This window comes from Pseudorca crassidens, chromosome 4 (assembly GCF_039906515.1).
Source record: "Pseudorca crassidens isolate mPseCra1 chromosome 4, mPseCra1.hap1, whole genome shotgun sequence".
In the NCBI taxonomy this organism is placed as follows: Eukaryota; Metazoa; Chordata; class Mammalia; order Artiodactyla; family Delphinidae; genus Pseudorca; species Pseudorca crassidens.
The window spans coordinates 72,073,759-72,145,847 of record NC_090299.1 but is presented as its reverse complement, the minus strand read 5'-3'; positions in this window follow the sequence as shown (position 1 = coordinate 72,145,847).

Genomic DNA, 72,089 nt, shown 5'->3' with positions numbered 1-72,089 from the left:
ACTATGAATGTGTAACTGTCAATTTCCCCTTGTATGGCTGTTAGTATTTGCCTGATGTATTGAGGTGCTCCTATGTTGGGTGCATAAATATTTACAATTGTTATATCTTCTTCTTGGATTGGTCCCTTGATCATTATGTAGTGTCCTTCTTTGTCTCTTGTAATCATCTTTATTTTAAAGTCTATTTTATCTGATATGAGAATTGCTACTCCAGCTTTCTTTTGGTTTCCATTTGCATGGAATATCTTTTTCCATTCCCTCACTTTCAGTCTGTATGTGTCCCTAGGTCTGAAGTGGGTCTCTTGTAGACAGCATATATATGGGTCTTGTTTTTGTATCCATTCAGCCAGTCTGTGTCTTTTGGTGGGAGCGTTAATCCATTTACATTTAAGGTTATTATCGATATGTATGTTCCTATTCCCATTTTCTTAATTGTTTTGGGTTTGTTATTGTAGGTCTTTTCCTTCTCTTGTGTTTCTTGCCTAGAGAAGTTCCTTTAGCATTTGTTGTAAAGCTGGCTTGGTGGTGCTGAACTCTCTCAGCTTTTGTTTGTCTGTAAAGGTTTTAATTTCTCCATCAAATCTGAATGAGATCCTTGCTGGGCAGAGTAATCTTGGTTGTAGGTTTCTCTCCTTAATCACTTTAAATATGTCCTGCCAGTCCCTTCTGGCCTGCAGAGTTTCTGCTGAGAGATCAGCTGTTAACCTTATGGGGATTCCCTTGTGTGTTATTTGTTGTTTTTCCCTTGCTGCTCTTCATATGTTTTCTTTGTATTTAATTTTTGACAGTTTGATTAATATGTGTCTTGGCATGTTTCTCCTTGGATTTATTCTGTATGGGACTCTCTGTGCTTCCTGGACTTTTAACTATTTCCTTTCCCATATTAGGGAAGTTTTCAACTATAATCTCTTCAAATATTTTCTCAGTCCCTTTCTTTTTCTTCTTCTTCTGGAACCCCTATAATTCAAATGTTGGTGCGTTTAATGTTGTCCCAGAGGTCTCTGAGACTGTCCTCAATTCTTTTCATTCTTTTTTCTTTATTCTGCTCTGCAGTAGTTATTTCCACTATTTTATCTTCCAGGTCACTTATCCATTTTCTGCCTCAGTTATTCTGCTATTGATCCCATCTAGAGTATTTTTAATTTCATTTATTGTGTTGTTCATCGTTGCTTGTTTCATCTTTAGTCCTTCTAGGTCCTTGTTAAATGTTTCTTGCATTTTCTCTATTCTATTTCCAAGATTTTGGGTCATCTTTACTATCATTATTCTGAATTCTTTTTCAGGTAGACTGCCTATTTCCTCTTCATTTGTTGGGTCTGGTGGGTTTTTATCTTGCTCCTTCATCTGCTGTGTGTTTTTCAGTCTTCCCATTTTGCTTATCTTACTGTGTTTGGGGTCTCCTTTTTGCAGGCTGCAGGTTCGTAGTTCCTGTTGTTTTTGGTGTCTGTCCCCAGTGGCTAAAGTTGGTTCAGTGGGTTGTGTAGGCTTCCTGGTGGAGGGGACTAGTGCCTGTGTTCTGGTGGATCAGGCTGGATCTTGTTTATCTGGTGGGCAGGTCCACGTTTGGTGGTGTGTTTTGGGGTTTTGGTGGACTTATTATGATTTTAGGCAGCCTCTCTGCTAATGGGTGGGGTTGTGTTCCTGTCTTGCTAGTTGTTTGGCATAGGGTGTCCAGCACTGCAGCTTGCTGGTTGTTGAGTGAAGCTGGGTGCTGGTGTTGAGATGGAGATCTCTGAGAGATTTTTGCCCTTTGATATTATGTGGAACTGGGAGGTCTCTTGTGGACCAGTGTCCTGAAGTTGGCTCTCCCACCTCAGAGGCACAGCACCGACTCCTGGCTGGAGCACCAAGAGCCTTTCATCTACACGGCTCAGAATAAAAGGGAGAAAAAGAAGAAAGAAAGAAAAGAAAGAAAGAAAGAAAGAAAGAAAGAAAGAAAGAAAGAAAGAAAGAAAGAAAGAAAGAAAGAAAGAAAGAAAGAAAATAAAGTTATTAAAATAAAAAATAATTATTAAGAAAACAATTTTTTTAAAAGCAAAAAAAAAACAACGGATATATAGAACCCTAGGACAAATGATGAAAGCAAAGCTATACAGACAAAATCTCACACAGAAGCATACACATACACACTCACAAAAAGAGGAAAAGGGGAAAAAATAATAAATCTTGCTCTCAAAGTCCACCCCCTCAATTTGGGATGATTCGTTGTCTATTCATGTATTCCACAGATGCAGGGTAGATCAAGTTGATTGTGGAGCTTTAATATGCTGCTTCTGAGGCTGCTGGGAGAGATTTCCCTTTCTCTTCTTTGTTCTCACAGCTCCCAGGGGCTCAGCTTTGGATTTGGCCCCGCCTGTGCGTGTAGGTCGCCTGAGGGCGTCTGTTCTTCGCTCAGACAGGACGGGGTTAAAGGAGCAGCTGATTCGGGGGCTCCGGCTCACTCAGGCTGGGGCGGGGGGGGGGGGGGGAGGGAGGGGCATGGAGTGTGGGTGGAGTTTGCGGCGGCAGAGCCCGGCGTGACGTTGCACCAGCCTGAGGCACACCGTGCGTTCTCCCGGGGGAGTTGTCCCTGGATCCCGGGACCCTGGCAGTGACGGGCTGCACAGGCTCCCCAGAAGGGGTGTGTGGATAGTGCCCTGTGCTCGCACACAGGCTTCTTGGTGGCTTCAGCAGCCTTAGCAATTCATGTCGGTCTCTGGTGTCCACGCTGATAGCCACAGCTCACACCTGTCTCTGGAGCTCGTTTAGGCGGTGCTCTGAATCCCCTGTCCTTGTGCACCCTGAAACAATGGTCTCTTGCCTCTTAGGCAGGTCCAGACTTTTTCCCGGACTCCCTCCCGGCTAGCTGTGGCTCACTAGTCCCCTCAGTCTGTGTTCATGCCGCCAACCCCAGTCCTCCCCCTGCGCTCTGACCAAAGCCCGAGCCTCAGCTACAGCCCCGCCCACCCCGGCGGGTGAGCAGACAAGCCTCTCGGGCTGGTGAGTGCTGGTCGGCCCTGATCCTCTGTGCGGGAATCTCTCCGCTTTGCCCTCCGCACCCCTGTTGCTGTGCTCTCCTCTGCGGCTCCGAAGCTTCCCCCCAGAACATTTACTTTTGAGGTCTTCATAAAAATAAGTTAACCTCCCAAGTTATCTCAGTTGGGGGTCTCTAATGAGTTTAAATTTGATTTATAACACTCTTAAGCATGTCTGTTGATTATTTAACCTAGTTATTTTTAAAAAGTGAAATCCTAATGAAAACATTTGTGGAACCCGCGAAGCAGGGTTCCATGGAACACAGTTTGAAAACCACCAATCTGATGCTAAAAAGGTAAGGCTTCCTTTTATTCCCTTACCCAAACATCTTTCAGCCTTTAATGCTGCCCTTTCATGACTTTCCCCCCTTTTAGAGAGGGCATTGAACTAATTTATTTTTTCAGCATTACTGAGATATAATTAACATATAACATTATGTATGTTTAAGGTATACAACATAAAGATTTGACATATGTATGTACTACAAATAAATACCACTGGTAAGGTTAGTTAACACATCCATCACCTCACATAGTTACAATGTTTTGTTTTGTTTTGTGGTGAGAACTGTCTTAGCAACTTTCAAATCGCATTGAGCTCATTGTACCTCAATTTCACTAAGATAGCCCTGTTGGTGGGAGGATGGAGAGGAAGGTGCAGTAACCAGCTTGTTCTGCCTGGGTCCCTGTGTTCCCATCTCCCTTCCCTCCTCTCTGCTCCCCTGCCCAGCACCAAGGGGGTGGGTTCCAGTTCCAAGGAGCATTGCCTAGTACATGGACTTAATTCTCATGACTTCTTCAGTCCTTCCATTAAGACTTCCCCTTTCAGTATCACATGGCTTGGACCCTGCTTTCTCTGAGGTGTTTGCTGGCTGTATTGGTAAACTAATCCAGCTGATATATTTACTGGCACGCTTTTGAAGTGTTAGTTATTTTGATCACTTATTTATTGAACAATTGCTATGTGCCAGATACTAAGCTAAGCCCTTTGTGTGAGTTTCCTCCTTGGGTTCTCACAACCCTGTGAGTTAGGGTCTAGTATTACTGTTCCCATCTAGAGATGAGAAAACTGAGGCTGAGAGTCTTTTGGGAGCATTTTGTTTTGGGGCCTCTCAGGCTACGTGGTTTGAATTTCAGGTACAAATGATGAGGTAGTTTAGGACTTTTGTTCATCTGAAGAACAGATCTTTCCCCCAAATAACACAGCAGTTAAGAGCACAGGCTTTGAAATCAAATGTACACAAATTCGGCTATAGGCTCTGCCACTTACCAGCTGTGTATTCTTGGTCAGTCTCAGTTTCCTCATCAGTCAAATGGGGATGATAATAATAACACCCAGGTCTAATGCTGTTGTAAGGATTAAATGAGATGAAGTATGTCAGGCACATAACACAACACCTGCCCACGTGTTCAGTGCGTGCAATACATGTCAATGCTGGACTGTAAGTGTTAGGTATTATTTTGTCATTGTTAATTCACTAATAGACCTAGCTGAACAAAACAGTACCCGTTAAATCTTCCACTTAAGCACATATTTAAAATAGGAATAAGTGAGGTTGCCTGGATTAATTTAAGGAAAGGAGATGATGCTAAAACCATCTAACTTAATTCTTTGATTCTTTGGAGGTATGGTCGCCTCTCTGAGAGACATCAGCTCATACTGGGTCTCTGCCATGGCCTGGTTCTAAAGTTAATGTTTGATATCTTCCTTTTGGGCAGGTCAGAGTCTCAGGCATAGGGGGATGCTGTCTGGGCCAGCCAATAAAAAAGAGCAGAGAGAGCTGAGATCATCAAGTTGTCACTCTTGTGTTTTGTGCAAACTTCTATAAGTCACTCTGGGAGCAGTTTGACCCCCAGGAGCAGTTCCTGCTGCTGGCATCTAATGAAGTCAGTGTTGTCCCCTCAGGTGCTCTTTCTGTCCTTGCAGAAGGACAGTGGGGCTTGCCGGCTACAGGCCTTTGATGGGCACACACCATGGGGCTCAGTGAGGGGCAGTCTGCTTACAGTGGCCCAGACTCCCAGGTACTGTTCCCTCCTGGGCCCAAAGGGACAGGGAACAGGGCCCCGGGGTGAAGGCTTCTCTATTCCTGTAGGTCCACAGAAGGTCGGCCCAGCAAACCAACTGCTCCACACTTGTAGCAACTTTGTGGCAAATTTGAAGCAAGTTTGGCAACCCTTTCCTGAACCATTTAGGGATCCCTTACTGGGCTCTTTTATTCAGAAACAGCCTGGTTTTCCCCAGCTCCAGTTAGAGAATATGATTATCTTTTCTTTTTAAAAACACTTTGTATTATTTTAAAAATAAAAGTAGTAAATGCTCATTGTCTGCAGTTAGGAGAACACAATAGAAATAGAATAATCTTCACAAAGCTTTTTTGCTATTTATTTTCTGTACATTTGACTTACATACAAATTTTTGGAAAATTAAAGAAGTGACGTACAAATCATGATTATAATTAAAAATTCAACAAGACCCAGTTAAATAGAGTAAAAATGAAAGTTTCCCCTTGCTTTCAGCCAACTCCATTTCCTTCTCCAAAGGTAAATGCTAATGAAAGTTTGTAGAAGGCCCTTCCAGACCTTTTCTTGCATTAACATACATATATATGCACAGAGATAATATTAACATGTACATATGTATTTAGTTTTGATTTTTTAAACGTAAATATTTTAAAATGTTACTCTGTATATCTTCTTTGGAGAAATGTCTATTTAGGTCTTCTGCCAATTTTTGGATTGGGTTGTTTGTTTTTTTAATATTGAGCTGCTTGTATATTTTGGAGATCAATCCTTTGTCAGTTGCTTCGTTTGCAAATATTTTCTCCCATTCTGAGGGTTGTCTTTTCATCTTGTTTATAGTTTCCTTTGCTGTGCAAAAGCTTTTAAGTTTCATTAGGTCTCATTTGTTTATTTTTGTTTTTATTTCCATTTCTCTAGGAGGTGGGTCAAAAAGGATCTTGCTGTGATTTATGTCAAAGAGTGTTCTGCCTATGTTTTCCTCTAAGAGTTTGATAGTGTCTCGCCTTACATTTAGGTCTTTAAACCATTTTGACTGTCCTACAGAGTGAAGTAAGTCAGAAAAACAAATACTGTATGCTAACACATATATATGGAATCTAAAAACAAAAAAATGGTTCTGAAGAACCTAGGGACAGGACAGGAATAAAGATGCAGATGTAGAGAATGGACTTGAGGACATGGGGAGGGGGAAGGGTAAGCTGGGACGAAGTGAGAGAGTGGCATGGACATATATACACTACCAAATGTAAAATAGAAAGCTAGTGGGAAGCAGCCACATAGCACAGGGAGATCAGCTCAGTGCTTTGTGTCCATCAAGAGGGGTGGGATAGGGAGGATGGGAGGGAGGGAGACACAAGACGGAGGGGATGTGGGGATATATGTATATGTATAGCTGATTCACTTTGTTATACAGCAGAAACTAACACAACATTGTAAAGCAATTATACTCCAATAAAGATGTTAAGAAAAATTAAAAATGTTATTCTGCAACTCGCTTTCCCCCGCAGCCTAATAGTCTTAAAGACCTTTCTGTACCAGAGCTACTTCATTAAAAAGAAAAAAAAATTACTGCATATAATTCCATAATATGGATATACCATAACTTATTTAAAGAACATTTAAGTTCTTTTTTGCTGTTATAAGCAACCTTGAAGTAAGTGTCTTTGTACATATATCTTTGGGCAAACAGCAGTTTTCATTTAAACTTAAAACTTTTCCTCTTAAGGAAGGAAGGATTTACACCGGTAGGCTCGGAAGAGTTAGCTGTATCTATGTGCACATGTTGAATGAGTCCAGGGAAGCACTTGGGGAAAGTAGAGGGCCTCTAAATCTCGGACAAGAATGAACACTGAACTTCAGAACTAGTTGGTGTTATGAACGCCAAAAGAGATTTCTTAGATTCACATTGATTGAATGTATGCAGAACCTAGAGCCGTCATCTAAGGAGCCATCATTACATTGTAATGGACTTGATGTCTATCCTTATCTGGTGTCTGGAATTCTTGCAAGTGTCTGAGAGCCGAGAGAGGCTTGAAAGTTGATAGTGTGTGTTTTTCCGTTGTTTTACTTTCACCAGGGCTTGGAATTTCCAGCGGGTCCAGCTGTGAAACTTGTCTTCTTGCTGCAGTGTTTTTCCTTAATTTGGGGTTGTTTTGTAACTGTTGCCAAAGTCACATGATTTAAATTGTAAATGCCACAACATGTATTCTTATTCCGCTATCCTTGAGATAAAATTTAGAAATCAGAAACTTGAGGAGCAGGACTTGGAGAGAGAATTTAAGAAGCTATTCTTGGGCTTCCCTGGTGGCGCAGTGGTTGAGAGTCCACCTGCTGGTGCAGGGGACGCGGATTCGTGCCCCGGTCTGGGAAGATCCCACGTGCCGCGGAAAGGCTGGGCCCGTGAGCCATGGCCGCTGGGCCTGTGCGTCCGGAGCCTGTGCTCCACAACGGGAGAGGCCACAGCAGTGAGAGGCCCGCGTACCGCAAAAAAAAAAAAAAAAAAAAAAAAAGAAGCTACTCTTTCAAAGTCCTTAATGAGAGTGGTGATATCTTCCCCTGCTTTGACTTCAAGTTCTCTTGAATAATCTTGTTTGTCTGTTGGACAATCCCTGCAACAGTAATTAATAAATCCACTTAGCCTGAGGGTGGGCTTCCTCTGAAACACTAAGAGGCAACAGGATGAGAGACTGGAATCCAAACCCAGACTAGAATGGATCTGGGTTTCTAGAGCGGTGGCTCTGTGACCTGACTACATCAGAACCGGCAGGAAGCTTTCACCATAATGTCCCGGGTCTCCTTCCAACACCAACTGGATCATAGACTTCAGCCTGTGGTTACAGTTCATCCGTGAGCATTTATTATCTCAATGGAAACAAATTATTAGTATGTAGTTTGTAATAATAACATTCACAATAACACTTATTACACTTATGCTTATGGTGATTTTAATGATTATTGTAACATGTTGAAAGGTAATATTTTGCTGATACACCAGTCAGAAAGCAACTGAGGTGTAGACTTGTCACGTCAAGTGTGAACATAATACCTCCTTCCTTTCATTCCTTCACATCCCAGATGTACGTCAACCATACATGCATCTCTACATGTCCATTGTCAAATGCTTAGTCCAGGCCACCGTTCTGTCTTACCTGGACCAACCTTCTTTATTGCTCCCTCCAATCCACTCACGGTACAATAGCCTGAGGGATTTCCTTTCCCTTTTTATTTTGAAAAATTGCAAACCTACAGAAAAGTTGCAAGAACAGAGTAATAAGCACCTGTCTACCCTTTCCCTGGATTTACCGATTGCAATATTTTGCCATATCTGCTTTATCACTTTCAATATATGTCTTATTATTATTCCTATTATTATTTGTATATTATTTTTGCTGATCCACTTGAGGGTACACTGGAGACATCATGGCCCTTCACTTCTAAATATTTCAGCCTGTATCCTCTCAGAACAAGGGCATCCTCTTAACATAGGAACTACAGTACGATGATCGAATTCAGAAATTTGACATTGATTCAATACTATTATTTAATATACAGTCCATATTTAAATTTCACAAATTGTCCCCAAAATACCCTTTATAAAATTAGTTTTTCTTCAGGGATCCAGTCCCCTGCAGACATTTAGTCGTTATGTCTTTAGCCTTTTTTAATCTCAGACTTTGTCTTTTGTAACATTACTCTTTTGAAGAGTGCAGACCTGTCATTTATACAACACTCCTCCGCTTGGGTTCGTCTGAGGTTTCCTCATGAGTAAATAAATGTGGGTGATTCATTTTGGATAGGTTCCTTCTCCGAGCATCACAACAGGGGTCAGAGGGACCATGGAAAGTCATCAGCGTGTGGTTCTGCTGGGTTAATCTCCCTCCAGAGGCATGTCATTGAATTAGCCTCGCCACATCACCTCTACTGGGCTTCCTCCAGTTCCCTGAGCCGATCAATCCCTCTCTGTGGAAAGCTCTTCCCCCCTCCATTCTCACAGTTGTCCAGTCTGCACATTCCAGGAGTTTACCCAAGGAAGAGTGTGAGGAATTGCCATTCCCTTGAAATGGAAGTCACTGCAAGATGATTTGTGTTCAAAATATTTTTCCCTCCCTAAGTCTACCTGTCTTTTGTTTTCTTTGCTTCATTGCTTTCATGCTGCATTACTCAAAAGGCAGAATGGTCCATAATGCCTTCAGCGCACTCCGAAGTATAACCCTTCTCCTATGCGGTACGTTTAGGGTTTGTTTTTGTTTCTGAAAGCTTTTTGTAATAAGAAAATCTTAAAGGCAACACTTAAAAAAATAAACTTTTAGGGCTTCCCTGGTGGCGCAGTAGTTAAGAATCCGCCTGCCAATGCAGGGGATGAGTCCTGGTCCGGGAAGATCCCACATGCCGCGGACCAACTAAGCCCGTGCGCCACAACTACTGAGCCCGCGCACCTAGAGCCTGCTCTCCGAAACAAGAGAAGTCACCACAATGAGAAGCCCGCGCACCGCAACGAAGACCCAACACAGCCAAAGATAAAATAAATAAATTTAAAAGTAATAATGTCAGGGCTTCCCTGGCGGCGCAGTGGTTGAGAGTCCGCCTGCCGATGCAGGGGACACGGGTTCGTGCCCCGGTCCGGGAGGATCCCACATGCCGGGGAGTGGCTGGGCCCGTGAGCCATGGCCGCTGGGCCTGCGCGTCCGGAGCCTGTGCTCCGCAACGGGAGAGGCCACAACAGTGAGAGGCCTGCATACCGCAAAAAAAAAAAAAAAAAGTAATAATGTCAGTGAATGGATCTTAGGCTGTATAAACTTATGCACCTTCACATGCACTAAGACTTAGTAAAAACAGGATTTCAGGGTTAAAAAAAAATAAGCTTTTAATTTTAGAATAATTTAGATTTGCAGAAAAGTTGCAAAGATATTACAGTGAGTTCCTGTATCAGCCCTCACCCCTTTCCCCTAATGTTCACATCTTACATCACCTTGGTACATTTGTCAGAAGTAAGAAACCAAGATTGTACGTTATTATTAACTAAACTCTGGACTTTCTTCAGATTTTACCAGTCTTTACACTACTGTTCTCTTTCTGTCCCAATATCGAATCCAGGATACGACAGACATCACATTTAGTTGTCATGTGCCACAGTCTAGTGTGGGGCAGTTTTGCATTCTTTCCTTGTTTTTCATGATTTTGTTTTCATTCAGCAAACTTTTATTTTTTCTAAAGGTGTACAGTGTGATGATTTAATATACATATATATATATATATATATACACACACCGTGAAATGATTACAACGATCAAGTTAATTATCATGTTTTTTCATGATCTTGACAGTTTTGTCAGATATTTTATAGAATGTCCTTCAATTTTGACTTTCTCATGATTAGATTGAGGTTGTGAATTCGGGGAAAGAATTCCACAGAGAGGAGGCATCCACCTTCTCATTGCTAGCCATCAACAGGACTTATCACTGTAGATGTTAATCTTGGTCCCTGGGTTAAGGTGGTCTCTCAGACTTGGCCACTGTAATGTTATTATTTTTCCTCTTTTGTTCCATTCTTTGGAAACAAGTCACTAAGTCCAGCCCACATTTAGGGGTGTGGTGGGGAGGGGCAAAAGGCAGCTTAAAAATTTTTAATATATTGGGAATTCCCTTGCAGTCCAGTGGTTAGGACTCTGCACTTTTACTGCTGAGGGTGTGGGTTCAATCCCAGGTTGGGGAACTAAGTTCCCGCCAGCCACAGGGCGTGGCCAAAAAAAAAATTTTTTTTTTTTAGTATACATGTTACTTTTGCGATTTAGAGTTTAATATTTTTTTTATTCAACTATTTCTGGGGACAGAGAGGCTATATTCCTCTGAAATATTTTAATCAAACCCTGCTTCAATACCTCCCTCACGCTAATTAGAAATGCCTTAATATGATGTGGTGTTTCCGAGCTGGCTCACAGCCAGAACTAGCAAGGATTTGCTAGGAAGCTTATGTTGAAAATACATTGAATTATATAAAGAGACCCCTACATTCACTTATTCATTCAATAAATAGATATATATTGAGTGCATACCATGTGGCAGGCAGTGCTGGGGATCCATGGACACCTTTCTCCATCCCTCAGTTTGGCATGGGAGAAGGAATAGAATCCCCATCATTTACTGAGTGCCTCCTGAGAGCTAGGCACTGGGCTGGGTGCTCCGTATTCATCATTAAATCCTTTCTGACAGTCCTGCAGGTAAGCTTGTACGATACCTAGTTTATATTATTTTTAAGATTAATTAATTTTTTTTAATCAGAAAGACTCAGCATCAAAAGATTTACAATGAAATATAGGAGTTCATCACCCCTAAGCCATACGCCCCCTAGAAGGAACTACCCTCTCCTGTTTTAGCCGTTTCTCCTGATTACCTCTGTATTTGTAAATAATATGCTTAAATTATTCTTAAATTATAAAATCTGTTTAAGGTAAAATAAAACACAGACACAGAACACCACATAAAGCCAATGAATGGTTTAACGGGACATGGAGAGTGTATTGAACTCCCTGTAACCATCACCCACGACAAGAGATAGAACTTAGGGAGACACCCAGAAGCCCCTCCACATACCCCATCCTAATCACCACCCTGTCTTTCCCCAGAGGTAACCACTCTGCTGACCTAACTGCTATCACTTTCTTGTGTTTTTTTTTTGTGTGTGTGGTACATGGGCCTCTCACTGTTGTGGCCTCTCCCGTTGCGGAGCACAGGCTCCGGACGCGCAGGCTCAGCGGCCATGGCTCACGGGCCCAGCCGCTCCGCGGCATGTGGGATCTTCCCAGACTGGGGCACGAACCCGTGTCCCCTGCATCGGCAGGTGGACTCTCAACCACTGCGCCACCAGGGAAGCCCACTTTCTTGTGTTTTTAAAAATAGTTTTATTACCCGGTGTGCATCTATGGACACTACGGTTTGTTTAGACTTGATCATTTAAAAAATTGTTATATCTTTTAAGTCTCTTTTAATCAGCAGGTTTCTTCTCATCCTGTTTTTTTTTTTTTTTTTTTTTAAACAAAATCCACAATCTGAGTTTTCTTGGTTTTAATCTTGGAGGGTGTCCTTTATGTGACCTTGCCCCAATGTCTGAAGTCCTTTATATCCTGGCTAGATATGCAAACAGAGACCGCCTGCCCTAAAAAACAGTTTTACACTTAACATTTTCTGTAGAAAGACATTAAATACAGTCAAATGATCGTTTTGGAAGGTAGGAAGATGAAGGATGATTAGAAGTTTGGGATCTTGGTAGAGACTGGCAGGAATTTATCCAACATTTTTGCCTTAAGCAGAAAAAAAAATAGTGGTTATTATATATTTTTGAAATAAATAAGACTTTAAAAATTGCATACTGGGGCTTCCCTGGTGGCGCAGTGGTTGAGAGTCTGCCTGCCGATGGAGGGGACATGGGTTCGTGCCCCGGTCCGGGAAAATCCCACATGTTGCGGAGCGGCTGGGCCCATGAGCCACGGCCGCTGAGCCTGCGCGTCCGGAGCCTGTGCTCCGCAACCGGAGAGGCCACAGCAGTGAGAGGCGTGTGTACCATAGAAAAAAAAAAAAAAAAAAAAAATTGCATACTGATTTAAAGTAGGTGCTCTGATGTCTACCTGAGTCCAAATCCTAGCCTCTCTACTTCTCAGTGGCTTTGTGGCCTTGAGCAAGTTTCTTATTGCCTCAATATTCTCTTCTGCAAAATGGGGGTGATAATCGTCATAGCGTTGTTGTGAGGATCACATAAGATAATATGTGTAGAGTGCTTTGAACAGTAGTTGGCAAGCACAAAGTAAATGTTCAATATTGTAAGCTGTTGTTATTATTATTCTTTGCAATGGGGAATAGATTGGAATTGATCAGCTTAAGTCTGACGTAAATGACTAGGATTTTCAATTCATTTATTTGCTTTTCTTCCTGGCACATTTCCAGCTCTCAGCCACGTGATTGGGGATAAAATTAATTCATCCACAGCTGTTCTTTAATCTCTGGTTATTTTCTTACTCTTAGGCACATAAATTACCAACCTTAAAACTAAACAATTAGTCTTAGCTTGAAATAATTTGTATGAATCTCCAGGGCCATGTACAATGAAACAAATCCTTTGTTTCCTCTGTTTGTATATAAACTGTGAGCTAGAACTATGGAAATCTCGCCTCTCCTCTAAGGCACTTCGGGAAGAAGAAGAAAAAAGACTATGGTAATTAATGTTTAGCAACAAAGAGAAAACTGGTGCATTTCTATGCACATCCTTGAAACCCATAAATGTCTCTCCCCGAGTCTGTTTCCTGCAATCATATTTCCTAATATTTGTGGTTATTTCCTTGTAATGGGTTGAAGGGTATCTCCCCAAAAGGCATGTCCAAGTCCTAACTCTATGAATGTGAACTTATTCGGAAATAGGGTTTTAGCAGATGTACAGAAGTTAGGGAGCTTGAGATTAAATCATCCTGGATGTAGGGTGGGTCCTAAATCCAATGACTGGTCCTTTTAAGAGACCTTATCGGGGGGAAAGCCAGTGAAGACTGAGGTCGAGAATAGAGTTTTGCGTCTGCAAGTCAGGGAAGGCCAAGGATTGCTGCTAGTGACCAGAAACTAGGAGGGGGGCACATGGGGTGGATTCCCTCTCAGAGCCTCCAGAAAGAACCAACCCTGCCAACACCTTGATTTCAGACTTCTGGCTTCTGTAACTGTGAGCAAATACGCTTCTGTTGTTTCAAGCTGCCATGTTTGTTGTCATTTGTGATGGCAGCCCTAGGAAACTAATATAACCCTCATGATGATTAAGGACATTCTGAACGTTTTTTTTAATCAGCAACGATACTTCTGCCAATACAAATAACACCCCCTCCTCACACGCACCTTTCATTTATCCTAAGCTAAACATAGATGAGAAAAGTGTGAGTTCTGGTTAACTACGGTGTCCCATACCAGTGTTCACGGTTTTAGGAATCCAAATATTTACACTACCTTGCCACAAACTATTCATTCTTAGGTGATTCAGAAGGCACTGCATATCTTCGGGGACCTGGAAGTTACCTGTGATGTCTCTATCACCGTCACCCTGACAACCAGTGAATCACCAAGTGCTATAACTGTTTCCTTCTAAATGTCTCTGGAATGTGTCCACTTCTTTCTATGTCCTCTGTCACTCTCTGGGCCAAGCTGCTGTTGGCTCTCACCCTGACCACCGGGCTGCCTTCCAGATGGCCTCTGCACCCTTCACCGCACTGCCAGCAGCCCAGTCTCTCATACAGGTCTGATTTTGTTACCTCCTGCCTAAAATCCTTCCTTGGGGCTTCCAGGGCTCTGGACAAAGACCAAACTCCTTGAGAGAAGAGACTTTATTTTCTTCTCTATTTCAATGCCTAAAACAGTGCATGGCACACAGTAGGTGCTCAATACGTGTCCATGGAATGAATGACTTAAACCTATAATGCTCTGCATCGTCCAGCTCAGGATCCAGTCCAGTCCCCCAATGTCCTGGTCGTGTGACCTCAGGACAGGTCATTGAAATTCTCAGGCTTCACCGGCGCCCCCATGCTCCTCACTTACGGCACCTTAGTCATAGGGGCCTCTCAGGTCTCGGCACATAGTGGGTTTCTTCCTGCTCTAGGGTTTTGCCAGGCAGTCCCCATCTCCTGCTCATACCTTAGTTAGCCTCTGCATACCAAACGCCACTTCCGCAGCAAACCTGCCCGGGAGAGGCGTCATCTCCCTACTGCAGGCCTTGTACGTGTCCTTCACCTTGCGTATGACTGTAAAGATGTATTTGTTTGGTGATTACTTGTGTACTATCTGCCTCTCCTACTAGGCTTCAAGTTCCGTGAGAGGAGAGACAGGTTCTACCTTATTTGCCACTGTCTCCCCACAGCCGGGCGCACTGCCGGCTACGTGACAGTGGCTCAGTAAAGGCTTGTGGGAGGAGTGAATCAGCCTGGGGCGTCTCAGCACTGTCATTACGACTGTCAATGCAGAGCGTGTTTCTGGCTTTGGGGGATATATGAGTGTTCACAGCAACATTCACTGGGACCCAAGATGAGTAGGAGATTCCACGTGAGGCGAGTTTTCTCATGGGAGGCGAGTTTTCGCAGTACAGCTGGGGTACTCTGCTGAGGAACAGTGCTGGGGTACATTACCAGGGTCCACTGCTGGCGTCCACTGCTGGAGTCCACTGCTGGGGTCCACTGGCGTCCACTGCTGGCATCCACTGCTGGAGTCCACTGCTGGGGTCCACTGCTGGGGTCCACTGCTGGAGTCCACTGCTGGGGTACATTGCCAGGGTCTACTGCTGGAGTCCACTGCTGGGGTCCACTGATGTCCACTGCTGGCATCCACTGCTGGCGTCCACTGCTGGGGTCCACTGCTGGGGTCCACTGCTGGCATCCACTGCTGGGGTACATTGCCAGGGTCCACTGCTGGAGTCCACTGCTGGAGTCCACTGCTGGGGTCCACTGCTGGGGTCCACTGCTGGAGTCCACTGCTGGGGTACATTGCCAGGGTCTACTGCTGGAGTCCACTGCTGGGGTCCACTGATGTCCACTGCTGGCATCCACTGCTGGCGTCCACTGCTGGCGTCCACTGCTGGGGTCCACTGCTGGGGTCCACTGCTGGCATCCACTGCTGGGGTACATTGCCAGGGTCCACTGCTGGAGTCCACTGCTGGGGTCCACTGCTGGAGTCCACTGCTGGGGTCCACTGCTGACATCCACTGCTGGCATCCACTGCTGGGATACAATGCCAGGGTCCACTGCTGGGGTCCACTGCTGGGGTCCACTGCTGGGGTCCACTGGCATCCACTGCTGGCATCCACTGCTGGCGTCCACTGCTGGGGTCCACTGCTGGGGTCCACTGCTGGCGTCCACTGCTAGGGTAAGGTGGGAGATGGGAGAGGAGGGAGGTGAGCAGAGGTGGTGCACGGCAGGCAGGACATAAAAGGAAAGGTGCAGAAAGCAGGAAGAAAACTGGAGCTTTTGCCCAACACTTGTCCTTTGCACCCGGCAGTCCTGGGCTGAAAAACCACCAGTCCAGGTGGGAGAAGGAACCACAGGACGGAGGCAAGGGGAGGAGAGAGGGCAAGTCCACCCAACGCTTGACAGACCACAGCTAGAGAGACATTGAGCCTCTTTTTTAGGGAAACACTTTTTAAACTTTATACTCTGTGGCTCGCCTGAGAAATGAAACATATTTATCAGGGTTTAAAGGTTTCATTTTCTCCTGGTTCAGCTATTATAATGTAGTACACCACCAGGCCAAGAACCAGAAGGCAGAATGAGAACCAACACTTTTTTTTTTTTTTTTTTTTGCGGTACGCAGGCCTCTCACTGTTGTGGCCTCTCCCGCTTTGGAGCACAGATTCCGGACGCGCAGGCTCAGCAGCCATGGCTCACGGGCCCAGCCGCTCTGCGGCATGTGGGATCCTCCCCGACTCGGGCACGAACCCGTGTCTCCTGCATCGGCAGGCGGACTCTCAACCACTGCGCCACCAGGGAAGCCCGAGAACCAACACTTTTTGAGAGCCTTCAGTGGGCCAGGTACTTGACATCATCCCTTTCTTCCTTCCTTCCATCCTTCCTTCCTTCCTTCTTTTTCTTTCTTTCTGTCTCTCTTTCTTTTCTCTCTCTCCACCCCTACTTTCCTTACTTCTACCTTTCCTTCCACTCATTCCTTCCTCCTTCATTCATTCCCAAGCACTGTGTTCAATGCTGGGAATACATTGATGATTACAACACGCATGGTCCCTGCTGTCATGGGGGCTTACGCTTTAGTTTTTCTATTTTTAATCCTTCCCCAAATCCACTGCAATATATATTATCCCTATTTTACAGGTGGAGAAATGGGCTGTAAGAGGTTAAGGTGATTTACTCAAGGAAATGACAGAGCTGGATTCAATCTGCATCTCTATCATCAACTATTTCCAATCCCGTCTCTCTCAGGAAACATGTGCAGCCCTTGGAAAAATCCAGTCTCCATTATGGACCCCCTGTAGAGATTGTCAGTGGGAATAGGTTGGGGGCTAAGGAGGGGACACTGGCAGGAGGCGTCTGGTCCCACACTGAACCCGGCAGATGCTGTGGGTACCCCACCCATTTCCCCTTCACACCCCCCGTCCAGGCTCATGTCAGAAGTATCCTACTGCAGGCCCCAGGGTTCTCCACACAGAGGCTTGCTCTCAGCCTGGGTATGAGGTAGGCTGAACGGGCCCGGGAGTTAATGTCCCTGAGACCCCTGACCAATGACAGATGGGGGTTACAGGACAAGCATCCCTGGGGTGGCATGTTCTACGCCACCTTCCAGAGCTCCCCAGCAGGATGAGCTGCACAGTTGCCTACAGGGGACACCCTGGCTCCTTCCCTTTCTTCTTTCCTTTCTTCACTTCCTCGGATGGTCTCTAAAATGAACTACTTGCCTTTAAATCCTTGTCCAGAGTCTGCATCTGAGGACTCCATACAAAAAAAGACAGTCACGCTTTCTATTTTAGCAAGGTTCTAGTACTGACCCTGCTATTTAATAACCATACAACCTTGGAAAGGTTATTAAAGTGAGGTTCAGTTTCCTTAGTCTTAGGAATGGCCAGTAATAACATCTTTCATGTCTCCCTCATGGGGGAAGTGTGGGGCAGTCGAGTGGAGAATGTCTTTGTAAATTACTGAGTCTACGGAAACTTGGCGGGGTCTTGGTATCATTAGTAATTACCCATGGTGTTGAAATGAAATAGTCCAAGCGTTTGTGAGTCCCCAGTTTGAAGGCCACCTTGGGCTGGGTCCCTGGGCATGGGTCCTCGTCATGGGACCCTCAGAAGTTGTTTCCAGTCTTGGAGTCTCCCTCTCTGGGTTGAGCGCATCCTGGCAATGAATGAAGGGCTGTCATGACGGAAGCCTGGAGAGAGAATACCAGCTCCGCGGGTCCCTCACCAAGAGACCAGAGGGCACCCCTCTGTGGTGATGAAAAGTGAAAATGCAGTCAGAAGGCTTTTTCTCTGCATGGAAATGAAATTTATGAAAATGTTATTCAATAGCAAACGGTGGAGCTCTAAGCAGGGGCCCTACGAGAGTCTGGGTGTTTTCTTAGTCTCCTTCCCCTGGCTGCTGTCAGCCATCATTGAGGAGGTTTGTTAGAAGCCAGGTGCTTTGCAGGCCCCTTGGACATCACCAGCTGGAATTTCATCAGTGGCCCTATGAGGGCTGTTTTCCAATTGCCCCACGTTGTAAACTGGTGCTGGAGAGTGGACAAGTGCCATGGATCCTGTGGTCAACCAGTGGCAGTGCTCAGATTGCAGCCCGGTAGTCTGGTGCCAGAGCCAGGTCCGTTGGCCAGCTCATTACTCTGTCCCCCTGGGGAAGTAGAGCTGTTGGAGCCACAAGCCCTGGGTTCCAGACCCAGCTCTGTTGCTCATTCACTCTTGCCTCAATTTACTCATCATTAACGTGGGGATCGATCATTGACATTAATCACCATCTCTTAAAATGGCTGGGAGGATTAGTAAAATAGTACACAGGCAAGGGCTTTACACACTGCAAAGTATGAGGCAAATATTGTGGTTTTGATAAGAACTGCATAGAAGACAGAAGAGAAGCCTGTATGCTGACTTAGAGTGTTGGGCAGAGCAGAGGTGACAGAGTCCAGCTAGAGGGCCCATGCCCTCCTCTCCCTGGGGACAGAGTGGGACTTCATTTCTCAGCCTCCCTTGCAGTTAGTAGGGACTCCTGCCCCTGAATCCTCCTGCGTGTTCCTCCTCTTCTCCCTCCTGCCATCATCTGCTGGCCAGGAGCAGAGGGTGTAGCGACAACCCCAGGGCTCAGCTGGAAGACTGTCTTTAGCCCCACTACACTGTCCGCCTTACAGACAACTGAGCTTTACATAAGCAAGAAAGAAAATTGACTAATGTTAAGTCACTAAGATTGGGGTTGTTTGTTGCAATAGTGAGTGTACTCTAATAGAGGAGATGAGAATCTCTGCCTAGTTTTCTTCTTTTTTATTTTACGTTTTGGCTTGGACCAGATGGAAATCACACTCTGGAATTTAAGGATACATCATTGGGTAGAGAATGCTTTGTTCAAGCTGACCAAAGATGGAATTTTTGCTCCATATTGTTTTAATTAACAAACAAGCCAGTGTAATTTGCTGTCCCTTTAACTTCATTTTCTAACAAAATGAAAAACAGGATTTAAAGAATAGTAATTCTTTGAAACTTTGGGGATACATACTCTGGTGTTCATCCTATTCCCAAATCTCATTATCCCATGGAGAATCCCTGACAGAATGTACAGGAGTTTGAGCTCTACTTAATAGACAAAAAGTGCAATCATCTTCTTAGAACGGAGGGTTCTCTGGGGGTGGTGTGATTTGTGGAATGTGGTTTAGGTTAAGCTTTTCCAGCAGGGGTCTTTCATATGAACGAGGCTTATTTTCTTGGCTAAGCCCCTTTAGCAGGTCACTATGATCCGCAGCCAAGGGCAGCATACCAATTTAGAAAACAGGGCCAAACTTGGAACTGAAGGAAGGAAGGAAAACGTGGAGAAAACCTGCTGACTCCATGAGAATGGGGCACGTTGGTTTGGGGTGCTAGGTTGAAACTGAGGGTCCGGAATCTCAGCTATCAAAATTGCCACAGCAGCCTCTGAAAAACCAGAAGGGGTTTGTAATAGTATGAAATTTAAATAGCTGCACCAGCCAGGAATCTTCTGAATATCTGCAACATCTTGGTGATTGTTATGGACTGAACATTTGTGTTCCCTGCCTCCCCTCTCCCCCTAGTTCATATGTTGAAGCCCTAACCTCCAATGTGATGGTATTAGGAGATGGAGCCTTTGGAAGGTAATTAGGTTTTGATGAGGTCATGAGGGTGCAGCCCTCGTGTTGGGATTAGTGCCCTTATAAGAAAAGAAAGAGACACTGGAGCTTCCTCTCTCCCTGCCATGAGGGGACACAGCAAGAAGGCAGCTGTCTGCAAGCCAGGAAGAGGGTTCTCACCAGAATCTCACCATGCTGGCACCCTGATCTCAGACTTCCCAGCCTCCAGACTGAGAGAAATAAATGTCTGTTGTTTAAGCCACCTGTTTAATGTTATAGCAGCCTGAGCTAAGACAGTGGTTTACTTTGTACCTCACATTAAAAAGAGTTTCTGGGGTTTAGAATGTGGGAACTGGGTTCTTTCCTTTGACCCAGTGATCTTTTGATGAATCCATGTGTTAGAACCCTATGAGAATCATTTCCTTTCTGGAATCTGAGAGACTTAGGAAATCTACCTATGAAGCACTTTGTTATTATCCTAATTGCAATCTCTCAAATCACATGTCCTCTCCAAATTTATAGCCATATAGGCTCAGTGTTACTTGACACAAACAGTGTATCCTCTTTCCAAGCTCTCAGCAGTCCCAGGTCCTGTAGGATGACCAGGAGGGTCTGATGTGTGCACTTCTCTCCCATCAGGTCAGCTGGTCCTGGACCTGGTGTCCTTCAAGTCACATCCGTGAGGCATCCTTTCCTCCTCATTCTGCTGGTAGCCACACCAGCTTATCAAGTAAGCTTCTTTCTTGGCAAATGACAATCAGTGTAATGCAAATTGGTTTAAGTGGAAATGGGAGGTGATTGCTTCACATAACTGAAAAATCCAGGGCGCTCTCTCCCGGCTCCAGCACAGGTCAATCCAGGGCTCATATAACGTCAACAGGATCCAATCTCTCTTTCCTCTTTCCTTTTATATCCTTTGTCTCCCCTATTTTCTCTCACCGTTTCAGCTCTACTTCCTCAATTTTAGCTCTATTCTCAGTGTCCTCCTGGTTCAAGATGTCTGTGGCCCTAGGTCTTCCAATGTCTGAGGTTCAGGTTCATCAGGAAAGAACACTGGTTTCTATCGTAGCATTTCCACAGAAGGTCTCATTTCATTTCCATAGTTCTGATTAGAATGTGTGTTGGTACCTTAGCTCAATCACTGTGTGTGGGGAGTTTGAATGAGTGGCTTAGCTGAGTTCACATGCTTCACCCCTTGTGCTTTAGCGGGGGTGATATTGTGTCACGGGGAGATGAGGGGTGGTGTACATCTGATCTACATGGTATAAGAATAAGGGAGTGTGGATTCCCCAGAGAAAATGAGAGCACGACCTATTAGTGGAAGTAGGGTGAATGGATACTGGATGACCCCAAATCAACAAATGTCCTTTACCAGACCTGCCTAAACCTGATCTCTGCATTAAGATAACAAAAGAAGTCAACACCCTAAACAGTCAAAGGAGACCGCAATTTTCCAAATGTGTTTTTATGGGGTTAAATGAGAAATTTTATCTAGAGCATAAACCAAGTGCTTTAAGGGAACAAAGTTTCAGATAACAGGAGTGTGTCTGGAAACATATGTGTACACAGTAAGACTTGAATAAGGGGTAGAAGCAGAACAGTTCATTACAGTGGCTGTAATATCAGCATCTATCCTTTGAGCATTGTGTACAACACTTTACCTGTGTTTCTGTATCCAATAGAGAAAGTGCAGATGTGAAAAATTAAAATGTTAGATCACCAGCTCAGCAATGGATGGAGACGAACATCCAGTCCAGACCTCACAGGGGCTCAGGGAACATTGCTGACTCACTGCTGACCTGCTAACCTGCCATTCTGCTCCCCTGTGGCCACCACCTTCACTCTTTGAGTTTATAAAGACCTGTGTTTCCTAAGATTTAGAAGCCTACATGCACCACTTGTATTTATTTTTCTTACCAAATCAGAATGAGTGGGTAGGTTTTTCCTAAAGTTGGTCTTGCTCCCTTTAAATTTAAGCTCTCTTTCATGCCCCTGAGAATGTCAGCTCCACCAGGGCAGGATTTTTTCCTATGTTCTTCCCTGTTGTATCCCTGGTATATAGAAATGTGCCTCGTACAACGTGGGAAGCCTCTCCACATTCTCCCAGCTTCCCAGAGCTTCCTGGGTTTGAGTTTGCTTGGGGGTCACCTGAGGACACTAGGACTCTCTAGAGTTGATAATCACAGAGAAGGAGAGTAGGCACCCCTAGCAGGACCTTAGCCTGGTATCTAATCTGGAGTACCCCTTTTGAGGAAGTGGACCAGTACAGTCCTGGTGTGTACACAAACCTCTCTCAATAATGGCTCCAAAGACCATGGGGTTCCTAATGATTGTGAGGCAGGAGATAGATGGGCTCCAGGCTGAGCAGCTGGAGTTTGTCCCCTGTGGACAGATACTCCAAGATGAAGATAATGGCAGGACGATAATAGGAGAGGCTGGGCCCTGTCCAGATAAAAGAGAAACCACATATTTCTCATTCTCAAGGTCAATGAGACCTTCCCAGCTATGCATGCACAGAAAGGCTCCTTGGAGGTCAAAAAGTGAGTGATGTCAACCTACCCATAGGCCTCTTTGCTGGAACCCAACTTGGCTAAGAGATGTGCACGCACACAGGGGAGGACCCTGAGACAAACCAAATACGGACTCAGAACCAGGCAAAGCAAGATGATTGGCCAAAGGAAACCGGGAAGAAATGCCCCACATAAGTGATTCAAACTACCACAAGGGCACAACTCTCTCTCTGAGCCCACCCGTGTGAGTCTATTCACACGTACCCTTTTTTCTCCTAATAAACACTTGTTTTACTACTTTCTGTCTCTTTGTGGGAATTCACTTCTACAAAGACAACAGGCCAGGGGCCTTGTCACTGGCCACTGGACTAGTGGCTAAGGTTCAGCGCTCTCACTGCTGCGGCCTGATTTCAACCTCCAGCCGAGGGACCAAAATCCTGCTTCAAGTCATTGCAGGCTGAGGCCACCCCAGATCAATTGGGGATGGCTTAGAACCTACACAGCAGACAGTGTCTGGCCCTTTTCTGGAACTTTCACTGATGGATCTTTTAAGTCCCCCAGGAATATACTAGGTTAGTATGGTCCAAGGAATGGTAGGTAACCTGAAGAATAGCAGCTCTGTTTCCAAAGAGAAAGTTCAGCTGAGTGTTCTTCAGATCATACTTGATACTTGATACAGGTCATACTTGATGTTCCTGATCATGCAATCACTTACAGGGCCCCACTGTGCCCTGGCATCCCTGGAAGGACTTGCAATTCATCATGGTAGGTTGAAAACACATGCTTACCTCAGTCCACCACCCTTCCCCCCATCACTAATATCTAGTAAAGGGACAACCAAAGGGGGAATTCACAAGAGGACATCAACTGAACAGTGACTACCCTCTTCCCTAGTTCCCCTTCCCACTGGGTTCTGAAAGCACATGCAGACAGGGAAAGAGGCTTTAAGTCCCTCTCTACTCCTAGGCAGGAAATCAGAAGATGCCTCTCTGGTAAAACCAGTCGGCCCGAGAGAAAAGAATTAGTGGTATCTAGCCTGCTGTCCCACCAGAGAAGCCCACCAGGCAACAAGCCCTGTGTACAGAGAGTTTCCACTATTTCTGACTTTGTTCCCAAACAAATTTATGAGGACTGATAAAGATAAGGTAGACACGTAAGATAGTTCAACAAAGAGGTCGTACACAGAAGGTAAACTCACACTTCCTAAGGGTGGACCACAGATTTGGCTCACTCAACAGCCAACTGCAAAAGGGAAATGGACAGTTACATGCTTTGCAATAGCCATAAGATAAAAACTCATCTGTTGTTTCCAGCTCTCTTCTCCCTTACTAACCCCACATCTCCTAACGATGGTTGCCATGGAATTTGTCTGGACTTCACTTTTGTAAATTTGAGTGTCTGTCCTTGGGGGCATCTCAGTGAAATTCTAGTACCCTCTGGTCCTTTTTGAACTGAAGTCCCCCTGACCCGTCACTTCCATGCTACACACACATTTCCGATTTCATAGCAGCTGTGAGGATGCCTCTTGGGAAAAGCTTTTCATGGCTATTGACTTCTAACCCACCAATCCATTAGGTCGCTAAAGAAGATTAAAGTGACTATAGAGATTCATTTTTAAAAAAGAAAGAAAGAAATTTCATTGTAAGGGTTGACTCCCTGGGGGGAGTCTTGTCTTGGATTGTTGTTTCCCACAGAGGTTTCCTTAAAGGGGCGAGGACATTTTCTGCACTCTCCAGGCATCATGTTTTGGAACATCAGAGTGCCCTCAATGAAGCGTCATGCCATTAAACTCAGCTCAGGGCGTAGCCTGTGCTCTGCAAGTTTACTACACGGAAGCATAAAAAATATATACCTTTTCTTCTGAAAACCTGCAAAGACTCCCTTTTGAGAGTCCCCAAATATCTGAACATTATACCTACAATATAGGTACAGTCATTTTTCTTGCCCCCAAATGGCCCAGCAAAGCAGAACTTTATCCCTTTATTCAAAATGGATAAGAGAAGGCATCCTGTATACAAATAAGGTATTTTTAGCTTAGATACTCTATGACACTTACTTGCAACATATATTGACTATCTATGATGTACCAGGCACTGTGCTAGGTAATGGGATACAATAACAAATAAGACCCTGCCCTCCTCAAGGGGTTCATGGTGTAGTGTGGAAATAGACACCCACAGGAAACTTCATGATAATACATTGTGATCAGGACTCTCACATAGATTTGTACAAAGGGCTGTGAAAGTACCTGAAGGATCAATGAATTCTTTCCAGCAGGGCTGGGGGTGGGCATGAGGAGGGACAATGTAGGGGAAGACTTTGTGGAGCCATGCTTGTCTTTTCACATTTATACAATAAAAGAAAAAGAATAGCCAAAATAGCTAAATTTGAACATCTATTGAGCCCTGGGAAGTAGATATAAAGAAAAGTAACATTCAACTGCTGGCCTTAAGAAAAGTCTTACCTCTTTTCGGTCTGAAGTCTATTTGGTTTCCTATAAACAGTATTCACTAGGAAAACACATACTTCACACGTGTTGATAAGTATCCAGATGCTTGATCTAAAGAATAAAGAGAAGGAGCTTCGCCCAGTCTGGGAAGGGAGGGTGTGGCTCCAAACGCTCAAGGACTGATTGATGGAATAGGTACTGGGCTTATTCTGCGTAGCTTAGGAAGGCAGCACTGGAGCCAGTGGGTGGAAACAATTACAGGAAGGCAGCTGTAAGTCCATTTTAAGGAAGACTTATTTTTCTGATACCTAGAACTTTCTAAATCTGGAGCAAGCTGTCTTGTGGGGTGGGGAGTGCCTTGTTCCCACCTAGTAAAGAAACATGATAAAAGGATGTTGGGGCATGGTAAAGGATTGGGCAAGATTCATTAAACTCAACAGTTATCTAGCATGTGCTCAGCATTCTGCCAGGACCTAGGCATTTAATCATGAGTAAGTCATGGATATTGCTCTCAGGTATACAGGCAAGTACATGCAGTATGATGTGTGGCAGTAAAATTAACATGCTGGAGGGGATTACTTCTAAGCTAAGATCCAAAGGACAAGAATATAGTTAGGCCAAGGTAGTAGAGGGGAAAAGGGGGAATGCTAGGAGAGTTCTTCTAAGAGCCCATGCAAATTTATTGGCCAATATACTAAAAAAATAAATAAAACTATGCTTCCCCTTTTACCTGGAATAGGAGATAAGATCATGTTGATTGGGCATCCTTTAAAAATTCTGATCATATAGCTTTAGTAACTCTAGTGCAAATTAAAAAAGAAATTCACAGAGGGTTCAATGTGCCCTTCCACTCTCCCTGACACCCAGTTTTACTACTGTCTAACAGCCGGCACCACCTACTCCCACAAAACTTTCCTTGTCCCTGAACCTCGGGAAGGGGTGGTAGGGCTGGCAGCATGGGCAACTGGACAGGAGCTGTGAGAGGTCCAGAGCTGACTTGCACCTTCTCTGCAGTGTCCAGTGGCATCAGGTGAAATTTTTAGGTGGTGAAATTTTGCCTTATCCAGTAGAAGGTTGATAGGGACTGCTTTAATTAAGAATCTAGTTATGGGTAATTCCCTGGTGGTCCAGTGGTTAGGACTCTGCGCTTTCACTGCCGAGGGCCCCGGTTCAATCCCTGGTGGGGGAACTAAGATCCCACAAGCCTTGCGGCGCAGCCAAAAAAAAAAGATTCTAGTTATGTTCAGTGGGCTGGCCCCACTGTAGTGACGAGAGGACAGAGAGTATCCAGGCCTGGACATTATAGACACAAGAATCCACAAATCTGGCAACCAATAAAGCATTGATGGAGCACCAGTTGCATGTAGGATACTCAGTGTTCACATCACAGGCACTTAACGTATAGTTCAGTGCCAACTTGAAAGGCATGAGGGTAGACCCGCCCTAATGAGATTAATGTCCTTATAAGAGGTGGAAGACACCATTTCCTCCCCCGCCCCTTTCCCTCCCATGTGAGGATACAACAAGGAGACCCTCTGTAAACCAAGAAGAAGCCTCTCACCAGACATTGAATCTTCTGGCACCTTGATCTTGAACTTCGCAGCCTCCAGAACCGTGAGAAATCAATGTTCGTTATTTAAGCTCCCCAGTCTACGACATTTTGTTATAGCAACTCAAATCAGCTAAGAAACTCAGAGAAGCCTCTGATGACCAGCCAGTGAGGAACTAAGGCCTTCAACCCAACAGTTCCTTGAACTCCTTTGGGGTCTTAGTAGCAAAAAATAGACTCTGCCCTAGTTGGCTTAGGTACATGTAAAAAGGATGTATTAGAGGATTCTAACTCAAACAGAATCTCCAGAAAGGGCAGAGAAGCAGATTTGGAAGCTCATAGTGAGGGAAAATATCCACCAACACTGTCAGATTGCCCCAGGGGAGAGGAGCTGCTGAGGCTTCTAGCAGGGGCACTGCCGTTCTCATCATGATGCCAGGCATGGCTCTTATCACTGGGAACTCCATGTCTACTGCCTCTGAAAGGCCAGCGTCATGTGGTTCCCCCTTGCCTGAATCATTTCCACCCTATTCTCTTCTAAATCATAGGTTCACATGAGTGTATCTAAATGGTGAAGCCTGGGTCATAATCCTATGCTTTAGCAGTAAGGGGGGCTGAGAAAGAGGCAGCACGAGGTTCTGCCCCGTGGAGATGGAGCTAAAGGTGGGGAATCCCTCAAATGGAGGACAGTTTCCAAAGGGTATTTGGTGGCTAAAAAGCATAATAAATGTTTACCACAATACCCAGGATTAGAATTTCTGGTTCGAAGGCTTGTCTGCCCTACTAGACGTTGCCGAATTGCCCTCCAAGTGGTTGTACTTTCTTCAGCAGTGTATTAGTTATCTATTGCTGTGTAACAAATTACCCCAAAACTTAACAGCTTAAAACAACAAATATCCAGTATTTCAGTTTCTATGGGTCAGGAATTTGGGTGTCACTCAGCTGAGAGCCTCTTGCTCAGGATCTCTGATGAGGTTGCATTTAAGCTGGGGCTGCTGAAGGCTTGACTACAAGATGATCTGCTTCTAAGCTCACTCAGGTCGCCGTTGGCAGGCTACAGAATATTCATTTTCAAGCTAAGTCCTATGCCTGCTGACAAGTCTCAGAACTTCACTGGATATTGGCTGGGGATAGCAGTTCCTAGTCTAATGGGGTTCTCCGTCAGGCTGGTCATACATGGCAGCTTGCTTCCCCCCAGCATGACAGAGAGAGAGAAAAAGAGGAAAAATTGTAAGGAGTTGGTTCGCACGATAGTCAACGGTGAAGGCTGGCAAGTTCAAAATCTGTAGGGTGGGCTGGCAGGCTGGACACCCAGCTTCAGTCCAAAGGAGGTCTGTTGGCGGAATTCCCTCTTCTTCAGGGGAGGTCACTCTTTGTTCTATTAAGGCCTTCAACTGATTGGATTAGGCCCACCACATTATGGAGGGTAATCTGCTTTACTCAAAATCTGCTGTCTTAAACGTTAATCTAAAAATACCTTCACAGAAACATCTGGAACAATGTTTGACCAAATATCTGAGTAGGGTGGCTTAGCCAGGCTGACGCGTGAACCGTCACTATTCATACCTGTGAGAGAGGGTGGGAGGGTTAGACCTTGGGGTGGAGGAGGTGCAGTTTCTCAGTCTCCCATTTCCCTTATTCCCCAACCAAACAGGTCACTCTCTAACATGTGCCACCACCCTGCCCGGGCTGAGTGGCTCCTTCCTTCGAGGGGCATGGCTTGAATGCAGGGGATGACTGGGGAGCCTGCAGGAGGGGCAGAGTGTGGCTCCAGTGGCTTCTGCAGGACACCAAGAACCCTGGGCAGCTGGATTGATGCTTACTTGCCTGTCTTAGGTGGGCCCCATTGTTGTGCTGGAGTCACCCAGAGCTACACCTGGCTGGGGCAACTCAGGGACAAGAGCAGCTGGCAGGGAGATTTCACTTCTTACGTACGATCCTTCACCTCCTTCTCCACCCTCAGCAAAAAGCTGTGCCCATTCCCTTCCATCCGTATACACCCAGCACTCACACATGTTCCTTTTTCATCCCTGTAGATACTTCCAATCTCCTGGTTGAACACTGATTTGGGAGAAAAGCAAGACCTAGCAGTCAGATTCATTTTTCAGCAAAAAGGTAAATTTTCCTAGAAGAATGAGCCAGTTTACTTTTATGTTTAGTCCAGCCTTCCACTGTAATTACACTCTCAATATGCCCTTTGAACACCAACACTCAGAAGCCTTTGGGTAATTGTTTCTTATCCGCAGAAAAATGGTTAGAGACCCTTTTGGCTAGAGCAATTGTGTATGCAGCTTAATTACTATTTTAGAACATCTCAGAGCCATTTCTTATTTGAACGCTTTCTATCCATCAAGCTCAGGACTGAGCTTGGTGGGGAGAAAATGTGCTTTGGCAGTACAGTGAAAAATGAGTTGCATTTTGCCCTCCTGTGCTGGGGGAAGGTGAGCAGTTGGTACAGGAGGGGGCGGGCATCCTCTCTGGAGCTGACACTCTTTGTGTTACAAAGTTCCTTTGTTCCTTTTTAATGCACTGGAAAGTTCTTTGAATCTAAAGAAATTTACTTCTGCCTCTTTCTCTATTGCTTTGGTTATAGAAAATACTTAAATCGAAAGGAATTCTGGAGAAGGCAATTTTTATGCTTCTGTAGATCTTATAATAATGAAGTAGGTTCTTCAAACTTGGCTTCAAGTTTGCTTTAAAACTAAGGTGGGGGGCTTCCCTCGTGGCGCAGTGGTTGAGGGTACGCCTGCCGATGCAGGGGACATGGGTTCGTGCCCCGGTCCGGGAGGATCCCACGTGCCGCGGAGCGGCTGGGCCCGTGAGCCATGGCTGTTGAGCCTGCGCGTCCGGAGCCTGTGATCCGCAACGGGAGAGGCCACAGCAGTGAGAGGCCCGCATAACGCAAAAAAAAAAAAAAAAAAAACTAAGGTGGCTTTTTTGTGTTTTTAAAAAAAAATTTTATTGAAATATAGTTGATTTACAATGTTGTGTCAGTTTCAGGTGTATAGGAAAGTGATTCAGCTATACATACATATGTATATACATATATATATGTGTATATTCTTTTTCAGATTCTTTTCCCTATAGGTTATTACAAGATACTGAGTATAGTTCCCTCTGCTATACAGTAGGTCCTTGTTGGTTATCTACTCCATATATAGTAGTGTGTATATTTCAATCCTAAACTCCTAATTTGTCCCTGCCCCCTTCCCCCTTTGGGGGGAAGTTTTCTTCCCTCCAAAATTTGTTTTCTATGTCTATGAGTCTATTTCTGTCTTGTAAATAATTTCATTTGTATCATTTTTTTGTATCTTTTTTGTTAGATCTCATATGTAAGTGATATCATATGATATTTGTCTTTCTCTGTCTGACTTACTTCTCTTAGTACGATAATCTCTGTGTCCATCCATGTTGCTGCAAATGGCATCATTTGATTGTTTTCTATTGCTGAGTAATATTCCATTGTGTATCTATACCACATCTTCTTTATCCAGTCATCTGTTGATGGACATTTAGGTTGCTTCCAGGTCTTGGCTATTGTAAATAGAGCTGTTATGAATATTGGGGTGCATGTATCTTTTAGAATTATGGTTTTCTCCAAATATATGCTCAGGATTTGGATCACTGGATCATATGGTAACTCTATTTTTAGTTTTTTAAGGAAGCTTCATACTCTTTTCCATAATGGCTGCACCACTTTACATTCTTACCAGCAGTGTAGGAGGGTTCCCTTTTCTCCACACCCTCTCCAGCAGTTACTTATAGACTTTTTAATGATGGCCATTCAGACCAGTGTGAGGTGATGCCTCAATGTAGTTTTGATTTGCATTTCTCTAATAATTAGTGATGTTGAACATCTTTTCATGTGCCTCTTGGCCATCTGTATGTCTTTTTTGGAGAAATGTCTGTTTAAGGTGGATTTTTTTTGACAAGTCTAGTCTTCCTGCTTCTGACTTAGTCGCAGCCAATCCATCTCCCATACAACACCAGAGTTTTCTAATGTGTCCTATTATTCTTACTGAATTAAATAATAATTATATGATTTTGTGTGTGCATGTGTGTGAGTGTGTAAGAGTGACTTTTGTGAAGGTGTGATGTGGAAATTACTATACTCTGCTTCCCCTTCTTTCCCTCTCCTTTGTTTCCCACTGTGTTTCTGAAAAAAATCAGTGTGCTGCCTGCAACCTTTCCATGTCTTTCCGTGGCTCTGCATTGCATTACCTGATGCTGCCTGCCTTGGCAACCTCTGATTTTCTCATTAAGTAAACAATAGTTCCTTAGTGTTGAAACCACTTTTTGGAGGGGGGATTTGTAGTCAAAAGCAGTCCTCAGTGATACATGAGTTGGGTACCAGACACCATGGGCTCAATATGTATTTATTGGATGAATGAATAAGAGAATGAATGAATGAAACTCCTACCTCGAGCACAGCTTCCCACACTCCAGCTGTACCTGACTGTTAACAGCTTGCAGACTTGCTCTCTGGCTTCTGCATTTTGCACAATTGATTCTGTGTCTGGAAGAATATCCCTTTATTGTTCATCCAGGGAATTCCTTGTGCATCTTCCTTCAGGATTGAGCTCAAATATCAGCAGCTCTGGACAATCTTATTTGACTTCCCTAAATAGAGTGAAGAATTCCATTCTCCCAGAGTGGCTGTTTCACTTAGTATATCTGTGTAACAACCTACTCCAAAACTTAGTGGTGAAAATAACCGTTTATTATATTCCCGGATTCCGTGGAATTTGTACACGGCACAGCAGGGTGGCTTGTCCTTGCCTCAGTTGGAAGGCTTGATGGTGGGGCTGGGATCATCTGATGACTTGTTCACTCACCTGGCTGGTGGTTGATGGAAAGGGCCAAACATCTGTGTGGTGGAACAGTGGGGTTTCCTTGGCATCTTTTTCTATATCTCTGCTGTTTCCCCATATTGCAACTTCAAGGTGGCTGGACTTTTTACAAAGTGGTTCAGGGCTCCAGAGGTGTACAGAGAGAGAGAGAGAGAGCCAGGAAGAAGCTGTATTCTTTATATGATCTAGCAGTCTTGGAAGTCACATAGCATCACTTCTGCCATACTGTATCCTGCAGAGCAGTCATGAGCCCACCTAGGTTGGAGAGGGTGCGGAAATTGATTCTGCCTCTTGATGGGGGAGAGAGGTTCTGGAAAGGTATGTGGAACTGAAAATACTGCCGTGGCTGTTTTTAGAAAATCCATCTGTTACAGCGCCTTATACACACCTCTATTATAATATTTACCAACTTGATACAATTAGTTTCTTTCATGTCCATTCTTCTGACTTAGATGTGAGCATCTAGAGGTTTTGGACTGTGTTTTATTCACTTTAGTGTCTCTGGCATCTTTATAAATATATGTTCAATAAATGGCTTAAACTAACCGCCCAGGGCCTCATTTATTAAAAAAAAAAAAAGGTTTAGGAGCAGTAAGAAGAATTTCGACCTAGGTTGCCAAGGTCCTTGCCAACTGCAACATTACGAGTCTGCCTCTCTTTAGGGGGATAAGAGAATAATAGGTCAAGCTGGTATAGGTATTGACATGTATTTGCTTTTTCACTATCAAGCTCTATAGCAGTGCTGCCCTAGAGAACTTTCTGGAGTGATAGAGACTATCACTATCTGCACTGTGCTATGTCACATGTGGCAACTGAGCCCTTGAAATGTGGCTAATGTGACTGAGAAACTAAATTTTAAATTTTATTTCATTTCCATTAATTTTAGTTAATTCTGAATAGCACATGTGGCTGGTGGCTACCTTACTGGACTGAGCTCTAGAGGATCGGGGTTGTTATAATTCTGTCCCAGGTTTGCAGGACCACATACTACTGGCCTTTCTTCAGCAAAAGAAACAAAAGCTGCAAAGGTTTTTGTGTGTGTGTGTGTGTTCTACATACTACTGGCCTTTCTTCAGCAAAAGAAACAAAAGCTGCAAAGGTTTTTGTGTGTGTGTGTGTGTTCCTCTCTGCTCCCACCCTCCCACCAAAACACTCCTTTAAATTCCTGAGACAGCCCTTCGTTGCTGGTTTCAGCATCTTTCCTCTTTTACTCATATCCTCTCTTTTTTTCCTCTGTTTTTCTGCCCAGTTGGTTTCCACATATAATGCTTTTTGTTCTCATTTTGTTTTCTACCTGGAAAAATACTTCCTCATGTCTAATCTGTATCACATACACTAATGTAATTATCTCTGTTGAAAGGTCATGGATGTTACTTAAGCCAGTTACCATTTTCATGGACTTTAATGAAAATCCGCCTTAAAACATGCCTGTTGTTGACATGCTCACTAAGAATCTTAATCTGGCCTCTCTTGGCCCCCTTGTTTAATTCCAGTTGTCATTCTCTGTATGCTTCCTTTTGGCATGGTCTGTTTTTTATTAAACTGTCACTGGAATGTTCTTGCCTTTAATGTGGCTTTTTGGAGAGGAACGGGCATTGTCTTTTTCATAGTTTGGAAAGGGACGGGTGATAATCTTAACTTTACTGACAAAAGAGTGTAGCTTTGTAACCCTGTTTTGAATGATTTGAGAGTAAAAACAAGCAGGTTTTCTTCCTTAAGCCCAGAAGTACTGCCACGCAGAGAGTTCGGGAAACAGGGCTGGAGCTCTGGAACATTTTACATTTGAAGGGCAAACTCTATTTTCCTAAGAACAAGTGTGAAATTAGAATCTGGAGTGACCTGGAGGATGTAGGTTTTGCAGCCAAGGCACTTAGGCTTCTCTGGAAAGGAGAAGCCACAGATTGCCTGGGGCATCTGCAGAAAACAGCAGAAAGTTCAGGACCATGTGTTAAATCCATCATTGCTAGATTAAACCCAGTGAATCGCAACTCTGTTTATGGATAGAGAGAGTGGGGCAGCCAGTTAAGTTTGCAGAAAGCAGAGAATTGTGTCTGTTTTATTCACTCTTGTACCCCCAGGCCTCGTTCTGTTCACTCACTAACTATTCAGTACCTATTATGAGCCAGGCCCTGTATCAGTGAACAAAATGGATTAAGATTCCTGCTTTCTGGAGCTGAACTTCCAGCATGGAGTCAGGATGGGGGAGAAAGATACAAATAAAAAGCAATAGGGCTTCCCTGGTGGCGCAGTGGTTGAGAGTCCGCCTGCCGATGCAGGGGACACGGGTTCGTGCCCCGGTCCGGGAGGATCCCACGTGCCGCGGAGCGGCTGGGCCCGTGAGCCATGGCCGCTGAGCCTGCGCGTCCGGAGCCTGTGCTCCGCAACGGGAGAGGCCACAACAGTGAGAGGCCCGCGTACCACAAAAAAAAAAAAAAAAAAAAGCTATAAAGATGTAAATTATAAGGGGAGAAGGAGGAGGGGGAGGGATAGATTGGGAGTTTGGGATTGACATGTACACACTGCTGTATTTAAAACAGATAACCAACAAGGACCTACTGTATAGCACAGGGAACTCTGCTCAATATTCTGTAATAACCTCAATGGAAAAAGAACTTGAAAAAGAATTGATACATGGATATGTATAACTGAATCACTTGGCTGTACACCTGAAACTAACACAACATTGTTAGTCAACCATAGTCCAATACAAAATTTAAAAAGAGTAAATTATAGTATGTTAGCAGGTAGCACATGTTATGAAACAAGAAAGCATAGAGCAGAGTAAAAGATACAAGAAATCTGCAATTTAAATTGCAATTTAAAATATAACGGTCAGACTAGTCTTCACTGAAAGGAGATTTGAGCAAAGACTGGAAGTGAGAGTAACCTGGCACCTAGAACAATATGTGGCTCAGAGAAGATTTGTTAAATGAACAGATAAGTAAACTCTATCTTTCCACTCAATGCATGTGTTCTTCAAGTGAGCTTGAGATGGGGTGCGGGAATCTGCTGCACCTTAGGGAGATCTAGACATTGATTATCTCCCCACGATGAACTTTCCTAGTGTTAAGGATTTCCATATGCCTCAACTCCTAGTTGTAAGCCAATAATTTTATCAGATGCTCAACTTTGACTGAGCGACGTGTTTCAAAGCCAGGGGAAGAATTGGTCTTATTGAATTTACTAAAATGTGCAGTGATATAGTAGTATGATTTTTAACTGGTTCTTCCTCAAGCAAACCCTGCAAAATACATGTCTGTCCATGGAGCTGGATACTGCATGTGTTACTTAGGTAATCGTTGTGGGTGGAGGGTTTGTGGAGATTTGTAGAATTGGGGTAGAAAAGCCAAGTTCCTCTCGCTTCCCAATTTTGCCTGGGGCTGGCCCCGTGGGAGAATTTTAATAGTGAACATTCTTCATGGCTCTAAAATTATTTAATTTCATGGTGATTTTACAACCCCCGTTTTAAGACTTGAGACACAATGAAAGCAGATCATTTGAGCTCCTCCAGAGTGAAAACACAAAAGCCAATAAAAAGTTTCATGCTGCCAGAAGCCTGAGCTCTCATGCTAAACACTAGATCCAAATGGACTGAGTTTAGAGGACTTGGAGATGATTAAATCATTCATTAATTTATTTGAAAAATATATTTGAACACTGTGTTTCAGTCTCCGAGACGGCTGTCCTGTTATTTATGTTCTTATGTGGTAGTTTCCTTCTATAATCCTTGGCGCCAACCTGGGTGACCAAGAGGACTTTGTGGAAATGACAGGGTATGACTTAGGAGGCTAAGACAGAAAACACATGATATCTTTCATCTTGTTTCTTGGGGTGCATTTACTGTGGGGGAAGCCATCATGTCCTGAGCAGCCCCCAGGAGAGGCCCCAGAGGTGAGGAACCAAGTCCTCCTGGCCACAGCCAGCACCAACTTGGCAGTCATGTGAGTGGGCTACTTTGGAAGTAAATCTTCCTGGCCCACTCACTCAAGCCTTCTGATGACGGTAGCCTTCCGAGACTTCTTGACTGCAACCTCCCAGAAAGACTCTAACCTAGAACCATCCAGTGAAGCTGCTCCCAAATTCCTTATTCACAGAAACTGTGAGATAATAAAATTTGCTAGAATAGCTCACAGAACGGAGGAAACACTTGACGTCTCTTTACCAGTGTTTTGCAAAGAATACAACTCAGGAGCAGCCAGATGGAAGAGCTGCACAGGGCAAGATATGGAAAAAGCGGGTGAAGCTTCCATGCCCTCACTGGGAGCACCACCCTCCCAGCATCTTGATGTGTTCACCAAGCCAGAACCTTTCTGAACCTCGTTGTTTAGGATTTTGACAAAGGTGACATTACATAAGAATGCTGGATCAAATCATTTGTTGTTAGTGATTGAACTCAACCTCCAGCCCCTCTCCCCTCTGAGGGCCAGGGAGGGGCTGGGAAATGATTGAGGGGGTGGGGCTGAAATTTCCAACCCTCTAACCATGCCTTGGTCTTTCTGGCCACCAGCCCCACCCTGAAGCTACCTAGGGGTCCCAGGCCACCAGTCATCTCATTAGCATATAAAAGACACTCTTGGGGAATTACCTGTCGGTCCAGACTTGGTGCCCTCACTGCGGTCGCCCAGGTTCAATACCTGGTCGGAGAACTAAGATCCCGAAAGCAGGAAAAAAAAAAAAAGAAAAAAAAATAGACACATCCTTGTAGAAATTCCAAGGGTCTTAGAAGCTGTGTGCCAGGAACTGTGGATAAAGATGACTCTATATATTTTCCATTGTTCCACAATTGTTTTAAGCCAAACTAAACTCTGAGGTATTATTTTACTCAGTAGTTGATAACTAATCCAGATGTGGGGTGCTGCCAAAACAAAATCCTGAACCTACAAGTGTGACATTGAAATGGGGTAATGGACAGAAGGACTTTGAGAAGCATGAGAGTGAAAGCCTAAACAATGCAAAGATACCTGAAGTCAAGCTCTACCGAACTGGGTTGTAACTTTATATTTTATTTATTTATTTGTTTTTATTTTTAACATCTTTATTGGAGTATAATTGCTTTACAATGGTGTGTTAGTTTCTGCTTTATAACAAAGTGAATCAGCTATACATATACATATATCCCCATATCTCCTCCCTCTTACTGTCTCCCTCCCAGCCTCCCTATCCCACCCCTCTAGGTGGTCACAAAGCACCGAGCTGATCTCCGTGCTATGCAGCTGCTTCCCACTAGCTATCTATTTTACATTTTGTAGTGTATATATGTCCATGCCACTCTCTCACTTCGTCCCAGCTTACCCTTCCCCCTCCCCATGTCCTCAAGTCCATTCACTACGTCTGTGTCTTTATTCCTGCCCTGCCCCTACGTTCCTCAGAACCTTTTTTTTTGTTTTTTTAGATTCCATATATATGTGTTAGCATATGGTATTTGTTTTTCTCTTTGTGACTTACTTCACTCCGTATGACAGACTCTAAGTCCATTCACCTCACAAAAATAACTCAATTCCATTTCTTTTTATGGCTGAATAATATTCCAGCCACATCTTCTTTATCCATTCATTTGTTGATGGACACTTAGTTTGCTTCCATGTCCTGGTTACTAGAAATAGTGCTGCAATGAACATTGTGGTACATGACTCTTTTTGAATTATGGTTTTCTCAGGGTGTATGCCCAGTAGTGGGATTGCTGGGTCAAATTCTAGTTCTATTTTTAGTTTTTTAAGGAACCTCCATACTGTTCTCCATAGTGGCTGTATCCATTTACATTCCCAGCAACAGTGCAAGAGGGTTCCCTTTTCTCCACACCCTCTCCAGGATTTATTGTTTGTAGATTTTTTGATGATGGCCATTCTGACTGGTGTGAGGTGATACCTCATTGTAGTTTTGATTCGCATTTCTCTGATTAGTGATCTTGAGCACCTTTCATGTGTTTGTTGGCAATCTGTATATCTTCTTTGGAGAAATGTCTGTTTAGGCCTTCTGCCCATTTTTGGATTGGGTTGTTTGTTTTTTTGATATTGAACTGCATGAGCTGCTTGTATATTTTGGAGATTAATCTTTGTCAGTTGCTTCATTTGCAAATATTTTCTCCTATTCTGAGTGTTGTATTTTCGTCTCGTTTATGGTTTCCTTTGTTGTGCAATAGCTTTTAAGTTTCAGTAGGTCCCATTTGTTTATTTTTGTTTTTATTTCCATTTCTCTAAGAAGTGGGTCAAAAAGGATCTTGCTGTGATTTATGTCAAAGAGTGTTCTTCCTCTGTTTTCCTCTAAGAGTTTTATAGTGCCTGGCCTTACATGTAGGTCTTTAATCCATTCTGAGTTTATTTTCGTATATGGTGTTAAGGAGTGTTCTAATTTCATTCTTTACATGCAGCTGTCCAGTTTTCCCAGTACCACTTATTGAAGAGGCTGTGTTTTCTCCATTGTATATTCTTGCCTCCTTTATCAAAGATAAGATGACAATATGTGTGTGGGTTTATCTCTGGGCTTTCTGTCCTGTTTCATTGATATATATTTCTATTTTGGGGCCAGTACCATGCTGTCTTGATTACTGTAGCTTTGTAGTATAGTCTGAAGTCTGGGCACCTGATTCCCCCAGCTCCATTTTTCTTTCTCAATATTGCTTTGTCTTTTCGGGGTCCTTTGTGTTTCCATACAAACTGTGAAATTTTTTGTTCTAGTTCTGTGAAAAATGCCAGTGGTAGTTTGATAGGGATTGCATTGAATCTGTAGATTGCTTTGGGTATTATAGTCATTTTCACAATGTTGATTCTTCCAATCTAAGAACATGGTATATCTCTCCATCTGTTGTATCACCTTTAATTTCTTTCATCAGTCTCTTCTAGTTTTCTGCATACAGGTTTTTTGTCTCCTTAGGTAGGTTTATTCCTTGGTATTTTTTTCTTTTTGTTCCAGTGGTAAATGGGAGTGTTTCCTTAATTTCTCTTTCAGATTTTTCATTGTTATGTATAGGAATGCAAGAGAATTCTGTGCATTAGTTTTGTATCCTGCTACTTTACCAAATTCATTGATTAGTCCTAGTAGTTTTCTGAGAGCATCTTTAGGATTCTCTATGAATAGTGTCATGTCATCTGCAAACAGTGACACTTTTACATCTTCTTTTCTAATTTGGAATCCTTTTATTTCTATAGTGGTGAAAGTGGGCAACCTTGTCTTGTTCCTGATCTTAGTGGAAATTTTTTCAGTTTTTCAGCATTGAGAACAATGTTGACTGTCAGTTTGTCATATATGGCCTTTATTATGTTGAGGTAAGTTTCCTCTATGCCTACCTTCTGGAGGGCTTTTATCATAAATGGGTGTTGAATTTTGTTGAAAGCTTTTTCTGCATCTATTGAGATGATCATATGGTTTTTATCCTTCAATTTGTTAATATGGTGTATCACACTGATTGATTTGCATATGTTGAAGAATCCTTGCATTCCTGGGATAAACCCCACTCGATCATGGTGTATGATCCTTTTAATGTGCTGTTGGATTCTGTTTGCTAATATTTTGTTGAGGATTTTTGCATCTATGTTCATCAGTGATATTGCATATTTTTGCATCTATGTTCATCAGTGATATTTGCATCTATGTTCATCAGATAATTTTCTTTTTGTGTGACATTTTTGTCTGGTTTTGGTATCAGGGTGATGGTAGCCTCATAGAATGAGTTTGGGAGTGTTCCTCCTTCTGCTTTAGTTTGGAAGAGTTGGAGAAGGATAGGTGTTAACTCTTCTCTAAATGTTTGATAGAATTTGCCTGTGAAGGCATCTGGTCCTGGGCTTTCGTTTGTTGGAAGATTTTTAATCACAGTTTCAATTTCAGGGCTTGAGATTGGTCTGTTTATATTTTCTATTTCTTCCTGGTTCAGTCTCAGAAGGTTGTGCTTTTCTAAGAATTTGTCCATTTCTTCCAGGTTGTCCATTTTATTGGCATATAGTTGCTTGTAATCTCTCATGATCCTTTGTATTTCTGCAGTGTCAGTTGTTACTTCTCCTTTTTCATTTCTAATTCTATTGATTTGAGTCTTCTCCCTTTTTTTCTTGATGAGTCTAGCTAATGGTTGACCAATTTTGTTTGGCTTCTCAAAGAACCAGCTTTTAGTTTTATTAATCTTTGCTACTGTTTCCTTCATTTCTTTTTCATTTATTTCTGATCTGATCTTTATGATTTCTTTCCTTCTGCTAACTTTGGGTATTTTTTTGTTCTTCTTTCTCTAATTGTTTCAGGTGTAAGGTTAGGTTGTTTTTTTTCTATTAAATTAAATTAAATTAATTATATTATATTATACAGCAGTTCTTATTAGTTACCTATTTTATACATATTAGTGTATATATGTCAATCCCAATCTCCCAATTCATCCCACAACCGCCACTCCCCCTACAAGTTTCCCCCCTTGGCGTCCATACATTTGTTCTCTACATCTGTGTCTCTATTTCTGCCCTGCAAACTGGTTCATCTGTACCATTTTTCTAGGTTTCACATATATGTGTTAATATACAATATTTGTTTTTCTCTTTCTGACTTACTTCACTCTGTATGACAGTCTCTAGATCCATCCACGCCTCTACAAATAATCCAATATTGTTCCTTTTTATGGTTGAGTAATATTGCATTGTATATATGTACTACATCTTCTTTATCCATTCGTCTGTCGATGGGCTAGGTTGTTTATTTGAGATTTTTCTTGTTTCTTGAGGTGAGATTGAATTGCTATAAACTTCCTTCTTAGAACTGCTTTTGCTGCATCCCATAGGTTTTGGGTCATCGTGTTTTCATTGTCATTTGTTCCTAGATAATTTTTGATCTCCTCTTTGATTTCTTCAGTGATGTCTTGGTTATTTAGTAGGTATTGTTTATCCTCCATGTATTTGTATTTTTTACAGTTTTTTTCCTGGAGTTGATGTCTAGTCTCATAGCATTGTGGTCGGAAAAGATACTTGATACAATTTCAATTTTCTAAAATTTACCAAGGCTTGATTTGTGACCCAAGATATGATCTATTCTGGCGAATATTCCACGAGCACTTGAGAAGAAAGTGCATTCTGTTGTTTTTGGATGGAATGTCCTATAAATATCAATTAAGTCCATCTTATTTAATATTTCATTTAAAGCTTGTGTTTCCTTATTTATTTTCATTTTGGATGATCTGTCCATTGGTGAAAATGGGGTGTTAAATTCCCCTACTCTGACTGTGTTACTGTCGATTTCCCCTTTTATGGCTGTTAGTATTTGCCTTATGTATTGAGGTGTTCCTATGTTGGGTGCATAAATATTTACAATTGTTGTATCTTCTTCTTGGTTGATGCCTTGATCATTATGTAGTGTCCTTCTTTATCTCTTGTAATAGTCTTTATTTTAAAGTCTATTTTGTCTGATGTGAGAATTGCTACTCCAGCTTTCTTTTGATTTCCATTTGCCTGGAATATCTTTAAGCAACCCCTCACTTTCAGTCTGTATGTGTCCCTAGGTCTGAATTGGGTCTCTTGTAGACAGCATATATATGGGTCTTGTTTTTGTATCCATTCAGCCAGTCTATGTCTTTTGGTTGGAGCATTTAATCCATTTACATTTAAGGTTATTATCGATATGTATGTTCCTATTCCCATTTTCTTAATTGTTTTGGGTTTGTTATTGTAGGTCTTTTCCTTCTGTTGTGTTTCCTGCCTAGAGAAGTTCCTTTAGCATTTGTTGTAAAGCTGGTTTGGTGGTGCTGAATTCTCTTAACTTTTTCTTGTCTGTAAAGGTTTTAATTTCTCCGTTGAATCTGAATGAGGTCCTTGCTGGGTAGAGTAATCTTGGTTGTAGTTTTTTCCCTTTTATCACTTTAAATATGTCCTGCCAGTCCCTTCTGACTTGCAGAGTTTCTGTTGAAAGATCAGCTGTTTACTTTATGGGGATTCCCTTGTATGTTATTTGTTGTTTTTCCCTTGCTGCTCTTAATATTTTTTCTTTGTATTTAATTTTTGATAGTTTGATTAATATGTCTTGGTGTGTTTCTCCTTGGATTTATCCTGTATGGGACTCTCTGTGCTTCCTGGACTTGACTAACTATTTCCTTTCCCATATTAGGGAAGTCTTCAACTATAGTCTCTTCAAATATTCCTCAGTCCCTTTCTTTTTCTCTTATTCTTCTCGTACCCCTATTATTCAAATGTTGGTTCATTTAATATTGTCCCATAGGTCTCTGAGACTGTCCTCAATTCTTTTCATTCTTTTTTCTTTATTGTGCTCTGTGGTAGTTATTTCCACTATTTTATCTTCCAGGTCACTTATCCATTCTTCTGCCCCAGTTATTCTGCTATTGATCCCTTCTAGAGATTTTCAAATTTCATTTATTGTGTTGTTCATCCTTGTTTCCTCTTTAGTTCTTCTAGGTTCTTGTTAAATGTTTCTTGTATTTTCTCCATTCTATTTCCAAGATTTTAGATCATCTTTACTATCATTACTCTGAATTCTTTTTCAGGTAGACTGCCTATTTCCTCTTCAGTTGTTTGGTCTGGTGGGGTTTTACCTTACTCCTTCATCTGCTGTGTATTTCTCTGTCTTCTCATTTTGCTTAACTTACTGTGTTTGCGGTCTCCTTTTCGCAGGCTGCAGGTTCATAGTTCCCGTTGTTTTTGGTATCTGCCCTCAGTGGGTAAGGTTGGTTCAGCGGATTGTGTAGGTTTCCTGGTGGAGGGGACTGGTGCCTGTGTTCTGGTGGGTGGGGCTGGATCTTGTCTTTGTGGTTGGCAGGACCACGTCCGGTGTGTGTTTTGGGGTATCTGTGAACTTATTATGATTTTAGACAGCCTCTCTGCTAATGTGTGGTATTGTGTTGTTGTCTTGCTAGTTTTTTGGCATAGCGTGTCCAGCACTGTAGCTTGCTGGTCGTTGAGTGGAGCTGGGTCTTAGCATTGAGATAGAGATCTCTGGAAGAGATTTCACCGATTGATATTATGTGGAGCCAGGAGGTCTCTGGTGGACCAATATCCTGAACTCACCTCTCCCACCTCAGAGGCTCAGGCCTGACACCTGACCGGAGCACCAAGACCCTGTCAGCCACATGGCTGATAGCACAGGGAACTCTCCTCAACAGTCTGTAATAACCTACCTGGGTGTATGACTGTTATCTCCTTTTCTTCACATCCCAGGGCTCTTTGCTCAAAAAAGGTGACCAGGTTCAGCTTAGAGACAGCAACTCCATTTCTTCCCCTTCCTCCTCCACTTCCAGTTTTCTTTCTCAGGCAATATTATGTAGCTATGTCACACCTGTACATCTTTGAAGACATCAGCACAGCACCTTCACCTGCTACCCCTACACTCAGAGGCAGGAGGCCCTTGAAATCAAACTTTACATTTTAAGAGAGAGTTTTCCACTGAAACCCAGGTGGCTGTTCCTTTCTCAATGACCCTCTTGTCTGTATGGAAAAAGCGTTCTTAGGTAATTTCCAGAAGCATTTCCAAAATGAATGACTCCTAAACACCAGGAATGGTATGAAACCGAAAGTCACCTTCATTTTGTTTTATTTATTCATGTATTCAACAAATAACCATTGAGCATCTACCACAGGCCAAGACCTATTTTAGGCACTGGAGATACAGCTGTGAACAAGAAAGGTGAAGGTCCTGCTCTCATGGGGTGTACATTCCAGTGGGAGGAGATGGAGAATAAATAAACTAATGGGCATGAACATTTCAGGAGGTGATGTAAGTGCTCTGAAGAAACTCAAGTCTATGATCAGAGTAACTCTAATAAGGGGTCCCCTTTGATCTCTGATGACCCATTCATCTCACACTGTTGCCACTTCTAGATTCCAAGACTTCTGCCTATATCCTACTTTCTATCCTACAATACTGTAATTGCCAACACTTGGAAGCAACCAAGATGTCCTTGGACATAAAAGAAAACTTTGACCCTGCCATCTGGGAACGGAGCTCTTGCATTAGCTGATTCTTACAGAAGTGGTACACTTCTGCAGAGAGAAAAATGTGGCCCTAGGTCATGAAGTTGATGGATAGGTGGGCACCAGGGACAAATCACCTAAATGATTTTACAAGTAGCCAGTTGTGCTGAACCCCAATGTTATTGCAAAGGCTACCTAATTAAAAACAAATTTAAATGTGTTGATTTTTTTAAAAAGGTTTTATTTTTTTTGCAGCTGTAAGTTCACAGCAGAAGTGAGCAGAAGGTACAGAGATTTCCCACATACCTCCTGCCCCACACATGCAGAGCCTCCCCCATTATCTGCATCCCCCACCAGAGTGGTATGTGTGTTATAATTGATAAACCCACACAGACACATCATTACCATGCAAAGTCCATAGCTGTGCATTCTATTGTTTTGACAAATATATAATTCCACGTATTCACCATGATAGTATCAGATGGAGTGGTTTTATCACTGCCCTAAAAACCCTCTGTGCTCTGCCTATTCATCCCCCCACTCACCCCTTCCACCACAGCCCCTGGCAACCACTGACCTTTTTATTGTCTCCATAGCATTGCCTTTTCCAGAATGTCAAATAGTTGGAATCATATAGTATGTAGCCTTTTCAGATTGGCTTCTTTCACTTAGAAATATGCATTTAAGTTTCCTCTATGCCTTTCCATGGCTTGATAGCTCATTTCATTTTAGTGCTGAATAATATTCCCTTATCTGGATGTAACACAGTTTATTTATCCATTCACCTACTGAAGGACATCTTGGGGGCTTTCAAATTCTGACAATTATGAATAAAGTTGCTATAGACATCTGTGTGCAGGTTTTTGTATGGACATAAGTTCTCATCTCCTTTGGGTAAATACCAAAAGTACGATTGACGGATTGTATGGTAAGAATATGTTTAGTTTTATAATGCCAAGCTGTCTTCCAAAGTGGCTGTACTGTTCTGCATTCCCACCAGCAATGAATGAGAGTTCCTATTGCTCCTCAACCTCATCAGCACTTGGTGTTGTCCGTGTTCAGGATTTTGGCCACTCTAGTAAGTGCGTAGTGGTATCTCATTGTTGTTTTAATCACCTTAACTTAAAAAAAATTAATATAAGCTACTTTTTAGTAGACCTTAACTTTTAATTCACCCCCTACACATTTGAATGCCTATAATGTGTAAGTCACTCATGTTTAGCTTCGTAGGAAGATAAAAGGATTCCACAGGGCAAAATAGACATTTAAAAATTTAACTGGTTCTGTATGTAGGCTATTGTGTGGGCCATCTCACTTAAAAACAGAACAAAGAGGGGCTGTGTCACATACCACGCATGCCCTGCCCAGTGGGTTTAATTCATGCTGGATGATGGCTGCTTCCTGGGATTAGTACACTAATGCACGGATGGAGAGCTGCTTTTTTCTGCTTAGAACTCTTTCATTAAACGAATCCTGCCTCCTGCCCCTCTGTTGACAATATCTAGTGTATATGAATAAGTTTCAAGAAAAAAAAGCAACATGCAGAACAGTATATATGGCAAGTTACCACATGTTTAAAATGGGAGAAAATATTTATACATAGCTCTTTGTTCATTATTATTATTATTGAATACTACTAAGTAATAGGCACTTTGCTAGGTGCTCAGGATACAGAAGTAAACAAAACAGATGAAATCAATGCCCTTGGGGAGCTTTTACACTATGGGTGTAAATAAATTTGATTTATTTTAGACACTACTATTTAGAGTATGGTGTCTTGTTTGTAAGAACTAAATAAAGGACACTTCTTTAAATTGGGAGATGATCTTTTAGAATCAATGAAATAAAAGGTAGTGATATGACTTTTATGAGTATACAGGACTCAAGCCAAGCATACTGAAAAGACAACTCAAGCACTCTTCAGTAACAATTACAAGTAGCCGTGTTGGGCGAGGGGAATTCAATGGATTCCTCTCAGAATTCAAGGAGTTGAACAGCCAGTCCTGAGGGCCATGTGGACCCCAACTGTGACATTAATGATACTCAGCTCTCAACTCCTAGTTTCTGTGTCTCTTCACTTATTTTTTTAGAGAAAAATCATTACAGTATGACTCAGAGCAAGACTGGTTTGCTTGGTCAGGAGCCAGGCTCCCCCATTTCTTCATAAGTGAGTAAGATGAGACCCGCTTACTTCCAGGAATGAAGAAGGAATAAGGGGAGATCTGTGGGACTCTTTCAGCAACCCAAATCCTTTTACTCCCCGTCCCACTTTTATTTTAACCAAAGCAGCCCAGAATGGCCCTGTCCATCCTCTTCCTGTTCCATGGCAGAGCCTGAGGTGGTTCAGGGCAGTGCTGGGATAAGGACTCAAGCACTTGCAAACCTCCAAGGTCCCTTTACCCTTTCTTGATACTCACCTGGTTCCACTGGCACAAAATATCATCATGGTTCCTTTCCAAGCACTAATATGATATATAACCACCCACACCAAAACATTATGCAGACTTTGGAAAGTGTGAAATGGTAAACTAGCCTTTCCTGAGTTCTGGGAAGTCTTATTTTATTTTAGAGAAGTTGTATAGATGAGTGGTCAACAACTTGGATACTGGAGCCAAGTAGCAGTGGGTTCAAGTTCCAGCTATACCAATGAATAGCTGTAACCTGGGGTGGGATTTGTGACCCTTGCAGGCTTTTGTTTCCTCAAGGGTTAAGTTCAAGATGGTAAGAACAGTACTTATCTCAGGGTTGTACACATATCATGTGACCTTGGCAAGTCATTTCCTCTCTCTGTGCTTCAGGTGCCCTCCTCTGCAAATGGGGGAGAAACTATCAAAGAACATGTCTCAGAGGGCCGTTGAGAAGACTAAATGAGTTAATGTATGAGTTATAGGTTGGATTGTGCCCCTAAATAAGATATGTTGAAGTCCTAACCCCTAGTACCTCAGAAATTGACCTTATTAGGAAATAGGGTCATTGTAGATGTAATTAGTTAAGATGAGGTCCTTAGGGTGGGCCCTAATCTAGGATGACTGGTATCCTTATAAAAAGGGGAAATTTGGACCCAGATATACACAGGCACAATGGCATGTGGAGATGAAGGCAGAGATTGGGGCGATGCTTCTACAAGCTAAGGAACACGAAAGATTGTCAGCAAACATCCAGAAACTGGGGGACAGGCATGGAACTGACTCTCTCTCAAAACCCAGCAATCCCACTACTGGGCATATACCCTGAGAAAACCGTAATTCAAAAAGAGTCATGTACCAAAATGTTCATTGAAGCTCTATTTACAATAGCCAGGACATGGAAGCAACCTAAGTGTCCATCAACAGATGAATGGATAAAGAAGATGTGGCACATATATACAATGGAATATTACTCAGCCATAAAAAGGAACAAAACTGAGTTATTTGTAGTGAGGCGGATGGACCTAGAGACTGTCATACAGAGTGAAGTAAGTCAGAAAGAGGAAAACAAATACCGTATGCTAACACATATATATGGAATCTAAAAAAAAAATGGTCAGAAGAACCTAGGGGCAAGATGGGAATAAAGATGCAGACTTCCTAGAGAATAGACTTGAGGATATGGGGAGGGGGAAGGGTAAGCTGGAACAAAGTGAGAGAGTGACATGGACATATATACACTACCAAGCGTAAGATAGATAGCTAGTGGGAAGCAGCCGCATAGCACAGGGAGATCAGCTCAGTGCTTTGTGACCACCTAGAGGGGTGGGATAGGGAGGGTGGGAGGGAGGGAGACTCAAGAGGGAAGAGATATGGGGACATACATATATATATAACTGATGCACTTTGTTATAAAGCAGAAACTAACACACCATTGTAAAGCAATTATACTTCAATAAAGATGTTAAAAAATACACTTGAAGATAAAGTAATCTTTTATATTACATTTTTAGGAGCTAAAAATATGAAAAATAGTGGGTAGAAAGTAAGTTTTTGGCTATCAGAGTAAATAAAATATCTAAAAAGATTTTCAAAAATCCAAAAACAAAACTAAACAAAACAAAACAAAAAACAAAAAAAAACCGCTTAGGCGGAATCAGGCCTGCCAACACCTTGATCTTGGACTTCTAGCCTTCAGAACAATGAGAAAACAAATCCCTGTTTAGTCTGCCCAGCCTGTGGTACGTTGTTATAGCAGCCCTAGCGGTTTGTAAAGCACTTAGATTGAGTTGGAATTAGTATTATTAGAAAGGGCATTAAATGAGTTGCTACAAGAAACCAGTGCGGAATGTAGTTAGTGGTCAGTAGCTGTCAGTCATTATTTTTAGAACAAAAGACTGAGAGGCTCTGAATGACAAATACCCTCATCACAGACTTCTGGGGGAGGGCGCGCGCACTCCCTATAAAGGGAGGACTCTGCCTCCTTTTAGGACAGATGCTTATTTTACTTCAATGCAGTGAGGATGAGCCCGGGTCAAGGTTGCCTGAAGCTCTGCTCACTGGTTGGTGAGAAACCCTCAATCTCAGAGGCCACTGCAAGGATGACAGAAATGCAGCCGCCTCTAGGGGAGATGGTTAGGGGGTGCGCAGACGTGGGCCCTGTGACCGGGCCAGGCAACAGTAACAACAAACCTCCAAGTCTGCTGAGGACAGCAGAGTGCAAACCGCCCATTCCCCCCAAAAGACACTGACGTGCACCCCCATCCCCACTGGGGAAGGCGGGGCTCAGAGTCCTCTTTTTTTTTTTTTTTTTTTTTTTGCGGTACACGGGCCTCTCACTGTTGTGGCCTCTCCCGTTGCGGAGCACAGGCTCCGGACGCGCAGGCTCAGCGGCCATGGCTCACGGGCCCAACCGCTCCGCGGCATGTGGGATCTTCCGGACCGGGGCACGAACCCGCGTCCCCTGCATCGGCAGGCGGACTCTCAACCACTGCGCCACCAGGGAAGCCCTCGAGGGCCTCTTAACCCACTCCTTGCTGGCATCCAGGTTGGCCTTGACTCTTCTCCATTTTGATGCTGGGTGTGGAACCGCTATCCATTCCTGAGCATGTGAAAGTGTCTGGAAATCCTGAAAGCTAGTTTGCTTATTTGGCTTTTGTCAAAAGGAGCAATCTGCCCGAGGTGTTCTGTTTGTCCTCATAACACACTCTGAAGACAGCTTCCTCTCCCACCACCCCCTATAAAGAAAGGGTGGCTCTGTGAAAGTTGCCCCTGGTGTTTTCAGCACATTTGTTCTCAGCAGGCTTGCTGATTGCGTGTGAATCCCTCCTGTGGCATGGAGTGTGGCGTCCCTCTGGGAGAGAGCAGGACAGCCTCTTCCATCCAACTCCCGTGGACGTTGACCTGACCGTGTCCACTCTAGCTCATTGTTGAAGAATAACAAGGATGAGATTATCATGTGTCCTTCTGGACTTTATCTGAGGAGAAGAGGTGGAGTTAAAAGTAGGTTATTTTGAAACAGGAAGCTCCTTTTGATCAAAGGTTATCAGTCCATTATACTCCATTTAGATAAAACATTTCTCAGAAGGGCTCTGGGTAAGCACAGGTGTCTGCACAGTGTGTCCTGAAGGCTTTGCAAGGTCTGGAATGAACCTGGTGTTCAATCCTGCACAGTCCAATACAGGAACCACCAGCACGTGGCTACTGAGTATTTGAAATGTGACTGGTCCAAACTGAGAGGTGCTCTGAGGGTAAAATACACACCAGCTTTCAAAGACTCAGTACAGAAAAAAACTGCGGAAGATCCCATTCATAATGTTTTATTGATTACATGGTGAAATAATATATTTGATATGTGGGTTAAATATTAAAGTATTATTAAAATTAATTTCACCTGTTTCTTTTTACCTTTCAAAAATTTTCTGGCAGCCACTTTAAAATTATGTCTATGGGGCTTCCCTGGTGGCGTAGTGGTTGAGAGTCCGCCTGCCGATGCGGGGGACACGGGTTCGTGCCCTGGTCCAGGAAGATCCCACATGCCGTGGAGCGGCTGGGCCCGTGAGTTATGGCCACTGAGCCTGCGCGTCCGGAGGCTGTGCTCTGCAACAGGAGAGGCCACATCAGTGAGAGGCCCACGTACCACAAAAAAAAAAAAAAAAAAATTATGTCTATGACTTAACCTTTGTGGCTCAAATGATATTTCTAGTGCACAGTGCTTGTCCAAATTATTGTACAAGTGTTTCTTCTTCAAGGTTACTTGGGTGCTTTTTATAAGTTGTCTTTCTATTAAAAGTTTAGTTCCTACCTTCTAGAAACTGAGAACCGATACCTCATTTAGCTATTTTTCTCTCTCCTTGATTGCTTTATGTTTGGTTCAGATGACTTAGAAATTTGCTACCAAATACTAAAATATATATTTGAATCTCTTTGCCTCTCTTCATGTATTTCTATTTCTTTATTTTTTCTATTTCTTCATCTTTAAACCAGAGTGTTGGAAGTGATATAATTCCAAAGGCTCCTTCTGTTTTATGATTCCATTTTAAAATTTGAGACCTTAAAAGGAGGAGGGAAATCTAGATGACTCTTGGAGAGTCTTGACATTTGAGGGGTGAGAGAGTTTTCTGAAGATAAAATCTTCTTTTCCAATTCCATTCCTGCTGAGACGGAACCCTGGAATCACAGCCTGTGGAGAGGCCCGGGCTGAGCAGACAAGGAGAGGCAATGCTGCCTCCTACTGGGATAGAGGGAAGCTGCAAGTCTACAGTGGGGTGTCCCTGGCAGTGGCGGCTATGCTGGTCACATCCAGAGCCAGGCCCACAGCTCACGTGGCAGACACTCTGTGTGTGTGTGGATCCCAGCAACTCCCCTATCGTGCTTGCCCGGTCTGCCCCAAACCTTTTTCAAGGCTCTCACGTGTGATGCAAATAGGACAGCTCCATTCTGGTTACAGCGCTCACTCTAAGGGTCTCTGTGGTCTGGGCAGGTGAAGCTGTAAGGATGTGGATGCAGGAGCCGCCCCCTCATGGTCCCAGCCCCAAGGAGACAGCAGGTCCGTGGGAAGGTGACTGACAGGCCAGGAGAAGCCAGAGGTTGGTCCAAACTGGGCTTCTTCCCCCTTTGAACAGGAGTCCTGACCAACATGGTCTACAAAGCAGCTCTTTAGAAGAAGATGAGCTGACTTTCTGAGTAAATACAACGATGGATCAGTAATGTAAATAGAAGGGATATGTACCCTCTTCTCTGCCTATGTGATATATTTAAGAGAAAGGGAATCTGAGGGACACAGGAAGCCACGGCTCTGGTGCCCGACAAATGTGTCAAGAAGCCGGAATGATGAGTTTGTCCATTTCCGTTACTCCGTTGGCCAGACTCTCCTACTCTATCACCTCTCAGTCCTCCCAATCTCATCACCGCTTTGCTGCCCTCTATGCCTTTTCACTTCTCACCTCATCTTTCCAACACAGGACACACTCTACAACCCCCCCCCCCCCAACTCCTTAGTAGTAAAGAACGCAAAGGAGTACACTTACCTGTGTTACTTCAAGTAAGGCGGGTTTTGCTAGTATGTATATGGAGATAAGGAAAACATAATCTCAAACTCTTGGCCAGGCCCCCTTGGAATCAAGGGAAAGCCACACAACCTCCAGAGAAGAATAAGAACCACAGGACAGCAGAGCAGCTCAGAGTCCAGAATGAATTCTGGCCCGAGGAGGGTCATTTTGCACCCGTGCTGGCCTAGAAACGGGTTATCTATCTTGTTGCCTTGCCTGATTTCCTGTCTTCCCTTCCTCCCAGATGCTGGAATGTGTTGATCTTCAAGGGGTCGACCCTTAAGGGACACCTTTCCTTTTTGTGTGTGTCTCTAACACACTCCAAACAACAGCTTCCGGGAATTTCCCGGTGGTCCAGTGGTTAGGACTGGGTGCTTTCACTTCTAGGGCCTGGGGTTCAATCCCTGGTCGGGGAACTAAGACCCCGCAAGCCAAAAAACAAACGGAACCCCCCCCCCAAAAAAAAAACGCAACAACTTCATTCTCTACTTGCCACGACTTTCACTGCTACCTGCCCACACAATACATACATTGATGTCGCTCTCTGCCCAGCCTTGATTCCTTACCTGAGTTCCGGATTTATATTTCCAACTAGCTATTTACTATGTCACCTTAGATGTCCTGCCGGTCCCCAACCAGAGCCCGCTATCCTCCTCCTCTAATCCATCTCACCTCCTTTCTTCCCAAGCACACTTGGGGTAACTCTCCCAAGGCAGAAGCTATAAAGATACCCACAGTCCCTCATACCCCCTCTCCAAGCCCTGGGATCCACAGATGTGTCCTGGCTCCAGCCCTGGCCCGGTGCCTGCCACGGCCTTGGTCCTGGTCCTCCTGAGTGCACCTGGGAAGAAGGAAACAGCCTCCTGTCTGCTGCCTGTTTGCCTCACATGCTGTCTCCCATAACCAGTCATCTCTGGTCCCCATTTAACGGATCTGCTTCAAAAGCAAACCTAAGGTTACAGAGATACTCTCTGAATGTGGGAGAAAGGGGACATCTCCACAGATACTTAGTAAAACATTGGGAGCCTAGACATCAAGTTCAAGAAGCAAAAAAAGATACCTAATAATATCATGATTTTTCAACACGGTTCTGGTTTTTCTTATTTAACGTGGTTAAACCACTCCCCCAATAGAATTAGTTGCTCTGTCCTCTAGGCCCCTACAGGCCGTCCTCCACGCTCCACAGAGACCCGGAAAGCCTCGTGCTAAACCTGTCAGAGCCACGAGGTGAAGAAAACTGTATCCTCAGATTTCTGCTTAGATGAGGCATCCACTTGTGAGCAATGCCCACTGTGAACTGTATGTGAAGGAGAAATCAACATCCGTCACGTTTGGGCCATTGCACGTGCTTGAGTTTGTTACACGTTCTAGAATTCCCTTAACAGATACATTTGTCTTGAATATTAGGAACCTATGGTTCCTATAGCAGTGCTTGGAGCGTGGTAGGAACTTATGCCCTCGGAACCCTGGATTTTACTAGAAAACAGAGCCTGGTGTTTAAACAGTAGAGCGAGGGTCACCCCTGATATGCAGGAGTCAGATGCTGGAACTTTGCAGAGAAGTGTAGTTGTCCACATCACTGGAATAATGAGAATGCTACCAAGAGGAGGAAAATGTAAGGCTGGGAAGAGTCTTTGCACAATCCCTGACAGCTATTTAAAGCAAATGGAAGATTGAGACTATAAGTCAGGGTGGGGGGTGTAGGGAGGGATCTTAGGTCTGTGCTCAAGGACTACATAAAAAGGCTGACTGAGTCATGTGGTCCCATGGCTGGCACTGTCCCAGGATGTGAAGTCTGGACAGTTGGAGGACCAGCAGTCTTGAAGGAAAAAAGACAGTGATGCGTGAGGTTACTCTCCAAGCACCTCCCACCTCACCCTGCCTCTCCTCCTTCCTGGGAAACTCTTCCCAAGGAAAGAGTCCCCACCGACTGCATTTGCACGAGGCGTGTGTGCTGTTACACATCACCATGAAACACTGCCTTCTCCTCGAGGTCTCTTTTGATTGAAGAAGCCAAATTATACTGGCTCTCCCCCCTCTCATTTTTACTCTCAACTAGAGAGAAAAGACTAGTCCTCTGTCCAAGTAGGGCAGGGGGCAACCTACAACATGGGATCTTTGATCAAGACAATGGGCAGTTGACAAGAAAAGCCATTGTAGGTGGGCGTTGGAGGAGGTCAGCAGATGTACACGGGATAGGAGAGGCCTCGGAACTCACCACCCCCATCCACTCCCATAAAGGGCTATAGTCAGGGTTATGCACTGCACTAAGCTTCTGGGTCCTTGCACAGAAATAACCAGGTTCTGTGCCATGTGACACCGCCTCCAGGGCCACAGCTTGTTGAACAGAGACGGAGTCCAACCCAAGGGTAGCTAATTTAGGCTTGTGCTGCCAGGTTAAGGATCAGCAGGCTGGACATTCCATCTGTCCTGCTCCTATGGTTGGGCCTCCATCTCTGGGAGAAACCCGGGACAAAGCCCCATGAGGAGCACGGCCAGGTTGTATTATCAGGTGGTCGCATAAGGGAGGCTGTCAAAAATACCGACATTTTTCCATAGCCGCTACCTGGGCCCCTCAATGTCCTTCTGCTGCCCCCAGCTACCCAGATCACCTTCCTCAGGAACCCTATGAACCGGCAACCAAATGAGTAGTACCTGTACGTCTGGGGCCCCCGAGACCTTGCTCCAGTACCTGGCACAGACAGTTTGGTGCCCATGAGCAGGGCAGAAAAGGCTGGGGTGCTGAGACTTGTCCCAGGTCAGGAAGGTGCTTGGACAGGGAACAGGGGGCTGACACTGCCCAGCTGTGCTGTGGACAGTTGTTAGCAGGCAGGGGTGGAATCAACACTCCTCCAGGTGGCCTCCCTCCTCTGCCCCTCACTGAGTCTCTCAGCCCCGGACCGCACTCACTGCAGAGATGGTCCGCTCCCTGGGATCTGGTCACCTCCGCAAACCAGAGTGGGAGCTTGTTATGTTACTTTTCTGCTGCTGCCAGTAACAAAGTACCACAGACTTAGTGGCTTAAAATAATACAAATGTATTATCTCACAGGGCTGGGCTTCAGAAGTCTAAAATCAAGGTGTTGGCACGGTTGTGTTCTTTCCAGAGGCTTCAGGGAAGAATCCGTTTGCTTGGCTGTTCTCAACTTGCTTAAGCTACCTGCATCCCTTGGCTTGCGGCCCCTTTTTCACATGACTCCTAATTTTTGCCTCCATCATCACATCTCCTACACCTCACTCTCACCCGCCTGCTCCCTTCTTTTAAGGACGCCTAGGAGGACATTGTGCCCACCTGGATAATCTCCCTATTTCCAGATCCTTAATTAGTCACACCTGCAAGATCCCTTTTACCATATTTATAGGAATTAGGACGTGGACGTCTTTGAGGGACCGTTACACCCCAGGCCTGCCAGGTATTAGAGGCACCCCTATGCGTGGCTTCTCTGTGGGAGCCTCATACCTGCTACAGGAAGGGAGACCAGAGTATGTATCAAAACTTATACAGAGGACTGGCGAAGATTTCTCCCTCCATATTCATAGAGTTGTTCATACTCATGTGGAAGTATGAAGATGACACATGTTAGCTGTGCATTAAATATTTTTACTGAACACAGCAAAAATTATGTGGAACGGGGGCACTGCTGAAAAATAGCAACATATTTGTGCGGTGTGGTTTGTGCATGACAAAAGCTTCTTTTGCCCAAGTGTTTCCTTCCTGTATTAGTTGACTATGGCTACTATAACAAAATCCCACAGACTGGGTGGCTTAAAGAGCACAATTTATTTTCTCACAGTTCTCGAGGCTGGAAGTCCAAGATCAAGGTGTCAACAATATTGGTATCTGCAGAGACCTCTCTCCTTAGCTTGCAGAGGGCAGTCTTCTCTATGCGCTCTCACCTGGCCGTACTTCTGTGCACGTACCACTGGTATCTCTTCTTCTTCTTATGAGGACACCAGTCATGTTGGATTAGGGTCCCACCCGTAAGGCCTCATTTTAATTTAATACCGCCTCTGCCCAAATTCCCATCATTGATCCCTCTTAATGGTCTTTTCAGGAGATTCATGATTTTTTTTGTTTTTGTCTTTTTTTAACATCTTTATTAGAGTATAATTGCTTTACAATGGTGTGTCAGTTTCTGCTTTATAACAAAGTGCATCAGTTATACATATACATATGTCCCCATATCTCTTCCCTCTTGCGTCTCCCTCCCTCCCACCCTCCCTATCCCACCCCTCTAGGAGGTCACAAAGCACCGAGCTGATCTGCCTGTGCTATGCGGCTGCTTCCCACTAGCTATCTATTTTACATTTGGTAGCGTATATATGTCCATGCCACTCTCTCACTTTGTCCCAGCTTACGCTTCCCCCTCCCCATATCCTCAAGTCCATCCTCTAGTAGGTCTGCATCTTTATTCCCATCTTGCCCCTAGGTTCTTCTGACCATTTTTTTTTTTTTTTTTAGATTCCATATATATATATGTTAGCATACGGTATTTGTTTTTCTCTTTCTGACTTACTTCACTCTGTATGACAGTCTCTAGGTCCATCCGCCTCACTACGAATAACTCAGTTTTGTTCCTTTTTATGGCTGAGTAATATTCCATTGTATATATGTGCCACATCTTCTTTATCCATTCATCTGTTGATGGACACTTAGGTTGCTTCCATGTCCTGGCTATTGTAAATAGAGCTTCAATGAACATTGTGGTACATGACTCATTTTGAATTATGGTTTTCTCAGGGTATATGCCCAGTAGTGGGATTGCTGGGTCATATGGTAGTTCTATTTTTAGTTTTTTAAGGAACCTCCATACTGTTCTCCATAGTGGCTGTATCAATTTACATTCCCACCAACAGTGCAAGAGGGTTCCCTTTTCTCCACACCCTCTCCAGCCTTTATTGTTTGTAGATTTTTTGATGATGGCCATTCTGACTGGTGTGAGATGATAAGGAGATTCATGTTTTAATTGAGTTTAGGCATTAGGTAAACCCAGGGAAGGTTATCACATTAGGAGCAAGGATTCATTAATCTGATTAATGAATGTATTACATATTTTCTTTAAAAAATAGAGTACACTAAAATACCTGTAGTAGTGAAATAAACAATAATGCACATTATCTTAACTAACATTTAACAAATATATTACATGCCTTGCATTGCACAGTGTCTGATTTAATTCTCCTAACAACTCCTTGAGACAGGTTTATTGTACAGATGAAGAAACCAAAGCCCTGAGAGATTAAGGGATTCATTCAAAGTCCCACAACTGGAAAGTTGAACTTTGGAGCCTGATGGAGTTCTCCATCATCCATACTCATGCTGCACTTTGTAGCTCAGAGTGTTTTTACTTTTCTTCTCATCTGATTCTCCCAACAACTCAGAGGATTAGGCATCAGGAGTGTACCCATTTTACAGATGAAGAAACTGAGGCACAGGTTATTAAGTTTTCTGCCCAACGTCATACACAAGAAATAGGTGGTGAAAGTGGGACATGAAGCCAAAACTGATAACCCCCAAGTGCGAATCACTATTTTTAGAATACTGTCAACACCTGGAAGGGCTGTTCCCAAGTCAACTACCATAACGTTCCAGATGCAGACATGTTGACAAGAGGCGTTACTGGTTAACAGAATGCCAGAAACCAGATCCCCTAGTTATGAGACGGATGCGCAGCTCCAGAGCGGATCTCAAAGTCCTACACCCTTCCTGCTCAAAGTGTGGTCCATGAATCACCAGCACCAGCATCACCCAGGAGCTTGCGGGAACTGTAGAACATGACGACCCACCTTAGATCCACTGAATCAGAATCTGTATTTTAACCAGATCCTCGGGTGAGCCTTGAGCACATAAAAAACACTTTAAAAAATGATACCCCATATTATAGAACCAAAGCTATGATGATTTAAACTTCTAACCTCCCACCTCCCATCTTTTCTTTTAGTTGCTGTTAAAATTTAACAGTGAAGCCTCAGTTTTGTTCAGGCTGGGAAGCTGTATAAATGGTTCTCAAATTCATTGTGTTTTAGAATCACTCAGGATATTTGTCAAAAGCACACAGTGCCAGGCCCCATATTCACAGTTTCTGACTCAGAAACTCTGGGCCTAGGCCCAGGAATCTGCATATTCACGAGGACCGCATCCCCCACCACCCCACCCAGTGGTTTTGTGATGCTGACTGTCCAGGGATCATGTCTGGGGGGAATCATATTTTTTTAAATGCTGTTTTGTGACTGTGGTTGAGGATTTTAAATACAAATTCCAGAAGCAGAAAAAGGTTAAAAGATAAGAGCAGAGTGTCAGATATAGAAGTGTTAGAAGAGAGTGTGAGGTTGAATCTGCCCTTCTCCTTCATATTGATGAGCTCTGTTGAAGGTTGTGATCATTGGCCATTAAGACCAGCCACCACCTTCAAGGTCAACTGTGGTCAAAACATTTAACCTTATGTCTTCCTGCTGGTCCCCAGCTAAAACAAAGAAGGAGTTATGATGAAAAGATTTTTTTTAAAACTTACTCAGCCTAGCAGATTGTGTCAAATGTCTTCCTGGCCTAGTTGAATCATGAAGTACAGCTAGTGGTACTATCTTCAGCTGAGTTGTCTAGGAGAAAAGGCAATTTCATCCAAAAAAAAAAAAATGTATATATATATATATATATATATATATATATATATATATATATATATATATATCTTGAGTCAGAAACTTGGTGGATTTATCCAAAGTTAAATACCTTTTGTATTGAATTCACAAACTGTGAATTGGTTCTGTTTCAGAGACGTTTTACAGATTTGATCTAAACTTTAGGGCAGCAAAGGCTATTGAGGTCCAGAAAAGTTGGGGGACTCACACAAGGCCATATAACCCATTCATGGTAGAACCAGGCCTTCAGGAAATATTTGGAAAGTTCTTTCTATTTCATCCTGCCACTCTATTCTTTTCCTCTTTATAGTCTTATTATTTTCTTATCTAATACTATTTAAAAAATAAATTATGGCTAAGGAAACTTATGCGGACTTTTCCCTCAGATGCAAATCTAATTTTCTGGGAGGTTAGCACAAGGGCACTAAGGATGAAGGCAAGCTGTCATTCAGACCCAAGTGTTTCCATCTGCTCCAGTTTATTTCTGCTTTTCTGTATATTGCTTTCAGATATAGCCTCACGCTTCCTAGACTTTATCTCAATGTATACAACACCCCTCGTCTCCCATTCAGTCTGGTGGCTGCTTCTATTGCCATTTTGTCTGGAGCAGCGTTCCGTGTAAGATTTATCTTCCTAATGTCAACTTTGTTTCCTGTTTTCCTAGCAAGCAGGAGGCCAAGTGTGGGAAGTGTTTGTATTATGGTTGCTTTGCCCTCCAGAGGCGCATTGCACACAAGCCTAACTACATATCGATAGCATTAACAATTCCTTTCTGTTCTTTATAGAAATCCATTGGTCTGTCTTTTTCAGATTAGATAAGATAAAAACTGTTTCCCTGCTTCACTTTTCCTGATCTAACTGATTTCAAGAATGTTTTAAGGGTAGAGAGTGTGCTGTGTGTTTAATTGTTAAAACTCGTATATTGTGAAGAAAATTAAGACCCCGGAACACTGAAAAAGGAACAGTATTTTCCATTTCCCTATGAGAGGATATATGGATTTTTGTACATGTGATTGTCAATGCCACCATTATTTTAAAGACTATTCATGATTCATTACTGTATCAATACTATTAATTTCTACCCCCTTATTTCATTATGGCTTCAAACACAGTCTAAAAAAGACAAACAATAAGAAGAATCATTGTTTCCACCATTTAGTCTTTTACTTAGAATTTATGTATTTTCTTACTGAGGTACAAAATTTAAGTTAACATCAAAGGGCACAAAATGTACAATCCTAAGTGTAAAGCTCAGTACTTTTTACTTACATGTATACACTCATGTAACTACCATTCAGATCAAGATATAAAAATCTACAGCACCTCAGAAAGTTCCTTCACCCCTTGCCTGTCCATACCTGGCCCTCTACTGGAGTTTGCCACTAATATGATTTTTTACCACAATTCACAGCTTTGCGTCCTTATGGACCTCATATCAATGGAATCAAACACTATTTCTCTTTTGTGTGTAGCTTCTTCTGCTCCACATGGTTGTGAGATTCATTCATGTTGCTGCCTGCATCAGTAGATTTTTCTTTTTTAAATTGGGTATAGCGTTCCTTGTGTGACTATATCAGAATGGATCCATTCTCTAGTTGATGGACATGTGGGTTGTCTTCAATACTGGGTCATTATAAATAAAGCTGCTAGGAACACACTGGCATTTATCTTTTAGTTGCCACAAGCACTCCCTTGTCTTCGTTATATACCCAGGAGTGGAATTGCTGTCTTCTAGGGTAGGTGTAAGTTTAACTTCAGTGGTTATTGCCAGTCGTCTAAAATGACTGAGATTCCATCAGCCATGTGTAAGAGTTCCAGTTGTTCAATATCCTTACCAGTGCTTGGTGTCTCAGTCTTTAATTTTAGCCATTCTGGTGGGTATATAGTGGTAACTCATTGTGGTTTTTATTTTTTCTTTTCCATTATAGTTTATTACAAGATACTGAATATAGTTCCCTGTGCTATACGGTAGGACCTTGTTGCTTATTTATTTTATTTATAGTAGTTTGTATCTGCTAATCCCAAAGTCCTAATTTATCCTCCCTTTCCCCTTTGGTAACCACAAATGTGTTTTCTAAGTCTGTGAGTCTGTTACTGCTTTGTAAATAAGTTCATTTGTATAATTGTTTCTAGATTCCACAAATAAATAATATCATATGATATTTGTCTTTCTCTTTATGATCATTGTGGTTTTAATTTGCATTTCCTTGGTGAATAATAATGTTGACCAAGCTTTTCATAAGCTTATAGGACAACTGAATACTTTTTTTTTGAGGAGTATCTTTTTTTTTTTTTTGCGGTATGTGGGCCTCTCACTGTTGCGGCCTCTCCCATTGCGGAGCACAGGCTCCGGATGCGCAGGCTCAGCGGCCATGGCTCACGGGCCCAGCTGCTCCACGGCATGTGGGATCTTCCCGGACCGGGGCACGAACCCGTGTCCCCTGCATCGGCAGGCGGACTCTCAACCACTGCGCCACCAGGGAAGCCCGAGAAGTACCTTTCTTTTACCCATTTTTATTTTGGGTTGATTGTCTTTTTCTTACTGATTTGTAGGAGTTCTTTATATATTCTTGATATGAGTCCTTCATTATATTATGTATTACAAATATTTTCTCCCATTCTATGGCTTGTCTATTTTCTATATTGATGGTGAAAAACAGAAGTTGAGACCCAAATTATCAAACAATTTTTTTTTAACTTTCACATTTTGTGCTTTTTTTGTGTACTGTTGAAGAAATCTTTGCCTAGCGTAAGTCAAGAAAATATTCTCCTACGTGTCTTCTAGAAGCTTCATCATTGTACCTTTCACATTTATATCTATGACATGTCTCAAATTAGCTTTTAAGTGTGATATGCGGAAGTGGTCAAGGTTTATCCTCCCCCTCCCTGCCCCCAATATGGATATCCAATTGCTCCAGTACAGTTTATTGGAAAGGCCATCCTTTCCCGCTGCAGTATGGCGACACCTCTGTTGTAAATGAAATGACAGCATATACGTGGATCTATTTCTGGATGGAGAAACTCTACTTTTAGTACACTCACTATAAATATTCCAGTGGATGTGGCATTGGATTGGGCATCAGAAGCCCTGGCTTTCAGGGCTGTTTTATTTCAGGGGTGTTGGGAGACTTAGGAGCAGAGGACATATTGACCTCTTGCTGCCATGTCCAACACTCCCTCCTGGCTTCTTGTGCCTCATCCTCTACAGCTAGCTAGTGGTCACCTTCTTTCTTCAGTCACTGCTGATCACATCATGGGTGGATGCCTGACCCAGACCTACTCAGCGGCTGGGTGACCTGCAACCAATTAGATTCTCCCTCTTGGGAGAATCTTCACCTGAGATTTACAGAGACTGCTAATGTGCACTGAAAGATCATATGGAATAAATATTGAGGCTAAATAAATGGATGCTACAGCCATGTGCCAAGTTAAACTTAAAGAAGAATGTGCAGTTGAGAACGCAAGCTGGTGGAGACAGTGTGTGAGGGAAAAGCATGGCCAAGAGGCACAGAGAGGATGGAGATGAAAGACCAGAGGAGAGCAACGTAGACCTGGAGAGAGAGACTCCTTGCATGAGCTCTCAAGAGACTCTTACGAATCCATCTGCCAACAGCTATTTGAAAAAGAGCAGGAGACATGAACAGAGGGGGGTCTATGCGTCAAACATACTCCTTCACCCGGAGACAAAGCAGAGTGCTTTTTATAATTTAAAAAATAGTCACATAAAATACATATTTTAACAATTTTCTTTTCTCCTTAGGCCGCCAAGTAACTTTGAAGTTTGTTTTACACAAGCTCTCACAGAAGCTGTGGTCTATCAGCTGCAGTCCTGGGAGAGCCCCTGCTTGTCTCATCATTCTCCACTCCTCCCTCTGGGACACTGGAGCCAAACTGGGGCTGTTTTGCCCGGGTGAGCTTTGGGTCTAATACCTTCAAGTTCCCGAAGGCTGAGTAGCTATGTAAGAAGTCCTATTTTTATTCGACCTAGTTTGGGTATTTCTGGCAACCAAGCAAATCCTGACCAGAGCACCTGGAGTTTCTGTGACTTCTATTGCCCTGTGCGCTAAGAGGGATGCGGAGTGCCATGAGTGGAACTTGCCCCAGAAGCAGAGCACAGACACGACTGGGCATGGAAGTTAAAGAGCAGCAAGGGGCAGCCTCAGCTTGGGAATTATTGAAGGGGATACAATAGACAATGGTGCCTAGGACATTTTTTTTCCCCTACTGAAAACCAGGTATTATTGTCCATTCATGAGATCCTAGTAATGTGCTCCCTAAACCCTGGAAAAATGGCTGTCCTCAGTGTTCATCTAATAAAATCCATATCCGATCGGTATGATTGATGTCTTCACGAGTAAAGCAAGAAACTGTGTGTAAACGAGGGCTCCAAGAATTTGGGAACAGCTAAAACTCCAACCCGAACGTGATTTGTCGTTAGAAAAAGAAAGTCTAATCAACTGAATTGTCTCCTTTTTGGATAAAGAGTAGGCGAACAGAAAGAGCAGGGTCAACTTGGAGCATGCAAAGTGGGAAGTGTATACCTGGCACTCTCCAGGTGAGAGAGGTGCTTCTCTGGAGAGCATAAGTTTTCTGGTGCCTGCTGAGGAACGCTCTGCTGGCACAGGGACCACGCCCTGGAAAAACACCTCTACTACTGTCCATCCACCACTCTCCTCTGATCTGATGCCACACTCCCAAGTCTGATCGCCTGTTGCCAGTACGTCTTCCCCGGTATTTGTGAGTGGAAAGAGAATGCTTCATAAAGGACTAGCAGTATTTTAGCCACTAGAAAGAAGTAACTCTCACTGTAAAGTAATGTATTTGTGCTTTGCTTTATATATTTCAATGAGCTTAAATGACAAGAATCAGCATTCTTGGTTTTCAACCAACTTTGTACACTAACAAATTAAGAGCAAGATTCTGATCAGATTTCTCCTGCAAATCAACTTCATGGTTTTCCCTACTCACCATGGAAGTTATTTATTTATTTTGCGGTACGCGGACCTCTCACTGCTGTGGCCTCTCCCGTTGCGGAGCACAGGCTCCGGACGCGCAGCCTCAGTGGCCATGGCTCACGGGCCCAGCCGCTCCGCGGCATGTGGGATCCTCCCAGACCGGGGCACGAACCCATGTCCCCTGCATCGGCAGGCGGACTCTCAACCACTGCGCCACCAGGGAAGCCCGGAAGTTTATTTTTAAGACCATCTCGTCATTGCCATAGGAATTGGTTGTGGGCTGTTATTTATCAAGGCATTTACAAGAACTTTGCAGCAGATACTTAAGAAGGGCTTTTGCATAGGAAGACGCACACATCTTCAGAATTTTCAACATTTCATGATGTGTGGTAAAGCAGATAGGAACAGAAATAGAACAGGAGACATAATTCATGTATTCATTTGCTAGGGCTGCCATAATAAAATCACATTGACTGGGTGGCTTTAACATCAGAAATTAATTTTCTCACTGTTCTAGAGGATGGAAGTCCAAGATCAAGGTGCCTGCAGGGTTGGTTCCCTGTGAGGCCTCTCTCCTTGGCTTGCAGATGGCCTCTTTCTCCCTGCGTCCCCACGTGGTTATCTCTCTGTGCACTCACCCCTTCTTCTTCTTACAAAGACACCAGTCATATTGGATTAGGTGCTCCATCTTAAGCACCTATTTAAGGACCCTATCTCCAAATACAGTTACATTTTGGGATATTGGCATTGGGACTTCAACAGATGAATCTGAGGGGTTACAATTCAGTTTGTAACAGGTAGTGAGATCTGTCGAGGCAGCAAGGTTTCTTGCCTAATCTTCCTATTGTTTTGGTGAGTCAGAGTAAAGAAGAGTTGCTGGGGATTGGGTTGGTTTCCCCAGTGTTAGCACCCAGATTGGGCAGGCAAGGTTAGCTTACCCATTGCAGAATGCCCCCCACGGAGACCATTTCTACAGAAAGCATTACAAAAAGCCAAGTTATAATTATAGTGTTTCATGGACAGAGGCAAGGCCAGTCTAAAATATCATGGTTTTAATCTCAAAACCGAAGGATAAGCAATGAACATAAATAGCCCAAGCAATGCAGGGACATTGGTCTGGTTTTGGCATAAAGGTTGTTGCTCTTTATGGAGATGGACTTTTCTGTGGGGAAAGGCCAGTTAGCAGGCCCAGAAGAAGAGGATTTGTGCTTCCTGTGTTGAGGCAGAGCTTCCCAGAATTCTGGGGGTTTTGCCAGAGTCCAGTTGGTTTTCAGATAGGGTCATTGGACTCCTCAGGGGGACCTATCAAAGGCCCCTTCTAACTGCTGCGCAGCCTGGGTCAACTTGTTCTCTGCCAGTCTCTGCTCTAGATCTATGAATGATGAGAGGAAACTAGATAAAAACATAATCTCTGTTGCCCTAGCAATGCCTCTAGGGCTTCTGAGAGGGACTGTGTTTTTCCAGGCACAATTTACTTCACATGTCACTATCTGCTTCCAGGATAGGGCTGGTGTTAAGAGGGTTATAAATAAATTGAGATGTGCAAGGAACAATGGCCTCAAATCAGAGTTAGAATGACCAATGCATTAATTCATTTATTTATTGAGCACCTACTACAGGGTCAGGTACTGTTAGTGGAGCTAGGGATACACTTCTGATAAACTAGACAAAAATCCCTGCTCCCATGAGGCTTTCACTCTATTGGGCAGAGACAGACAATAAATAAAACCACTAAGTGAAATACACCTTGTGTCAGACAGTGATGTCTATTTAGAGAAAAATGAGGCAGGGAAGAAGAATAGGAAGTGTCCCAGGAGGTGGGCAGTTTTGCAGTTGTAAAGGGTGGCCAGAGAAGCCTTCATGGAGAAAGTGACATTTGAGCAGAGTATTAAGGAAAGCGAGGGAGCAGGCCACGCATCTCTTTGGAGGAAGAATGTTCCAGGCAACAGGAATGTCTAGTGTAATGTCCTGAGTTGCAGCAAGAAAAGCCAGGAAGCCAGTGTGGCTTAAGGGAAGAGAGCGGTGGGACCATAGTAGGAGATAAGGTGAATGGACAGGGGGAGGGTAGGCACATTACTTAGGGCTTTGTAAGCCATAAAGGACTTTATTGAGGTATAATTGACAAAATTATAAGATATTTAAAGTGTACAGGGTGATGATTGGCTATACGTATACACTGTGAAAAGATTTCCCCCACTGAATAATTAACACATCCATCAACGTCAACTGGTACAGCCACTATGGAAAACAGTATGGGGGCCCCCTCAAGAAATGAAAAATAGAAATATCATACGATTCAGCAATCCCACGTCTAGATATATATCCAAAGGAAACAAATCATTATCTCAAAGAGATATCTACACTCTCGTATTCATAGCAACATTATTTACAATAGCTAAGGTATAGAAACAACTGGTAAAGGTTTTGAGCGGGAGTGGCATGACCTAACAACTCTTAAAAGAGTTGAGAAGATTCCAAGAAAGGCAAGTGTGGAAGCAGGGAGACCAGTGAAGAGGTTCCAGTAATAACCCAGCAGAGATAGTGGTGGCTTGGACTAGGGGGTTAGCTGTGGGCTGGTGAGAAGTGGTTAGATTCCAGATATGTTTGTTTGTTTTTTGTTTTTTTGGCCGCACGGCATGGATCTTAGTTCTTCCAACCAGGGATCGAACCTGGGCCCACGGCAGTGAAAGTGCCGTGTCCTAACCACTGGACCGCCAGGGAATTCCCTCTAGGTGTGTTCTGAAGGCAGACTCATTAGGATCTACAGACAGCTTGGAGGCAGGTTGTGAGAGCAAGAGAGGAGACAAGGTTGACCTCAATGTTTCAGGCTCATAATAACTAGAAATCTAGGACTAAAGTACAAGAAGTACTCTCAAGATGTATTTCTAGTAAAATGGGGAGACTTTGGAGTATCTGATACTCAGACATCACTCTTCTAGACTATTCTATAAGAATTGAAGTATATAAAATTCTAAAATTCTCCAGTCTAGCTTCATAGAACCTGATGCCGTCATTCATTCATTCATTCATTCCCTCTTTCCCTCATTCATTCCATTCATTCAGTGTTATCTCAGATGTCAGCCGGGAACTCCCCATTCTTTGAGATCTAAATGAGATTTATTTGAACATTTTTATTTGGACATTTATTTGAACATTCCACGGTATGTGAATGTCCAAAGATCTTCCAGGGATTTCCATCAAATGTCAGGGGAACTCAGGTTCTTCTGGCCTCCTCTGTATCCTGGACACCAGCTACAGGCAATGCTGCCGTGGTTGTGCCCTCATCACCAAACATCCATGGGTACTGGGCACTCTACTGATGATTTGGGATGCAGCACCTATTTCTTCACTCTTCTCCTCAGTCTTATCTAGGAGTCCATTAATTCCCCTCATTTGTCCTCTGCATAGCAGTCTAGTGTACATGTTTGTGACTTAAGCTTGGTCTCCATCCCAAGATCTTACCATAGATAAACTGTGTCCTTAGAGCAATCTGAAGGGTTCTAGGCAGAGGTTGTTTGATTGTTTTGTAAAGTTTCCTCTGGCTGCTGGTTGGAGAACCGACTGAAGGTAAGGGAAAGTGGATGGAGACCCATGCCCTTCCACCACCTCTCACTATGTGGTTGTCTGTACTTCCATCGTGCCACACTCTGTTAATGGTGCCCTGTACTAGTGCTGCTTAGGCTCCAATCACATAGTTTAGCCAAATAGCTATTACAGTTTTTACTGTCCTCTTCTTAACCCTAGGACCCAGCTATGGGGTTGGACCAGAGAGGGAGCCGAGTTACAATCACCATGCTTGAAACAGAGCCACACCTCCTCCCCAGTCACTACAGATGCTTTATTGATCTTAGCTGTTATTTTTGTTTTTGTTTTTTTTGCGGTACGCGGGCCTCTCACTGTTGTGGCCTCTCCCGCTGCGGAGCACAGGCTCCGGACGCACAGGCTCCGCGGCCATGGCTCACGGGCCCAGCCGCTCCGCGGCACGTGGGATCTTCCTGGACCGGGGCACGAACCCGTGTCCCCTGCATCGGCAGGCGGACTCTCAACCACTGCGCCACCAGGGAAGCCCCCAAAACTTAGCTGTCTTTATCCAGCATCTTCTTTTCCCAGAACGAGCTCTCCTGGGAGGCCTCCCATTCTCCTGCCAGTCAGTACTTGGCAGACGCCTCCAGCCAATTTACCAGATGTGCCCAGACGTGTCTGGCTCTCATTTAGACTACAGCTGGATCCTATAGATCTGGTGAATAAGTTTCTTCATTACACTTTGACCTCAGTCAATGACATTTGTATTGGTCGTGAGTCAAACTACTTCTGCATGGAAAAGATATCCATACTCTAAGGTGGGTGTGGTCATAGTTAAATCAAACATGTGTGATAATTGGTTTGTTTATTTAGTCTCCATACTCAAATCAATATCCTTTGAAAAATAGTTTCTGAGTGTCCTGGCATTGCCTGTAAAAGAAGCCAAGCTATCCCTGTGACTGTGCAGTACTCAGTATTAATTTAGGGGCGCCTGAATATAAGGCCCTGATACAGTCACTGCCCTGTGGTTTGTGGTCCATGTGGAGAGTCTGAAGTATGCTCTGGTTAGAGTACCCTGAGATCCAGCAACAACTTTGTCAGGTTTTTTTGGTCAGACAAGCGCTCTTTGTTAAAACACTAGGGGAAAAGTTCTGTTAATGTTACTAAAACAGAAATTTTTTCCCGTGAAAAACATTTTTTCGCTTACAAAATTTAATAGGGGTAAGAGTGATACATGAGTAACAAAAACTTGCAAACTGAAAAAGAAATTTAGTGCTGTATTTTTATGTAAAGTAACACATGATATTTGATTAACGTGATGTCTTGATTGATCATAAGATTTTTCTGGCTCACATCTCTGAAAATTCATTTATTAGTTCATTTGATATAATTGAAAGAGATATCAGTTGCTCTTGGCAAATGCAAGATTGAAAACATATATATATGGTTTTTTTTTTTTGGCGACACCATGCAGCTTGCAGGATCTTAGTTCCCCGACCAGGGATTGAACCCGGGCCCCAGCAGTGAAAGTGCCTAACCACTGGACCTCCAGGGAATTCCTGCAAATAATTTTTGATCATCTTTAATTTTGAAAATGATCTTACTGCTGACACAACTGTTACTGGATTTAGTAAGATTATTTTATAGTTTGTAACAAAACTGGGATACATTTTGATAAGTTATTTCAAAATATAAATTTTCATACATCTAGAGTTGATGATTCTCACAGAACAATTTTTCTAAAAAGATTTAACTCTTCAAAGAAGTCTACTTCGTGTAATTCTGAATTTAATTTTAAGTATAAATTTATACAATAACATTTTAATGTTTCCTCTGACAGTTCTTGTAACTTGTAGAAATAGTACAAGAAACTGAACATGGCTTCATGATATGTTTATAATTCAAAATGCCTGTTTATGTACTTTATTGCTGTATTTTTAACACAAGGAAATTAATTTAAAAATCTTCCTTATTAATGAGTGGTTCATCTGAAGTTTCGTGTGAAAATAGTGCTCTTTTCCACCAAAGGTGATGGTGGTAAAAATTTAATTCCTAAGCTTGTAGGTATTTGCTGTGCAATGCTGCATCAGTTTTCAAAACTGGACATTCTTCTTCAAAGAATTATACAGTATTAACTCCCCGATTCTTTACTGCCATGCCCATGTGTATGCTTCCATTTTGTAATAATTTACGGCACAGTTAGCTCTTTCACTTCTTTTAGGATTTAACGCAGATATCCTATCAGTGAGGCTTTCCCTGACACCCTATTCAAAAAAGCTGCCCTCCACTCCCTAAATGTGTTTACTTTTTCTACATAACACTTGTCACCATCAGGCATCCTAAATATTTACTTTTTGCTTATTCTTGCTACTTTTTTGTTTGTTGTCTTTCGCTTTTAGAATGTAAGAGCTAAGGGAGTGAGTCTTAGGTTGCATTCGCTATTCTCAGCACCTAGGGTAGGACCTGGCCCAGAGAAAGCACTCAGTAAATTCTTAAGCGATGAGTGAGGCAGGCTTCTTCAAGCTTGGCTAGTCTTGTTAAGGGCGCACTGATTTCTAGGAAGGATGATGTGGGTCAAGCACAAACAGTTGTGTTTTCAGGCTAAGGCAGCATTTTTTAAAGTGTGGTCTCTGGACCCAAGAGGGTCCTAGAGACTTTTTTTTTCACTTTGTTACTATTTGGACTGAGAAGTTCAAAACAATGCTGAGTAAAACTGCTGATGATGTAGCAAAAATTAATGCAGTGGCACCAAACTGTACCATTAGCATTGCACCCAATGTCTAATTTACCATCATACGCTTGTAGGAGAAAGAATTACCAGTTTCACTTAAGAATGTTCTTGATGTAAAAACTAACTGTATTAAATCTCAACCCTTAAGTAAATAACTTTTTGACATTTGGTGTTAGGAAATGAGAAGTATGTTTGCTGCATACCAAGGTATAATGATTGTCTCAAGGAAAAGCCTCTGTGAGATTGTCCAAGTTGCAGGCTGAACTAACCACTTTCTTTAGGGGAAACCATTTTTTAAAGGAATGACTGACATAGAAATTGTGGTTATTTAGATTTGAATGTTCGGTAGACATTTTCTAGAAAATAAATGAGACTGTTATTTCAAGAAAAACAGCTAACAGCATCTGTTGCCATTTACAAAATTTGAGTTTTCAAGTGAAAATTAGAATTTGACAGCTTTCCAATACTTGAAGACTTTGTGATAAGATCAGTGGTATGTTATTGAAATAGATACACACACACACACACAGAGATCTTTCAGATGTTGATACATTTCATTTTATATATAATATTGATTAAAATGATATTATATATAAAATGAATTGTCAACATCTGAAAGAGCTGCATAACTCAGTGAACCAATATTTTCTAAGTGACCAACGCCTGCTGTTGTACAACCATGCATGGGAAAAGATCCATCCAAACTATAAAATGGATCAAAAGATTTTAATATAACAGAGTATGGAAAATTCATTCATCTGGTTTAATCCACACTGAAGTTAACACTTAAGAAACTACCACTTGTCAAGTTTTGATGTGGTATCAAGGACAATTATCTGAAAAATCTCTCCCTTTTCCAACCATATATTTGTATGAAGATGGGTTTTCTTTATATATGTAAACTGAAACAACGTAATGCAACATACTGAATGCAGCAAGCATGTATGAGAATCCAGCTGTCTTTTATTAAGCGTGACATAAAACAGATGTGCAAAACTGTCAAGCAGTGATACTTTTCTCACTAATTTGTTTTGGAAAATATAGTTATTTCTTTAAACAGCTTTATTAAGGCATAATTGAAATACAATAAACTACCCATGTTTAAGTGTACAATTTGATAAATTTTGACATATAAACACATGAATGACACCATCACCCCCGACCAAGATAATGAACATATCCATCACTGTCAAAAGTTTCCTTGTGTTCCTTTTAAATTCCTCCCTCCCTCCCTGTCTTGCCTCTCTCATTTCTAGGCAACCACTGATCTTCTGTCATTCTGTTTACATTTGCATTTTTCTAGAATTTTATATAAATGGAATCATAGAGTATGTACACTTTTCTTCGCCTTGAGGTTCACCTGTGTTTTTGCATGTATCAAAAGCTCATTCATTTTTTTTTGAATTTATTGATGGATTTATTTTATTATTTTTTTGTTTAACATTTTTATTGGAGTATAATTGCTTTACAATGGTGTGTTAGTTTCTGCTGTATCACAAAGTGAATCAGCTATATGTACACATATATCCCCATATCCCCTCCCTCTTGCCTTTCCCTCCCACCCTCCCTATCCCACCCCTCTAGGTGGTCACAAGGCACCGAGATGATCTCCCTGTGCTATGTGGCTGCTTCCCACTAGCTATCTATTTTACATTTGGGAGTATATATATGTCCATGCCACTCTTTCACTTCGTCCCAGCTTTCCCTTCCCCCTCCCCATGTCCTAAAGTCCATTCACTACGTCTGCGTGTTTATTCCTGCCCTGCCCCTACATTCATCAGAACGTTTTTTTTTTCAGATTCCATGTATACGTGTTGGCATACGGTATTTGTTTTTCTCTTTCTGACTTACTTCAGTCTGTATGACAGACTCTAAGTCCATCCACCTCAAACAAATAACTCAATTTCATTTCTTTTTATGGCTGAGTAATAGTCCACTGTATATATGTGCTACATCTTTTTTATCGATTCATTTGTCGATGGACACTTAGGTTGCTTCCATGTCATGGCTACTATAAATAGTGCTGCAATGAATATTGTGGTACATGACTCTATTTGAATGATGACTTTCTCAGGGTACATGCCCAGTAGTGGGATTGCTGGGTCATATGGTAGTTCTATTTTTAGTTTTTTAAGGAAATTCCATACAGTTCACCATAGCGGCTGTATCAGTTTACATTCCCACCAACAGTGCAAGAGGGTTCCCTTTTCTCCACACCCTCTCCAGCACTTATTGTTTGTAGATTTTTTGATGATGGCCATTCTGACTGGTGTGAGGTGATACCTCATTGTAGTTTTGATTTACATTTCTGTAATGATTAGTGATGTTGAGCATCCTTTCATGTGTTTGTTGGCAATCTGTATATCTTCTTTGGAGAAATGTCTATTTAGGTCTTCTGCCCAGTTTTGGATTGGGTTGTTTGTTTTTTGATATTGAGCTGCATGGGCTGATTGTATACTTTGGAGATTAATCCTTTGCCAGTTGCTTCATTTACAAATATTTTCTCCCATTCTGAGCGTCATCTTTTCGTCTTGTTTATGGTTTCCTTTGCTGTGCAAAAGCTTTTAAGTTTCGCTAGGTCCCATTTGTTTATTTTTGTTTTTATTTCCATTTCTCTACGAGGTGGGTCAAAAAGGATCTTGCTGTGATTTATGTCATAGAGTGTTCTGCCCATGTTTTCCTCTAAGAGTTTTATAGTCTGTCCTTACATTTAGGTCTTTAATCGATTTTGAGTTTATTTTTGTGTATGGTGTTAGGGAGTGTTCTAGTTTCATTCTTTTACATGTAGCTGTCCAGTTTTCCCAGCACCCCCTATTGAAGAGGCTGTCATTTCTCCATTGAATATTCTTGCCTCCTTTATCAAAGATAAGGTGACCATAGGTTCATGGGTTTATCTCTGGGCTTTCTGTCCTGTTCCAATAATCTATATTTCTGTTTTTCTGCCAGTACCATACTGTCTTGATTACTGTAGCTTTGTAGTATAGTCTGAAGTCAGGGACCCTGATTCCTCCAGCTCTGTTTTTCTTTCTCAAGATTGCTTTGGCTATTCAGGGTCTTTTGTGTTTCCATACAAATAGTGAAATTTTTTGTTGTAGTTCTGTGAAAAATGCCATTGGTAGTTTGATAGGGATTGCATTGAATCTGTAGATTGCTTTGGAGAGTAGAGTCATTTTCACAATGTTGATTCTTCCAATCCAAGAACATGGTATATCTCTCTATCTGTTGGTATCATCTTTAATTTCTTTCATTAGTGTCTTATAGTTTTCTGCATACAGATCTTTTGTCTCCTTAGGTAGGTTTATTCCTAGGTATTTTATTCTTTTTGTTGCAGTGGTAAATGGGAGTGTTTCCTTAATTTCTCTTTCAGATTTTTCATCATTAGTGTATAGGAATGCAAGAGATTTCTGTGCATTAATTTTGTATCCTGCTACTCTACCAAATTCAGTGATTAGCTCTAGTAGTTTTCTGGTAGCATCTTAGGATTCTCTGTGTATAGTATTATGTCATCTGCAAACAGTGACAGTTTTACCTCTTCTTTTCCGATTTGGATTCCTTTCATTTCTTTTTCTTCTCTGATTGCTGTGGCTAAAACTTCCAAAACTATGTTGAATAATAGTGGTAAGAGTGGGCAACCTTGTCTTGTTCCTGATCTTAGAGGAGATAGTTTCAGTTTTTCACCATTGAGAATGATGTTTGCTGCGGGTTTGTCGTA